This window comes from Helianthus annuus, chromosome 14, assembly GCF_002127325.2.
Source record: "Helianthus annuus cultivar XRQ/B chromosome 14, HanXRQr2.0-SUNRISE, whole genome shotgun sequence".
NCBI classification, from domain to species: Eukaryota; Viridiplantae; Streptophyta; class Magnoliopsida; order Asterales; family Asteraceae; genus Helianthus; species Helianthus annuus.
The window spans coordinates 126,338,868-126,410,956 of NC_035446.2; the positions used below are offsets into that span (position 1 = coordinate 126,338,868).

Genomic DNA, 72,089 nt, shown 5'->3' on the forward strand with positions numbered 1-72,089 from the left:
GAGTGTCTTGGGACATGTTGAAATCTAGGTAGTTGAAGGCTCAACTCTCAAGGTGCTGAGCTTGTCACATAGGCTCAAGGCGCACAAAAACCGCATACCCAATATAAGTAAGGCACATTTTTACACCTGTTTTAGACTGTTTTTGTCAGGTTCAGACCGTTTGAAAGTAGTTTTGGCCGGTTCTGGCAGGTTATTTCTCGCGATTATTTTTCTGGTTCAGGCGTTTTTTGCGCCTTGCTGTATTCAAGGTGCTTTTTATTTGACCCATTAAACTTAAAAACATAACCCAAGTCGTTATGTTGCTAAAATAATGGACCGCAATTTTCTATGTGATTTCTGTATTGATTTCATCCGCGTTCAACTTTTAGCTTTCAAGTGTCATCTTTGCTTCTGACTTTTGGTTGCTTTCTTGACTGCTTTTACTTAAGACATTGTTGTGCATCTATTCCTCTTTTCAGAGTGCAAGAATAATGAAGTAAGTATCTTCATTTTGAATATTTGTATCAGTTTTCTAGGTTCAGCAGATTGGGTAATTTTTCTACCCCATATTACTCTTATTTTAACTCGAGTCGAACAGAATACTTTTTGGTAACCAAGATAATATTGATATATGGTTTTTATGTCTTTACATTTAGATTACATTGACTTACCGTTTTACTTGTTTAGATTGAATGCATTTATATTTAGACTTTAGAGGGCCGTATCTTTATTGTTTTTGTGTGAATATTACTTTTTATGGTATGCTTAACACTTAAGTGTGAATATAGCCATTTTTTTGGTCTATCTTGCACACATTTATCTTTAATAACTACATATGTTTTTACTTTATAACATTTGTTATTTTTTTAAATAATAGCATCTTCTAGGTCTTTTCCCTTTGGTTGCCCCTCCACTTGAATTGCCACTGTTAATCACCATAACATCCCCACCACCACTCTTCATGTCACCAACCAAACACCCGTAAATCCCACCTTCCGGTCTAAGCAACCATGCCCTCTCCTTTGTTCTTTCATTACACCTGGATTTTTACTTGTGCACAACAGTCAACATCCCCAGTTGAAACCAACACCCCTAATTCTTGCTTCTGGTGGCTTTCTTGACTTGTTTTTAGTTTTTACCGCGGCATGGTATTACATTTGTTCATCTTTCCGGGTTGCCAGTAATTATTAGTTTTTTTTTTTTTTTTTTTTTTTTTTTTGTGATGTAATTATCTTCATTTTTTATATTTGTTAGTTTTATTGGTTCCGCGAACATGGGAATCCTTCCATCCCATAGTATAGTCATGTGTTAACTTGAGTCTACGACTAATTGTGGGCATCCAAATTATAATTGATTTATGGTTTCACACTTTTACTTGTTTTATATTGGATGTCCATAAATTTAGAGGAAATTGATTTATGGTTTTATTTGTTTAGATTGAATGCATTTACGTCAATTGTCTTGTGTCTCTTGAGTCTTAAATCGAATTTTACGATAAAATTTGGTTAGAATATAGTTGTGAACATTACTTGTTATGGTATGTTTAAGTTGCACATGGGGTTGTACAGACAGGTAAATTTAGCAATTTTTATTTGGTTTTGCACTTGTTATGTAAAATTAAAAATCGTGTATTTTTCTCTGTACATTTTTTTTTATATTGATATATGGTTTTTATGTCTTTACATTTGGTTTTGCACTTGTTATGGTATGTTTAAGTTGCACATGGGGTTGTACAGACAGGCTTGAAATCCTTTTCTCTGTACATTTTTTTATATTTGATGTTCTCTGTGCATACAAACTATAGGCCTTTTCTGACCCATGTTTTGATGCAAGTAAACATGTTTTTATTTTTTTTTATTTTGTAGCTGAGTTTGTAATATGCATTGCATTTTTATTTATCTGAATAGAAGCATATAGATCTAGTTCGTTTCACTTCATCATCGTCATACTCGGTGAATCCTACCAAAAGCAAAGCTATGGTAGGGTCTGAGGAGGGTAAGATGTAGACAATCTTACCTCTACCCCATAGGAATAGAGAGGCTATTTCCAATGAGACTCCAGCTCGCTCGTTGCTCCTCACTTCCTCCACTTAAATTGCTTGTGTGAGCCACCCTAACACCCCCACCACTACTCTTCTTGGCACCTAATTTCACCAGCCAGACACCCATAAGTTGGAAACCCACACATAACTGAGCCACCCTTAGCGACCAATGCCTCCCCTTTGTCCTTCTTTTCCACTCATCCACACCACCCCTAACTGAAACCCACACATAACTGAGCATACATGTGTGTTTGTGTTACCATGATAATGACAAGGATAACAGACGAATTTTATAAACGTAAACACAATCAAGGCCTTTGATTTCAGACTCAAACCAAGAAGGTGGTTGTTGGCAGTTTATGGTTACAGAATGGGATGGTCGCTTGTGTGTGTTCATTTTGGTTTGGGTTTATTTCAAGGGGAATGAATGAGAGCTACAAACGATCAATGAGGAAAGGGAGAGATATAGTAGTGTTGGAGCGTCAACGCTAGGGGGTGGAGCGTTCTGGTTCTTAGAGCATCTCCAATGGAGATGTTTGTGGGTGATTGGGAGGTTCATCTGGAATTTGCTCCAATGAGGAATGTGAGAGGGAGAGAAGATGAGGTGTCGTGGTGATTGCACATCCGTTTTCACCATTGTGAGAACAAAGGTTTCTTAATAAGCGAATCAAATTGGCTTGATATATTTATTGAGCTGAAATTCGAGTTCAAACTTGGTTTGGATAAAACTCAAGGACAAGACAAAATGACAGTGCACGTCCTTTAGGTTTACCTAAAAGTACAGTGCACGTCCTTAACGTTTAAAAGTTGCACTGCAAATCCTTTACCTTTAATTTTGTTGCATTGCAAGTCCTTTATGGCTAACGGTGTTAACTTTTACCATTAAATCCCCCACGTGTCTCCCACGTGAGGGGTATGTCCGTCCATTCCTTTCATTCTCCCTCTTTAAAACCCAAGATTAAAACAGTTCATTCCATGATTATCATTAACAGATATGAATCTTTAATAACGTTTTATTTGTACACAATCATACAATCATTCCTACTAAACTCGAGGAACGCAACCCTTTATAATAGAACTCAAACCATTTACATAAATTACCAGATCAACTTTTACAGTCACGGCATACATACAAGGTCCCCAAATTGATCAGTCAACAATTCCAACAAACATATCAGCAATTTATCACCAAGCATATGTACATAATTTCACCAATCAAAAGTCACAGAGAACTCGAGAAATCAGAGGTGAGTATACCCGAACCGATGAAGTCATGAACTGAAAGAATGCATGTTGTCGCCGTCACACCTGCCGATTTCGTTTGCCGAGATCCGATTTGTACCACCGTCGGTGACTCGTCAGGAGGAATTACAGGCCCCATCGCTTGAAGTGCCGCTATCGTTGGAGATGGTTTCGGCTCCGCCGGTTCTCTTTCTTTCTCTTGTTCTTCCGCCATCGCTGTACCTTGCCGGAGCTCGATGCCGGCTCCACCGTACTCTTTCTTCAGCTTCTCTCTGCTTCACTCTCTGACTCTACTAATTCCTGAGGTGGGTGTGGGCTGTGAATAACAGAAAGGAGGGTGTTCGTCAGATTGTTTTGGAAATGGCAGGAGGTCCGACGCCAGAATACCGGCTTCGGTTGCCGGTGGTTTAACCTGAGAGGGAAGGTGGTTTGTTTTGTCGGCCGGAATGCAATCTCTCCATTATTTTCTTAAGGTGAGGAAGGATGGCACCGATTCTCTGAATATTGGGGTTAGGGTTAAAACAGAGAGGAAGGGGATGTAGTGAAATGTTGAAGACTGGGTTTTAAAGGGGAAGAATGAAGGGAATGGACGGATATACCCCTCACGTGGGAGGCACGTGGGGGATTTAATGGTAAAAGTTAACACCGTTAGCCATAAAGGACTTGCAATGCAACAAAATTAAAGGTAAAGGATTTGTAGTGCAACTTTTAAACGTTAAGGACGTGCACTGTACTTTTAGGTAAACCTAAAGGACGTGCACTGTCATTTTGTCAAACTCAAGTTAACTTGTAGCATTTTTATGACACTAAAAGATAAACTAGCCATTGTCACCAACCGCCACCACTCAATTACCATCATTTTACCAACTTTCGACTGCTTCTATCACCCGCGGTTGATCCACATAAAGAAGTATGGAATCAAACCAAAAACACAATTTAAATTCCAAGTAGACAAAAATAAAGACAACATAAAACCTCTAGTATATGTGTAACTAAACACACCACATTATTCATACATGCGGACACATACCACGAGTCCACCTTATAAATCAGATCTTGAAAACCCAAAGGAGATATATACAGTGGTGCTCGTAAAGCGTCCATATATAGAGTAACCAACAGTGATGGCTACTTTTCAATGCAACCACCGCAGGTAGTGGGAGCTGCGAGCATCAAGAGGGTCACTTGGAGTCGTTGGTGGGAGTGGCATTCAAATATATGCACTAGCAATCAAAACCTCCGCCTTCAACAATCATAGGTGAATAGCAAACGTGAAAGAGTAGAAGAGAGATTGTGAAATCCATTGAACCCATATTCTAGCAAAAGCAACTAGGACAACTAAACTAAAATTAAATCAATATTAAGTTGAAACAACGGGGAACCGCGCGTTGCAGGCGAGTCGACAATATGAACTGAGAACATAATTCAAACTTAAAAACGTTAAAAAATCATATATGTTGTGTGTGTATACATATAAATAAAAGCACTCGCGCTTCACGGCTGCAACGCACGAGAAACTCTTATGATAAACATTATATAATATACTATAACATTTTTTATCTAGTGGGAAACCCGCGCGTTGCGGCAGAGTTGACAATTTACATCTAAATTTTTAACGAACTTCTCTAAAATTACAAAATACATTTTATGTTAAATTTGATTAATTCTGGTTCACTGATTAGTTATTTAGTCCAATACACAAATATAATAGAATGTATTTTTAAATATATGTTATTGATGAGTGTGATGAGTTTATTATTCATAAGCTTATTTTTTATTATTTATAAATAATCTAATACATAATATAGATTTATTAAACATAAATGTCATTGATTTAGAGAAGACGGGTATGAATAGAAGAAAATGATAAAAAGTTAGGCTTTTAACTTGACTCTTCATATGTCATATTAAAATATGATAAAAATTTACAATTTTATACGTAGAAAATGGTTTATATAGTAATACGATAAAAATTGTTCAAACAACCTCACCTCCGCTTAGACCGCCCGTAGTGGGGCGTTTTTTTTTAAATTTTTTGAAAAATAACGCCGTATAACGCCCCGGTTGCCGTTACACCCGGCGTTACCAGGCGTTATTTTTGAAAAAAATCACTCCGGCGTTTTAATTAAAACGCTTAAAATGTATTGGGGATCGAGATTTTGTACCGTTGACAAACGGTCATATTCATTAATTTTTTTTAATTTAAAATATTACCCACTATATATATATATCAACCCACTTTCTCATATTTTTTATAAAAAAAAAAACCACTTTCTCTCCTACTTTCTCTCCCACTTTCTTCTATTTTTTATAAAAAAAAACCCACTTTCTCCTATTTTTTATACAATCATGTATCCATACCGACCCCCTTTTGGTGTCCCCTGCAAGACCCACGAACCCGAACACAACCCAACCGCAAAACCCATATAACCTTCAAGACATGGACCCGAGTTTTTTAACGTACGCGGCTTACTTTAGTGGCGCCACTCCGTTTGTGCCTCCCCCTTTCGGCTATGGTCAAGCCGGCGGGTCGCAACCGTCACAACAACAAGCCGAATCCGAACCCGATGTCGATGTCGTGCCGGAGACGCAACCCGAACCGGTGCAAGATAATTCGAAACGCGGCAAAAGGTCGCATAAGAAGAAGGAAAAAGACGAACCTCGGCGTACAAAAAATATCATTAAATGGACGAAGGAAGAGGAATTCACGTTGACTCGGGCGTGGCTCGACATTTCGGAGGACGAAGAAACCGGTAACTATTATATATATATATATATATATTATTTTACTTATTTTGTTACTTTAATTTTTAACATACAACTTATAATTTTTTTTTAATTTGTAGCAAACTTTCAAACGGGCCCCGTTTTTTGGGATAGGGTTCGTGCACTCTTTTTTAGCACGTGGGGTCAAGGCGAACATCGGGACAAAGATTCCATTTCTAGCAAATGGACCGACATCAACAACAAGTCTCACGCGTTCCAAGAAGTTTACCAACGTAACTACGATACTCGCCCGAGCGGTGAAAGTGGCGTCGGGGTTTTAACGAGGACTTTGGAGGAATTCAAGAGGACGAAATGCCTTTTCACGTACTATAAGTGTTGGGAGCTACTATGAAAAAGTCCAAAGTGGGCGCTAGTTAATCCAATGACGTCTAGTAGTAGACGTCGAGCTAAAAGGTCAAAAACATCATCCTCCGTTGACCCGTCAACTCCGACATCGGATGCCCGCAATGTTGATTTAAATGAGGCGGTGGACGTTGACGAGGGAATTCAAGAAGAGTTGATCCGACCCACCGGTAGAAGAAAGGGAACCGGGAAAAAAATGGTCGAGTCGTCTTCCGATCTCAAGTTAAAGGAAGATTTCGAGTAGATGAACCGTTGTCTCCAATACATTCGCGACCTCGGCCACCAACGTTATGAGATTATGAAAGAACGAGTGGCCGAAACCAAAAAGTTTAACGAGATGCAAGAGGCGAGGCAAATGGAAAAGGACATTGAGTTTTTGTCCAAACCTATCGACCACCTACAAGGCGATGCGTTGGTCCTTGCGCAAATGCGTTGCCAAAAAATTAGAGAAAAATATGGACTCTAGATCATTCTTTTTTTTAGCTTTATTTTATTTTTTCGGTTTTTTTTTCTGTTTTTTTTTTCTGTTTTTTTTTTAGTTTTTTTTTAATTTCAAGTAGTGTAATTTTTTTTTTAAATTAATGAAGTTTTTTATGTTTTAAATTAAAAAAAACAATTGTGAAATGATTGAATGGGGGTTATTGGCATAATGGCCCACTACGCCACTTTTGCTATAATGCCCAACGATGACTAGGATGCCACGTGTCGGATAATGCCCCATGATGAGGGCATTATGTTTGTTCACCACTACTACGTCTTAACAATTTATTCAAAGCGATTTCAAACAAGTTTAAACCTGTACTATCGAACAACCCGACTTGAATATTGTGTCCAAATCCAAACAAAACATCCTTTGGAAATAACTTAAGGTCATTCATATTTCTGATTTTTGTTGAAAAAGTGGATGCATAATCCCACCTAACCCAAAACCTGCAATCGGATATTCCAAGGCGCCAAGCCACAAACCGTTGGCATAATCGCCACGTAATTCTTCTCTTCTTTTCCTCCTCCTGCAACTTCAATCCCCAAATTCTCCGATCCAATGTCAACAACATTTCAAACCCTAGTTCCTCCTCCTCATTCACTCACTCGCATCTCCTTCAAATCAACCTCCACCCCAATTCACCCGCATTTCAAAACCCTAACCACACGTCTCCTAATCCCCCTCTCAAATCACCCCCACCGTCTTTCTTCAATTCAATCCATCAATTCAGATGCACTGCTTGACAAACAATACATTCTTTCCGATGATAATTTCAATTTAGATGATTTTCTTTCTCTAGCTGAATTCTCTTGTCTAGCTTCCTCCGCTGTGCTTTCCATCGGGTTCGTTATCGGTTCCACATCTCAGAAACCGGTTCTCGAGTGGTTTGGGAACCGGGTTACGGTGTGGCAGCCGGTGTTATTGGTGGTGGGAATTGTGATTGGTGTTGTGATTAGGAGGAGACAGTGGAGGAGAGTTTGTTTAGGGTTTGGGAAGTCAGGTTCTTCTGGGGTTAATTTGGTTGAGAGGATTGAGAAAGTGGAGGAGGATGTTCGGAATTCGGCTACGATTATTCGGGTCTTGTCGAGGCAGCTTGAGAAGCTGGGGATACGGTTTAGGGTCACTCGGAAGTCGATGAAGGAGCCTATTGCTCAGGTTTGTTTGGCACTGCAATTTGTTCTTTTTAGTTCTAGAAATGCTAAATTTGGCTTTGTTATGAGTTAGAACTTTGAGTACTGTAGTTCTTTGATCAAGAGACATATAGAGAATTGAGCGTATCGAATTAAGAATTTGAATTGAAGACATGATATGTATGCAGTTAGTTGAAATATATATTGTACAATGCAAGAGCTAACTACACAAAAGGGTATATCATATTGAGGAAGCAACATGACTAATTTCATGGTATACTATCTTTGTAAGTGTGATGGATATATTTGTTGGTAGGGACTAGGGAGGAACTCTCTGTAGCATGTATACAGGGTGATCTTTGCTTAATTACATGAGGTATTTAGTATTTTTACATAGCTACGTCAAAATTTAATGTGTTCACTAAGCCGCGTATTAACTCAAAATGTAGAAAAAGGAAAATATTGCTTTGTGTTAAAAATGTAAAAACTCCACATTGAGTTATTCACTTCAGTTTCTGAGTCTTTGTACCTGAAAGAAGTAATACATTTATTTGTTATATAGTGTGATTTCTATTTGAGTAAATTACAAAAATCGTCCTTTATGTATGTCACTTATTGCAAACTGTGTCCTTTCTCTTCAATAATTACAGAAAACGTACTCGATGTTTGCAAACTCTTGCAAGTTATGTCCTTTAGCCCTAACCCAGTTAATTTTTTGTGGTTAAATCTGACCAAATGGACCCCACATGAGGGTATTTTGGTCATTTTACTCTCATGTGGTGTCCATTTGGTCAGATTTAACCACAAAAATACCCTCATGTGGGGTCCATTTAGTCAGATTTAACCACAAAAATTAACTGAGTTAGGGGCTAAAGGACATAACTTGCAAGGGTTTGCAAACATCGAGTACGTTTGCTGTAATTATTGAAGACAAAGGACACGGTTTGCAATAAGTGACATACATAAAGGACGAGTTTTGTAATTTACTCTTTTTTATTTTAGTTGTATGTGAGGGGATGTAGGATTTATTCAGCCAAGGGGAGGGAAGCTGGTCAAAGCCCTTTACGCAGAATAGGCAGGTTGCCGAAATAAACGTTTCTTGTTTCAAATCCTAAGCTAGTGATTATTAATAGATGGTAGGACCTTTGTAATTCCTTGAGCACAGAATAATAAACTACTTGATAGTTGTACCCGTGGACATAGGTCACACCAACCGAACCACGTAAAATACTTATGTATCGTTTTCTTTACTGATTGTGTGTGTGTGTGAGATAGTGTTTGTGTGTATTCTGGTCAATTCCAGACCTAACATTATGATCTTAGAATAACAGGGTGAAAGGCTTAAAATTGTCAAAGTGGAAAAGATAAGACTTAAGAGATGGGTTGAAAAGAAAAAATATTTAAACTTGAGGAGAATGTGTGGGATTTAAAATAATCCAGACTGATCTTAATCATTCCCGAAGTTTCAGTAACTGACTTCTGTATAAGAAATACCCACCTTTTGTTTGTTTCGTTCACGAGTGAAGGGATATTTAATTTGTTGTGATATTTAGTTCTTGAAGTGTAGTTGTTTTGGTGGCGGGTTGCAGTTGCGAGTCTTAGTTTGTTCAGAGATACACCTTGTATATAGTTTTGAATTAAATACTTTGTAACAAATAAGAATCATATACCATGTACTATGTAGGGGTCGTTTAATTAAAGTTTTTGGTGTCGCTTACATCTTTCTGTTTACCTTTATTCACCTTGTAGTTTGTTGAATACAATGTTAACAGTGAGCCAAAACTTTGTTTTTGGGTTGACCTAAGTTGGGGGGGGGGGGGGGGGGAACGTATATACCAAAAAAATTCTATAGAACCGGGGGGTCGAAAACGTATATACCCAAAAATTTCTATACGAAAACTACATATATAACACTACTGAGCGAAAAGTTCGGGGGGTTGGGCGCCCCTCCCCGCCCCTTCTATACTTCGCCACTGTCCGGCATGATTTGTTATCGTCAAAAATAATATCTTTAGAGTTGCTAGTCAAGTCTGCTGTCATATGTGCTTGCATTCTGGTATAACTACGCCAATTAATGTTACCAAGCCTTCTGTTATGATCCCATAGCAATATTTTTGGAGCTATTCTTGCTAGAACTTTGAAATTTTTCTTGTTTTTGTAGACCGCAGAATTGGCAAAGAAAAATTCAGAGGCCACTCGGGCACTAGCCATGCAAGAAGACAATCTGGAGAAAGAACTTGCTGAAATTCAGAAGGTTCTTTTGGCTATGCAGGTCAGTGTTTGCTAATTACTCAAAGTGTCAACAGTTTTGTTAATCAGCTAATGACGTTCAAAATGTGTTTAAAAAACTTACAAATAATAGCTTAGTTTTTTGTTTAAATCTATTAGAACGTAATACTTTTAAGGGTTCTTACTTTTTTCAGTACCAATATGCCTGCTTACTTTTTTATTGTCAGTTAATCTTTTGAATTTTGTTCCAATATGCATGGTTGTTGAACCACCGACCGGTTCAAACACAGAAAAAAAACTCATAACTCAAAAGATACCCCAAAATCTTCAAGAGTGTTTGTGTAAAAGCAATCATTGGACCAAACGTCTACAGATCGTCAGACATCATCAGTTTCAATTGTTTATAAACAATACGTTAATAGTGACTTGTGGTGTTTCTCATCTTGTCATGAACGCTTAAACTATAAAACAATGGAGTTCTGCTTTTAAACTCTCCAGCCTGCCCCCAAACGCATAAAGAATTGTTGTGTCACGGTGACTTCATAGATTTTATAGATTTTCATGTGCGTTTAAAGACAGTCACTGTCACCACACCTACAAAAGGTTAAAAGCATATTCCCCACAAGTGATTTCATAAATTTTTCATGTGTGTTTATCGTAGGGTGGTGGTGTGTTTTATTGGTATATGATTTGCAAAATGGGTAGGTCAGGCAGCTTTAGTAATGGGTTGAAATGGGTTAGTTATTAGTACACGCTGAAATGCCGGGTCGACCCGTAAAATTTTTTTATTTGTTCTTTCTCTGTTGAATTCATTACAAAATTGCATGCTTGCGTTATTACATCAATCATCTTATTAGTTTAAGTGTTTTATAAAACTACTTACGAGTTTTTATACATTTTGGGTGACTTTCAACCTGTTGAACCAGTTTTCTTTTTATCCAAGTATTCCAAGTTTACCCCTTTGACCCATTAGAGGAAAAAAAAAAAAAAAAACATAACCCAACCACTCTTTACATTTCTTCCAAGCTAGCTTTGATCTGGGCTGCCTTGTAAATTCTAATCACATTGAATGATATCTTTTCAAGAAAAGCTTTGATTCATCTCACTTATAAAGTTATAATCATCAAACTTGTAGAAAAGGGTTTACACCAATGGAAAAAAGAAACATTTTTTTTTGTTACATACAAATGACAGAAATGAAATTAATTTTGGTGTAATTAGCGCGGTAGAAAAGATTTTTTACCGTCATTTTTAAATGTTCACAACTTCACATGCAGGATCAACAACAAAAGCAACTTGAGCTCATCCTTGCCATAGCCAAAAGTGGAAAACTGTTGGACAACAAACCGGTACCCAGTCAAGATCGGATGAAAAGTCAAACTAGTAACATAGCTGCAGGAGTAAGCAATTCAGATGGAACCCGATGAAACTCAAACTCTTGCTTTTCAACTTGAAGCCATGTATTACACTTTTGTCGCTTAAAGACCAAATGGGGATGCTTGATTTGTATATTCTGACCGATTTTGGAGTTGATCATGGATCCTGCCTTAAGTTTTAAGGGTACTACCATAACCCAGAGAAAGTAAGAGAAGGATATGACCTTTTTTCCCTTTCCCTTTTGTTAAAGAGGTACAATTTTTAAACATGTTAATACTTTTGTCATGGATATTTAGCACAAGAACTGTCTGAGATGCATCTCAGTGAGTTGTTAGTTGTAGCACTTTTTGTTGGATTATGACCAATTCGAATGCTTAATATTGCTTGAATGATACTGCGATCATATTCGTCTTTAATTCTTTCGATCCATTAGCACATAATAGTAGAAGTCACGTACCTTAAAACTTCATATATATATATACCGGTCGATATGTTTACAATGGATATCAACACTACAGTATGCGACTGAACTTATGTTTCTATGGGTTGATGTTACAATGGGGGATTCAAAAACGTTGTTTGCCGGAAGAATTTTTGGAAGATATTAAGGATCATGATGTGCTCAAGATCAAGTTTTAGCACACCCATTGATCTGTTGGCCCCCTTTCTTTTCAGATCATATGTTTGCACTGAAACCCTACCTGTTACAAGTTGGATAGGTTTGATTATTGATATTGTGCTCGACCATTAAAGATAAGCAAGATGGCATAATATTTGAAGTAGCATCTTTATTGTTATGATTCAGTATGAATATAGTAGTTCCATCGGAGCAGTGACGGATCTAAGAACTTTTTTCATTGGCTTCATTTTGGTAGATTCTCACTATTTTTTTAAATCATACGAGGTTCTCACTAATTTTTTCCAAACCGAATGGGTTCCTAGGAACCCACAAAAGTGGCATAGATCCGCCCCCGCATCGAAGATTGTACATGGTATCTAAACTTGTATAAATTCTAAATGGATTAAAGGATTTATTTGCCTGGTATATAAAAACAAGATAGAAATACACAAAGCATGCCCATAACATCTATGTCGGGTTTTTTGCTTGGCATCCGATTTCTTCAGTTCAATAAATCTATGTAATCTAATATTTCCGAGTGGCAAATGACTGGAGAAACTTTCTAGTTATGAATCAGGTATACAATCAATAGGTGACGTTTGGTTACAACAAAATCAGTTTGGTTGGTTAGGTTAGCCGGAACAACCAAATCAAAAATAGATTGGTTTGGCCGTTCTTAGTTTGATGGCTAGACCTTTTTTTTCCAAAGATTATTGGTGTACATTTAAGTTTTTCAAACGAATATGACGGTTTAAGTGCTTGAAGAACTACATACCTATAACATTCAACTAACATACGGCCTTATTATGATAATCAAATTAAATTTAAAAAAAGTTTGTATACTTCTGATAAATGTAGACATACATGTACACAACATAAACGATTTACAAAAAAAAAAAAAAAGTACCTTCCAAGACATCCATATTCATGAATAAAGATAGAGAATGAGACCGTGTGGTGAAGACTGTTTAAGTGCTTAAAGAATTACATACCTATAACTAATAGGGGAATTGGCCTGTAATAATCCCACCTAGACCTTATTGGCCATTAATAATCCCACCTCAGAATATTCCCCCCCCACCAGTCCCACCTTTCACCTATTTTTCCTACAATAGTCCCCCGTTAAAAAAACTTAACGGAGTTAAGCTTTTTTCCACATTACAAACAAATTTTTTAGGGCTTTTGATCAGAACGATGATACGAGTCCATTGATGTAAAACTTACTTCGAAATGGTGCTCCAAGTGACTTGATTTTGGTTAATTGGAAATTTAAACACCCGAATTGAAGCGTCGTTTTCATCGTTTGGAGCACCGTTTCGATGCAAGTTTTACATCAATGGACTCATATCATCGTTCTAATCAAAAGCCCTAAAAAATCTGTTTGTAATTTGAAAAACGCTTAACTCCGTTAAGTTTTTTTGCGGGGGACCATTGTAGGAAAAATAGGTGAAAGGTGGGACTGGTGAGGGAAATATTCTGAGATGGGATTATTAATGGCCAATAAGGTTTAGGTGGAATTATTACAGGCCAATTTCCCTAACTAATACAATTAACAAAAGGCCTTATTATGATAATTAAATTAATTTTTTTTTAAGTTGTATACTTATGATGAATGTAGACATACATGCACACAACATAAATGATATACAAAAAAAATGCAACTTGCTAGACATCCATATACATGAATAATTCAGAGAGAATTAAACAATTTGGTGAAGAAATAAGAGATATGACCGACTAAAATGCAGGTAGTATTTTGACATACTTTGAGCATTCATAATGTTGAAGTTTGTTCCTGAAGGGGTATGGTCTTAAATCTTGCGCCGGCTATTCGAGTCAACCTCAGGTCGCGTGCGGGACCATACCTATATCAGACCAATTTGGTAAATTCACCGACCTTGCGCCGACTAATTAAGTGTAATCCAAGTCACGCGCAGTCAGGACCAACACAATATCAAATTTGACACTTAACTCCTTGGATGAAAACCCTGACTTCCTGGACCTTGCGCCGGTTACACGGGATATTCCCGGGTGTCGCGTGGAGGTAAGAAGCGCAGGTAAACCTTGGACAAGTACCAAAGGTACAAGTGGCAGAGCAGTGGGCCAATGAGCGTCCAACAGGCTGTATCCGATCATGTTGCACGATGGACAATCGTATAGGGGGCAAAAAGGTACACAAGGACGCACATGTGGCACCAATCAACGTGCGCCGACCACTGCTCCACAATCTCTACTTAGCTACTGATGACAGACCAGACAACAAAGATAATTGTCAGAACACGTGGATCCATTCAGCATGCACCAGCTACCCTCTCGCCTAGAAGCACCAACAGTCGTGGAAGAGGATATAGAATGGATATCCCTTGTTGTCGACCACAGGCCCAAGGCCCATCAGTCTATCTCCTTCACAAATTACCTCGGCTATAAATAGTGAACTCCACCTCCAGGTTTAGGGATCGCTCTCTTGCTCTCTCACTTTATACACACACTATTATCTTCAAAACAGATACTTATTTTCACGCCGGAGGGTGGTTACAAGGAGAACCCCCTATTCTCCTCCTTGTAACGAGCTTACGGTGTGTTGACTGTTTTGCAGGATCATCATCACAGCAGCTTGGACGAGACAAAGAAGATTAACCTTTATTAGTCGAGGCACAAACCACAAACTAATCACCATGTTAGTTTGGTGTTTTTTCAGTTCCAAACCCACATGCCATAATGTTGAAGTTTGTTTCAAACCCACATGGCAAGTTTAGTGAAGTTTGTGTGCAATGTGACTCAAGTTTGTAGGAAAAGTCGGAATTTACGAACGTGTTTTTTTACATGCAAGGTGGACCCCCCCCACACACACAACACAGAAAAACTCTCTCTCTCTCTCTCACACACACACACACACACACACATATATATATATATATATAGGATTAGGTTCAAACGTGAACAAAATCCCATGAGTGAACTGCGTGAACTGATCTGTGCCCTTGATTTTTATGATCTTGAGATTAAAGTGAGTGGCATGATGGTAATTATTTGGTTAATTTTTTTCATTTAATTAAATACAAAAAGGGTATATATGTAATTTCAATCTTAAATTGATTGCATAAATCTCTCACAAATCAAGTAATCAATTATCCTCTTAAATTGATTGCATAAATCTCTCACAAATCAAATCAAGGATTAGGAAAGATGTAACTTAATTCAATTATTAAAATAAATATTTGTTTAAATGCGATGCACACATGTGTATTCTGATTTTGCTCTCTTTTTAATGCGATGTACACATGTGTATATCGTCTGTTTTTGTGATATCTCAGAATTTTTTTTTGTATTGAATGTTGATGTACACATGTGAATTACTGTACACATATGTACGATGCTGAGTACACATGTGTACTGTTCTATTTATATCCAAGTACACATGTGTATACCGTTGAAATATGAAGGTTACGTGGATCTTAAAAATCAAAATTTGAATTCTGGTGATGAAATCTGAAATAAAAATTAAAATTGAAATATGGTGATTTGTTGTTTGTTTTGATAATTATCTTTCTATACTAATAAACGAAAATCCTTTTTGGACACGTGTCACTTTCTGGTGATTCTTATTTATCTCTCATATTAAATAATATTCATTTTAAACAAAATTAGATAAGAATAAATATTTAGATAAGGATAAACGTTTGATTTTATTATGATCATATTAAATAATAATAATTAAAAAAACAGATAAGAATATAAACGTTTATTTTTATTATAATCAAGTAAATAATAATAATAATAATAATAATAATTTGAAACAAAAAAAAATTACACTTCATTCAAAGAGAACTAAATTCTTGATTTTACAGTATAATTCAAAAAAACATGATGAAACATATAAAAACGTGGGGATTGATCTCCACCTTTTTGTACCGTAAACTCTTTTGAATATAAATTTAAGACGGGTGTATTATGAATGAAATAAACAAATAGGCATAAAAGTGCATAAAACTAACTAAAATAATTGTATCTCATAATTTGAATGTATAATAAAAACGGGATTCAACCACATGTAATACATGTGTTTTTAACCTAATAATAAATAAAAAAGTAAAATATTATAATAAGTAAATAGTACATCAATGTTTATTTTTAAAACATAAATCTTGATGACTATTTGTGTTAACATATGACATTATATTTTATTCAACACATGCAATATACGAGTTTTTTTAAAAGATACATCTTTTTTATTGTTTATCATATAAAATTAAATTTATGCAACCCGTGTAATACACGGGGTTCTAACCTAGTCTTATTAATAAATAAACATAATGTGGATAATGAATTTAAATTAGGAAAGATGTAACTTAATTCAATTATTAAAATAATGATTTAAATCTAATTTTTTATATAATTACAATCCTACCCTTAACAACTAAAAAGGAAATCAAGGGTCCATATCTGTTCGCGCAGTTCACTCTTGGGAGGTTGTTCACGCTGGAACCCTACCCTATATATATATATATATAGGGAGAAGATCATGCGAGAACCACCTCTTATTGTGAGAACCGCGAGAACCAATGTGAACACACCAAAAATGCCTAAAAATAGCTAAAAATCACACAAAAATTTTTTTTTTGAATTTTTTAATATTTTTTATAAAAAAAATCGCTACTTTTCGAAGAAAAAAAAATTTAATTTTTTTAAAATTTTTTTTTTATTTTTTTTTGGCTTCTAAAAGTAGCGATTTTAACATAAAAAATATTAAAAAATTCAAAAAAAAATTTAGATTTTTTTTTTATTTTTTTAGATTTTTTTTTAGATTTTTTGGGGGTTTAGTTTTTAGCATTTTAGCTTGGGGGGGGGGGGTGGGGGGGGGGGTTTAGGTTTTTTTTTGGGGGGAGGGGGTGGGGGTTAGGTTTTTTTAGGTTTTTTTAGCTATTTTAGGTTGTGTTCACATTGGTTCTCAAGGTTCTCACAATAAGAGTGGTTCTCGCATGAGCCCCTCCCTATATATATATATATATATATATATATATATATATATATATATATATATATATATATATATATATATATATATGGGGGAGGGTTAGATAAAAAACCCTAAAAATTTGAGAAAACCCTAGAAAACCCAACCTCCCAACTTTTTTTTTTTTGAAAAAAATAACACATGTAATATACATGTTTTTAAGAGTTTTGAGCAAAAAAAAAATCAAAAAAGCGCCGAGTGGTTTTTTTTTTTAAATAGACAAGTTTCAGCACTTTTTGTCTAACACATGTTAGTGATGAAAGTTGCTGAAACTTGTTTATTTTTTTAAAAAGCATCCACTCGCCGCTTTTTTGATTTTTTTTGGCTCAAAACTCTTAAAAACATGTATATTACATGTGTTATTTTTTTCAAAAAAAAAAGTCGGGAGGTTGGGTTTTCTAGGGTTTTCTCAAATTTTTAGGGTTTTCTATCTAGCATTATCCTATATATATATATATATATATAGTGGAGAGTTCAAATGTATATATATATATATAATGTAAGTATCTATAGAAAACCCACTTTAATTTAGAAAACCCGGGAAACTCAAAGCTCCCGATGTTTTTTTTTTTGAAAAAATTTACACAAGTTATATACATGTTTTTAAGGGTTTTGGGCAAAAAAAATCAAAAAAGCACCAAGTAGATATTTTTAAAAAAAATAAACAAGTTTTGGTGTAACACATGTTACATTCATCTGACATATTTGTAACATGTGTTACACCAAAACTTGTTTATTTTTTTTAAAAATATCTACTCGGCGCTTTTTTGTTTTTTTTTTTTTACCCAAAACCCTTACAAACATGTATATAACATGTGTAAACTTTTTCAAAAAAAAAAACATCGGGAGCTTTGAGTTTCCCGGGTTTTCTAAATTAAAGTGGGTTTTCTATACATCCTTCCCATATATATATATATATATATATATATATATATATATATATATATATATATATATATATATATATATATATATATATATATATATATATATATATATATAGTAGGGTTCCTACGGAAAGTGTGTTTTTCCTAGAAAGTCTAGGAAGCGATCTGGTCCATCAGATTGGTGTGTTTAAGGGTTGAGATTAAATCAATGACAATCTTGTAATATTTAACTATATTTAATAGATTGTTTTAAATGATAAGGGGCAATTTCGTCATAACAGTGTTTAAAATCAATCAAAAATAACCGTCAACAAGTCACATTTCCTTATTACACGCGAATTTCCCTCTCTCTCACTTTCTCTCTCTAAACCCACAACGAAATCAATCAAAAATCATACCAAAAATACCTATAAATCATGGATGAAGATAAGAGATTTTCCAACTTCTATATACGTAAGATCAAACGGACATTGTGTTCTGTGTTTTAGTTGGCGATTAGGGTTCAATTGTGTTCTACATTGAAGTGTTTTATGTTTGCAGGGAATAGATTCAAAAAAAGAGGGATTTGAACAAGATGGATGGGAGCAGACTTGAAGTCGCCGGAAGAGAAAACACAGTCGCCGGAAGCAACGCCGGAAGAGAAAACACGGTCGTAATCTGCTTGTAAAACACATTTGTATGAATCTGCTTGCTGTTAAAACACAGCTGTATGAATCTGAATTGCTGTTAAAACACAGCTGTATGAATCTGAAGGATAAAACACATTTGTATGAATCTGCTTGCTGTTAAAACACAGCTGTATGAATCTGAATGCTAAAACACAACTGTATGAATCTGCTTGATGTTAAAACACAACGGTATGAATCTGCTTGCTGTTAAAACACACCTGTATGAATCTGAATGCTAAAACACAACTGTATGAATCTGCTTGCTGTTAAAACACAACTGTATGAATCTGAATGCTAAAACATAACTGTATGCATCTGCTTGCTGTTAAAACACAACTGTTTGAATCTGAATGCTAAAACACAACTGTATGAATCTGCTAGCTGTTAAAACACACATGTATGAATCTGAATGCTAAAACACAACTGTATGAATCTGTTTGCTGTTAAAACACAACTGTATGAATCTGAATAATAAAACACAGCTGTATGAATCTGCTTGCTGTTAAAACACATCACCAATAACAAATTGTTAAAACACAGTACCAAGAACATGCTGATAGATTCCAGCAAGAAAACGAAAGGATAATTGATATTAAGTGAAATCAGAAATCGAATACAAAAAATTCCGAAATTTATGGATAGTTAGTTATTGAAGATAATTTCCTAAAATAAAAATAGATTGTGAAAGTACATAAATGCCCTTTTAGATAAAATCCTTCAATGCCACATGTCGCGTTCTTATTGCTTCCTAGACTTTCTAGGAAAAACACACTTTCCACCCAACTCCTACTCTATATATATATATATATATATATATATATATATATATATATATATATATATATATATATAGTGGAGAGTTCAAATGAGAAGAATATTTTTGTAAGAATAAAAAAGAAGAAATTTCAACCAATAATAATCTTTCATTTTACTTCATTTAATTTTTGTATTTAATATTAGTGTAACGGTATATTGGTAAATTTAGATATATCATTAATTAGTAGTCTTCCTTTTTAATAGCTAACTACATAAATTTGTAACTTATTTCAAAAGAATATATTTTTTCAAAGAAGAAAAATAATAATTTAAAGTGTCTGATGAATTACGAGGTGTGTAGGATGAATTACGAGCCGTGTAAGATAAATTTCAGTATGTGTATGATTAATTTCAAAACGTGTAGGATAAATTTTGATGTGTGTAGACAAAAATTTTAGTGTGAAGGATGATAGTCTTCATGACTAATTTATTAGTCAAAGATAATAATAAATGAAATGAATGAAAAACTATTTAATGGTTTACAATTGTACCCTTTGTTCTTTTTTCTCAATTTAATTTTCTTCTCAAATGAACCTCCCCCTATATATATATATAGGATAGGAGTTGGCCAGAAAGTCCAAATTTCCTAAAAAGTGTAAAAAGTCATAAAACACCATAATATCAACCATAAAACACACCAAAAACCCACAAATAATATGATGAAGATTACTAAAACATCATGTATGTGGGTTTTGTGTTGTGTTTTAGATGTTAAGGCTCTGATTGTGGAATGACAAATATTATTGTGTTTTATGTTGTTTAGCATTGTGTGTTTTATATTCATAGTTCTACGATGGTGTGTTTGAAGTTTTTATGGACTATTAGAGTTTGAATATGGTGTTTTAGTAATATTCATTCTATTATTTGTGAGTTTTAGGTGTGTTTTATGCCTGAAATTATTGTGTTTTAGGACTTTTTACACTTTTTAGGAAAAACACACTTTCCGTAGGATCCCCACTCTATATATATATATATATATATATATATATATATATATATATATATATATATATATATATATATATATATATATATATAATAGAAGGGTTGTACATTGTGAAAAAAGTAGAGCTTTTGTAGGAAAGTTTGAAAGTCTAATGTGGCGTTAAGGTGATATTTGTAAAGGTTTATGGATTCAACATTGTGGGTGCTGTTAATAGAAGGAAGAGAGGAGAGATGTTTAGTGGGCTATGTGTTGTTCATCTCTAAATTATAATCTAATTAAGGTGTCAAATGGTGAGAGGTACAACAGTGACTAAATGTCACACCCTGAAAGTTCAAAAATAAATATACAGACGGATTTGTACAATATAGTGTCCGAAAGTTCAAAAATAAATATACAGACGAATTTGTACTAAAAGCCCCTCAACTTCATATTTTACCCTTTTGGCAATTCTAATCTCTCACTTTAACCAAGTTAAGTGTGAGGATGATTTCTAGACATGTGTCTAGGTATTTGCCAGGAATAATCGGGTTGTTACATTTTCTAACCAAGAATCCATCATCAAGTGAAACTTCATCACTTACCTCATGATTATTACTACCAGATGGCTAGAAATCTTCAAATATGCAAGGTCTTAGCTTCAATTTCAACCTTAATTTGGCTGAATTGCACAATTGTTAATTAAGGGACTTGTTTCCTTTCAAAAATGTTGACACACACATTCCAGGAGATTGATATCTCCTTCCTAACCCACTAATTGTGTGTTAATTAAATATTTTACAATTGTAGTTCCTTTGATATTCATCAATTTTTATCTCAAACCATTTTTTCTCTTTTACTTAATATGCATTCTAACTAAGTTAGGTAAATTAGTTATACTGTTTCATGCTATAGAACAAATAAACATGCTAAGTAATAAAAACTCTGGTTTTGAAGCGTTACAGTCTTCTTTAAAACATTGATCGTTGGTGATAATCATAACTCAAATTCAAACTAAATATTTACGAGAACTTGAAAAAAGTATAAAAAAGTAGAAAAGGCATATGTTGTCACACCCCAACCGATGGCGAAAACATCGGAGTGAGACGAAAATGAGATTGTAAGAGACATCACAACCACTAATTGTGACAAGTATTTAAAAAGTAAGTTTTCATTTCATTGCTAACGATTCAAGTACATGATTTGGAAACAAAAGTACAACAAGGTAACATAACGACTAAACTACTAAACATGAATTAAAGTTTGGTGCGTTTCTAGTTTTTCCTACTAGATTCTTTTCAACGCTTCGTGATCACAATCCTACAATATATATTAAAGTAACATGTCAACACATAAAGCATTGGTGAGCATACAAGTTTGGCTACTAGCATAGGTATAAAAGTTATTGACGAAGTCCACATGGCAATAACATATACTAAGGCATAACGTAACATAGCTAGCATGCACCACATACAAGTCAAACCAAAGTTTCCACTAGTATAGTATTGTCGTCGCAACGACAAGATCATTTGTATTGTATATATAAACTTAACATGACCACAATAATATGGTCGGTGTGCTACTCCTATAGCACTATACATGTTAAGGGAGGCTTGTACGAAGTTAATGACAAGTATCGTGCAAGAAAGACTTCTAGCATGTATGTATTTCTAAGCATAAACGTATAAAGTATGCATATTAGATTCGTCTGATTGAATATTGTATTTGTATGTGTGTGTATGTGTGAGTTTGTATAAGTGTATATATATATATATATATATTGCACCCTAAAAGTGTGTAAAACGGAAAAAGGGTCATGTATACTTATGGTTTTTCGTAAGCTTCCAATAACGCAAGTAAGAGTCTTGAGAGTGGATACGGCGAGTTAAATTCCAAGAGGATAAACGAGGGCGTATGCGTTTGGTGGATTATGGGTTCGGGAATATGTATACGGAGTGATAATGAGTATAAAAATAAGCATTTTGTAGGAAAGTATATCTTATCTAAGCACTCGTACGGACACTATTTTGATTAGGTTTTTTTTTATGGACACCAATTCGCCCATTAGAATCCATACTTTAGGAACTTAGACTAAGATAGATCATTACCATAATACATCACTGTTAACCATGGATGTGGTTAAGGTGATGATTCGGTTTGGGTATGTAGTTATGTTAGCAATGTTATGGAGCCATAAAAATGGTCATGAAAGGAGGTAGTGTTAGTGCACCTACGTCTGCTGACTACGTCTTCCATCAAGTCTTGAAGCTGAGCAGATCAAACATGGCACGGAATCCTAGAATAGCATGTTTGTATAGGAATCACTTATTTGTACACATCTAGGATCGCTCATGTGTCAAGTATAGTTGAGGATCGCTTATTAGGACATGTTAGGATCGCTTATACGACACAAGGCTGGATCGCTTTTATGTACATGTCATATAAGCGACCCAGAAAGTCTATATATAGGTTGTTAGGGCGATCCACAACAAAAAAAAGGGTGTATTGTTCCGGTACTCTGCCGAAGTGCTGTCTGATCGTGTAATCGCATTTGATATCAATAAAACAGCAATATTAAAGTGAATACAGCTTCAATTGCACCGAATTATTAGTTTCCGCCTCTTAATTCGGGTACGAACTTCTCTGAACGACTCAAACAGGTCGGAGAACGATCCTACAAGTGGTATCAGAGCTCAGGAGGAGGAGTTCTTGCCATTTTAGCTGCTATTCTTCTGATTTTCTACACTTTCTTCACTTTTTCAAAATTTTTTCACGGTAAAACAAGCTCAAAATCACACAGTGCACTCGGAATCATGAATTAACAAATCCTTGAAGTTTTCAGATCTAAAATCGAAGTAGAAACCAAGATTTTAGGTGATTTGTTCATTCAGGATCGCTCATAAAATGACGTAAGCCTTTGGACCGCTCAAAATTGCATAATTGGACCGCTCATAGGATCAGTTTTAAGTGGGATCGCTCGAAATTTTAGCTTGTGGATCGCTCGTATGAACAATTTTTGAATCGCTCATTCGTACAAGTGTGGATCGCTCGAACGAAAAACAGTTGGACCGCTCGAGCTAAAAGTCTTGGACCGCTCGAACGAATTGTTGTGAACCGCTCGAACATATAGTTGTGAACCGCTCGAATTAACAAGTTTTTGGACCGCTTATTTGGTAACCTGGTCAGATCGCTCGAATTGATTTTGTACTTGGACCGCTCCAAAGAATCTAGATTGGACCGCTTATTAGATCAATCATTTGGACCTCTCATTGAGATAGTATATTTCAGTCGCTTTTGTGAACAGATTGCTAATATTTGAAAATTGCTGAAAATTTGTGAACAATTTGTGAACAATGGATACGGAATTTTATAATGCTTTTGCTACCCCGGCCTCGATTACTCAAAGTGCGTTGATTGAAAATGAAACCGGAACGTCTCAGAAACCACCGAAACTCATGGATATTGATGATTACAATGTGTGGTCGGAACGATTCGGAAATTGGGTTGAAGCTTATCATCTTGATGCGTGGGAACACACCGAGGAACGATATGTTAAACCCACAAAGGACAATGTTATGAATGGTACTCCGCTAACACTTAGAGAGATGAGTACTGCAGATAAAAAGAAATATCGAGATGAGAAACTGATGGTGAGTCTGCTTCAGCAAGCTATAAAGGAAGACATCTTGATACTGCTTCAACATGACGGAACTGCATATTCTATTTGGATAGAGTTGGAAGCAAAGTTTACGGGAAGTGATGATATGTTAAAGAACAAAATGTCTCTCATGAAGAAAGAATTCGATTTGTTTCGTGGTTTAAAATCTGAAAACACCAAGCAAATTATTGATAGATATTATAACTTGGTGAGAAATATGACAAAACTTGGCATTAAGAAAGATACTGATGAATTAATTGAAAAACTTGCAGATGCGCTTCCACACGAAACATGGGGAACATTTCTGATGATGCTAAGATCTAACAGAAAAGATTACAGAGCTATGACCTTGGGAGATTTTATCAAGCATTTGGAAGCTCAAGAAATGGAGCAAAGAAAGATCGCTAGGATGAAGAACTACGATGGAGAGCAGGATATCAGTCTGTATTACAAGCATGGTGCTACTGATTCAACAAAGTTCTCTCCTAAGATCGAAACTGCTTACAGCGTTAAAGATTCTGCTGAGAAGACGGCATCTCAAGGATCTAGCAACAGCACAAGATTTTCATCTTACGATCCTAACATCTCTGTAACAAAGAATGGTAGAAAACTTCAGTGTAACATTGTGTTAAGCCTTGAAAATGATCAAGACTACACTGAAGATATTGCAAAAAAATCAAATGTCTTTGTTAGGGATGATTTTAGAGTCTTATAGTTGTTTTGTTGCAGGAAAGATCGGAAATCCAATGCTCACGAAAGAGGATTACGATCAAATTGATACTGAGGAAATGGAATTGATGGACATTAAATGGTGTATGGCTAGTGTGATGAGACGCGCTGAAAAGTTTAAACAAATTACTGGCCGTGATGATTTTCGTGATGCAAACGTTTCAACTTTAGGTTTTGATAAATCTAAAGTTACATGTTTTCGTTGCAGGGAGAAGGGGCATTTCAAGAGAGAATGCAAAAACCGTGAAGCTACCGGTGCCCCGAATCCTTTCGGAAACAATGATTATCACAAGAAGGCCATTTATCATCAAATCACTCAACCAGCACAGCAGCATCAGGCACAAACGGCTCATGGGAGAGATGTGGTTGATAAAAGAGCATGTGTTGTTAGTCAGGGAAAATATGATAATTTTACCTGGGAAAAGTATCTTCCAAAAGATAGCAAAGTGTGTCTAGCTGAACAAGATGATGAAAAAATGGCGGAAGGTTTACCTGGGATGATTTTTGTCCAGATCAAAATCTTATGGCCAAAGAGATGTCTAAAAATACTTCTCATGCTTTCTTTGCTAATGCTTATGATTTGAAATGTGCAGAAAGATGCAGAAAAGTCATGGAAGCTGCTGAAGAGAGACGAAGAAAGATCATAGAGGAGGCTGAAGAGGAAGAGAGATTGAAGGAAGAAGCAAAAGCTGAGAAATTGAGAAGAGCTCATTTTTTAAATTCAAGCAGGACAGTGAAAGAAGTTCCTGAATTTGAGATTAAAGTGGATGCTGAACCGGTCATGGTCCAAGAAAAGTGCATGAACTGTGATTCACTGATTAAGCAGAACAATGAGCTGTTGCACAATATTCACAAGTTGAAGGAATCGTATGATACTATGAACAGAGAAATCAACAAATATACAGATTCTGATGGTGAACAAGCTGAAGCTATGAATACTTTGAAGATAGCTTATCTGAGACAGCTTGATACGGCGAACTATAACATAAAGAAATGTGCAGATCTCGAGCTTGAGTTGGCAACACAAAAGATTGAAACTGAGAAAGTTAAGAAATTATTAGACAGTTACTCATGTTCTACTTTTGTTGTTGACAGGATTTATCCAGTGGTGAAAGATTTGAAGACATTTGAAGAAGTGAAGATATTTGAAGAAGAAAAATCCGTGACAAAAGATGAAGAAAAATTGAAGACTTCTGGTAAGAAATCGAGTGTATCCTATAATAGATGTCCGCCCCCGGTCGAAAATGGATATTCACCTCGAAATCCAAATTCAGAAAGAGTCAATCAAGCGATCAATTTGAAATGGGAGTCTGGGTCGTCGGATAACTTACCAGAAAGTATTGATGTCACATATACGTCATCAGACACTGATCATGAGTCAAAGTTGATAAAAAGTATGGTCGATCAGGTGTTAGACACAGATGACAATGAGGAATCAAAACCGAAGTCTAAACCCGAGTCAAAGTCTGGGTCCAGTGCGTCAAAGCCAACAGTCAAAAAGGACAAACGGGTTTATGATAAAGAGTTTTTACTTTCGAAATCTAATTTGAATGATGAATCAGTCAAAGTGGCATATACTTTGAAAGGTTCTGACAAATTATATTCAGATAAAAGTTTTCCAATAAGAAGTGTTAGACTTGAAATGATTCACAAGGTTTTCTAAATCACAGAAATTAATATTTCTGAAATAAAAGATTTCAATCTTAATGGAAAACCTAAACAATACACTTCAAGAGATCAACAGAGAATTAACAAGAAAATGAGTTACAATTGTGGTTATAGTATCCAAAAGAAACCAAACCATAATCGTAATTTCAAAAAGAAAGGTCTTGGTTTTATTCCACAGAAAAACTATAAAAATGAAAAAGTTTATAAACCAAAACAAATGTTTGTTGCAGGAAAAACAACAGAAGCTGAAAAAGAAAAATCATTCAGAAATCAGACAAATCAAGAATTCCTTGCTAAGAAGCAAGAGGATATGAAGAAGAAGGATCCAAAGAAGGTTGAAAAGAGATCTTGTTTTCAGTGTAAAGCTGTGGGTCATGTTGCGAAAGATTGTCCAAAGACATTTCGACCAAAACAAGAAGTCTCAAGAAAAATGAAAGAAAAAGTTGTTGAGAAGACTGAACTGTCAACTCGGAAGTTCACAGGCTTTGAGAATTCGACTTATGAGAAAGGAGAATGTTCAAAGAATGCTTCCAAAAGAATAGACAATTCCACAAATCAGAAATGGGTTATAAAAGGTTCAGGTAACAAGTCTGGTGATGAATCTGATTCCATAAAATCAGAGGAGCCATGTGTTGAGAAAAAGATTGAAAAGAAAGTTCAGAAAGTGGACGATGTGAATTTTCCGCCACTAAATGCTAAAAATTACAAATCTAAAATCGGAAAAGTTGAAATTTCAAATCAGTTTTATTCTGACAAGAAGAAAATTGATGTTGAAAAAACTTTCAATGGAAATGTAAAACGCATCTTTGGAAAAATGGTCAGTGGTAAGGCCCAAAGCATTCAGGATTTTTATGCTTCCAAAGGATGGGTTTACAAGTCGGTTGAAAGAAAAGATGAAAACGATGAGGTTACACCCAAGGAAGGTCAGGCTTGGGTGGATATATTTTTTCAAGAATGAAAACCTGACTTGCCAGAGATCCCGAGATGGTATTGTGGATCATGAATCGGCATCTTTCTAAATCTGTTTGTGAAGTTTTTGCAGGACTTGCCGGAACTCCCAGGTTTGTAAGCGAGGAGTAGGAATCGGCACCTTGAGAATTCAACCAAAAGATGGTAATTGGTTGAAATAAAAAAAAAGGGGTTTGAAGAGCTTGAATTGCTATATTTACAAGTGGTTGTATGTTTGTGATTGTTATATTTGGTTCAGAATGAGAACCAGTTGATCTTACAAGTGATTAAATCAAGGTCATTGAGTTGGACTTGATTTAATTATCATTCAAGAATTTGGTAAACAAAGTGATGATTTGAACCCCATTTTACAAAAGGTAAAAACAACTAAACATATTTTCCGGAAAAACCATTCTGATTAAAACAAACTTAAGTGTTTTGAAATCATTATGGGAAAATAGTTTGTTGTGAGGGGGAGTTCTGATTGTTTAAGCCAAACGGATGGAGAATTGAGGTGTTTCGATATCAGTTGTCATGTTCTGTATAGTTTGTTTTCAATTTTCTTTAGATGTATTTGAATTTTAGGGGGAGTAAGAATTTTTTTTAGAAAATCCAAAAACATCAGAAAATTTGAAAAAGACAAAAACATGATAAAATTGAAAAATGAGTTTTTGTTGCATAAAAGAGGAAATGATAGTACATCAGTGGACTATCACAGCACGCTAAAGAATTGTAAAGTCAAAATGTGATAAACAATCTTACTGCGGATGTGTCAGTAGATTTTTGCACATTTAGTAGATTGAAACGAGATATAAACCTAAATCAAACTTACTTAATTTGTGGGTAACTATTCTTGAATATATGGGTAACCCCCGAAATCTTGTTTGAAAGGTCCCGTATTCTGAGATACTAGGTCTTTATGCTCAGTGATATCTGGGGTATTATTCCGGGACTTCTGCTGTATGGAAATACTGACCTAGTCCCCGAATAATACTTTCTGCAAAAAGCTTTGAAATATAAGCGCCGCCCTCAGCAAACTGATTAAACAATAAGATTGGTAATCTTTGCTGTTGTAACAAAAGATCCTCTAAAGGGGACCCACCAAAAGTCGAAGTCGTCATCTCTCTGCGTATACGGAAGTATCGACCTGAGCTCTCACGGCCCTCGCACATAACCCCTTTACAGATATCATCTGTGGTATACTCACCTGTAAGACTGAATATTTGGGATCTGGATACGGGAGTATATTCAAGTGGAGTGATACACAATTAAGTTTAAGTCTTTAAAACATTAATATCGTATCTCGAATCGATTGAAATTTGTGTTGAAAATTTAAGTGGACAAACATACTGACAATCTAGGTAAATTGTTTAGAACTTATCATGTAATCAAGCTTAACGGTGTTTGTGATATGCTTCAAAACTGATATGATCCTCTTGCACAAACTCACAAAAATATTGTTTGTAAATATTTCATTTCTGCGTCTATTTTTATTCAAAAATCCAAAAAGATTTTCAGTGTGTTTTAGCATAAATTTTGAAAAATCAAAAATATTTTCGACAACTGGTGTTGAGATGCTGATTTTCAAAATTCAAAGTGCTAAACTTGAAGAACTGGTTTGGGGAGTGTTTGAGAGTAGATGGTAAAGGTGTTTTGATAAAAACCAGTAATCAATTCTTGAATTCAAAATCATTATTGTTTTGATTCAACATAGTTTCTAAATTGTTGACAAGTTTTAATGTTTGTAGAAACTTATGGTTGGGTAGAGATTGTGCAGGTGTCAAAGAGCCAGGGTACGATCTGGAACCTGATGGGCGCTTGTTAACGATCTCAGAACCAGTGAAAGATTGAATTCCAGACTACGATCCCAGCTGTGTGAGAGGGGGAGTCTGAAGACACCGAGTCAACATTCAAGAGAGAAGAGTTTATTGATAATGAAGATAGAGGCAGATTGTCGACTGATGAAGATTGTAGATAGACATGTGCGAAGGCAGAATTGAAAGATTTATGAAGACTCCGTCAACATCCGAGGGGGAGTTTGTTAGTGCACCTACGTCTGCTGACTACGTCTTCCATCAAGTCTTGAAGCTGAGCAGATCAAACATGGCACGGAATCCTAGAATAGCATGTTTGTATAGGAATCACTTATTTGTACACATCTAGGATCGCTCATGTGTCAAGTATAGTTGAGGATCGCTTATTAGGACATGTTAGGATCGCTTATATGACACAAGGCTGGATCGCTTTTATGTACATGTCATATAAGCGACCCAGAAAGTCTATATATAGGTTGTTAGGGCGATCCACAACAAAAAAAAGGGTGTATTGTTCCGGTACTCTGCCGAAGTGCTGTCTGATCGTGTAATCGCATTTGATATCAATAAAACGACAATATTAAAGTGAATACAGCTTCAATTGCACCGAATTATTAGTTTCCACCTCTTAATTCGGGTACGAACTTCTCTGAACGACTCAAACAGGTCAGAGAACGATCCTACAGGTAGGATGATGAACATCCATTAAACCTCATTGTATGATTCACCAAAGCAGGGTTGGTCATGAATAAGTATATGAATAATAACATAAGCTAAGGTGACTAAGTGTGGTGGCAAAATTAGTTTGGATGGCCAAGGCCTCCATTGTTCATACTTAGCTTAACATAAGTCTTTCAACATTGAAAGTTGAAAGCTTGTTTGAGCTCCAACACTTTGGAAGTGTCACACCCCAACCGATGGCGGAATCATCGGGGTGTGGCACTGAGCGAAACAGATTGTTCAAGAGAATCCACAGCTATTAAATGACAATATCTTTAATGTTAATATCCCATACTACTAACAGATAAAGCAAATATAGTCATTACAGATAACAAGTCTCAAAAACAAATACTATTCCGACAACTCAGGTTTTTATTTGGTGGGTTTCTAGACTTCCTAGCTTGTTTCATCATAGCATCCAAATCAACCTGTCACACACATTAAAATAAAGACAATACATAAAATGTAAAGGTGAGTACACAAGTTTGCATATCATATAGTATAAAAAGTGTTTACGCATAACCATCATGTAACACGTAACGGGCGAAGCATGTAACTATCAAACAATGATTACAACTTAACCACGAGACTGCGTTGTAGAGTATGCGCGACACATGTTCAGCGAACACATGAAGTAAAGTGATGTGATCCCTAGCAACCCCTGTCCACGACAGGTGCTGAGTCCAAACTATAGTACTATCGTTGCTAGATGCGGTATAGTGTAACACTGTATAAGCATAGTACAAGCATTCATAGATCACGTATAGCATGCGGGAGCGGATAGCGTTATAAAGTCTTTGTGTTGTGTGTTGTGTTTTGATATAGAACGTATGTAACACCCAAAAGTGTGTTAAAGAAAATGGGTTCAGGTATACTCACAGTGCGTGTTTAGCTAGCAAACACCGTCTGTATTGGATTGAAGGGAGCGCGTTGAGTTAGCCTGTGTGTGGAACAGTAGCATAAGTCGTTGAACAATGCGTAACAGAATGTCGGATGGTTAGGTTGTTAGGAAACTTTACTTGTAAGTATTGAAGAAAATCTCAATCAACTGGATCTCTGAAGAGATAACAGTCCTGAAGATCACAACAAGAAGAAGAAGACCAGATGGGACAACTGAAATACAAAGTATCTACTTCAAAGAATCACAAGTTGATCAAGAGTTGATTTGGATTATAAGAGAAGGTCATTTCTGATGGATCTGATGATATTTTTGATGAAATATCATCAGTTTCTGACGATTCTGATCATCAGACTTTCTGATGATAATGTTCACCAGAATTTCTGATGAAGTGGTTTATCAGAAATTCTGATGAAAACCCCACTTGTCTAAAATCACAACTCTATCCTGCCACCAATGACCGAAGCATGACATTATTGGTTATCATGATTACAAATGCAACTTGAACGTTGGATTCAATGAATATGTCAAATTGCTACTTTATGCAGGACTTATTGCATGAATAAACAACTGTTTATTCATGTACACAGCCGTCTATAAATAGAAGGCTCGAGAGGCAGAAGATAATTGAGTTTGAAGCTTAGCATTCACATACAAACACCCAAACTCCACTGCTCTTCTCACCCACAGAATTCAAGATTCATTTGTATTAGATAATAATCTTACAATCACCTTGTTAAACTATTTTGTTTCAAAGTGATATAAACTTGATAATTCTGTAGGTCTTGTTTCTTGAAAGTCTGATTTCCATTTCCGCACATCTTTTTCACATATACTGAAATCACTTGCCATATTACGTAAAAAGAAGTTGTTAAGGCCAAACTGGGTCCAACAATTGGTATCAGAGCAGATTGAATAAATTATTTTCAAACGGTCAATCGCTCATCTTCTTTTTTCTAAATTTGGCCAGCTTTCAATCCTGGATTAATGCTTTTAACATTGGTTCTATGTCCAAACCTCCGACTCTGGTCAGAGAGGAATACCCCCAATGGAAAATCAGGATGGTCAATTTCCTTAATGGTCATGACCGAGCTCTGTTTCAATCCATTGAAAGGGGTCCACATATACCAATGACTGAAATACCAGCAATTCCAGCAACTGACCAACTACCTGCTATCCCTGCCTCCCGAGCTCCTAAAAGTGAAATACTTTGGAGTGAGGAAGACAAGGAAAAGGTAGATGGGGATGAAAGAGCAAAATCACTCTTAATAATGGCCATCCCCAATGACATATTTTCACAAGTTGATGCTTGTGCATTAGCCAAGGAAATATGGGATCAGTTGGAAAATCTTTGTGAAGGAGGAGAAAGGATGAGAAGAAACAGGAGAACAAACAACGTCTCATCTTATGAAAGGTTTAAAAGTTTACCTAATGAAAGGTTAAATGACACGTATCAAATGTTCACAAAACTTTTAAACGAGCTAAAGAAATTTGGTATAACTAAATCAAATGATGAAAGAAATGTGAAATTTCTTGATGCTTTGCCTAGAGAATGGAGGAGTCTAACAATGACTTTGTCCTCAACCTTAGAATTAGGAAACATAAGTCTTCGTGACTTATACAGCATCTTGATCCCCAGAGAGGAAGAAATATTTGAAGAAACCATTCAAAGAGGGGGATCTTTAGCTCTTATCTCAAACCCACAAAGACCAACAACTTTCAATGATCCACAACCATCAAACAGCTAGAGTTTTGAAACTTCAGACACATCATTAGATTTTTCCGCTTTTGCTGAAGCTATAGCACTGCTCACCAAAACATTTGAGCAGAGGTTGAGGGGAGGAGGCCAGAGTTACCAGAGGAGTGATAGAGTGAGGATGGATGGTAGATCTAAAGAAGAAGTTAGATCTAAGGATAAAGGGAAGGCTGAGGTGGTGTGCTACAAGTGCAAGCAAAAAGGTCATTATGCATCAGAATGCAAGACCAAGAAGCTGAAAGATGTTGCTTACTATGAAAAGAAGCTTGAGGAAGCTAAGAAGCAACAGCAGTAAGTCAGCTTAATTGCTGGGACAGATACATGGCTATCTGATGACTCTTCTGATGAAGAAGAAGAAGAAGAAATGGCCAACTTCTGTCTCATGGCACTTTCTGAAGGCATACCAGAAACTTCAGGACAACAGGTAAGTTTAGACAATCTTGATCTTGAACACAAGCTAAATGAGCTCATGGCAGATTTTTTAAACCTGCAAGATAAACATCAATCAGATGGTAAAAAATATGATGAGTTGGGGAGAGGACTTTGAATAAAATTATTCTTGAAAACCAATTACTTATAGAACAAAGTTTAGATCAAAGAGCTAAAATCGAGTTCTATGAAAATGAAAGAAGAGATCTTTACAAGAAAATCAATGATAAAGAAATTAATGTAAGAGGTTTTCAAGAAGCAAAAAAATTTATAAATTTCATTGAGTCCACTCCAGAGAACAAAGGAGAGGGTTTGGGTTATGTGAGAACAAATAATAGGAAACTCACTGTCTTTGTAAAAGCAACTCAACAGATTTCTGATAAATTTACATCAGAATCTGATTCTGAAACTTGCAAATCAACATGTTCTGAATATTCCTTTGATAAGCCAAACTTTGAACCAAAAATAAGTGAACACAATCAAGAGTTTGTAAAAACTCCAGAAGCAGTTCACTTGTCTTTTCAAAATTATCCCTTCATTCCATCACAAGAAGGAACATCAGAGGTTTCTGATGAATCTTGTATGTGTGTTGACATACTGAAGCTTGTGCAACAACATCTCCTAAAGAAAAACAAAAATTCTGTTAATGGCTCAACATATAACAGAAATTCTGATGAAAGGTCATTTAGAAGAAATAATAAGACTAAAATATCATCAGAAAGAGTACCCAAGCATGCCTGGGTACCTAAAACCCTCTAACCATTCTATTTCAGGACCATCATGTGCAGCAGACTGGTACTGTGACTCAGGACGCTCCAAGCACATGACTGGGGACAGGAGCTTACTCAGCAATTTTGTTTCAAAGCTGAAATGGAATGAATGGAAGGATCGTAAGATATTTGACCATTGAAGAAAGTAGCCTACGATTAAAAGGCTTAAGGTATGATCTGCTAAATCATGGTCAAAATTGTGATAAAGGTCTTTTAAAATAATATTATGATTTGTAACCTGTTTAAAAGAGTCAGAAGAAGAAGCATTGCATATCTGATAAAGCACCAGAAAATCTGATAAATTATGAGAAAATCTGATACATTATTAGAATATCTAATAAATCATCAGAAATTCTGGTACCCAATCAGAAGACTTCTTAAAACAGAATTATTGAATGATTATTTAAACAAGTTCATACATTTCATCACCTTTATCTATACCTCAAATTGACAAATTCATAATCTGTAATTTTGCATATTCTTAGTCTTCTTTATTTTTTATTTTTTTTCTCTTTCTTTATTTGCTATGGTTGAAAATGTCATTTGACAGAAGTTTTTTCTGGGGGGTCGTTAGTGGGTGTAGAGATTTTTCTCTTCTTCATTAAATACACTGAAGTGACAACGGTAGGTAATCATGATAGATAAACTGAAAAATAGCCGCCTAAATCATTTAATGAAGAGAGTTCTATCTGGGTTATTTTTTATGCCACCTGATAAACAATTAAATAACCAAGATTGTGGTAGACAAGATCTAGTGGGTAGATACCATTTATGGCAGTTCTTAAATTTACTATATATGTTTACCACATTGAGCAAAGTCTGTCACCATCACTTAGAGATTCACCAGAAAACTTCCTCATCTTTGTGACAACCCGTACTCTCGTTGTCGAGAGAAGGACATTTCAGTAATACACGCATTTATTTATTTATTTATTTATCTATTTTTACTATTATTATTATTATTATTCATGAAATAATAATAGTCCGCGACTAGAGATTTAAATTAGTTGCGCATTTGGTTAATACAACCGGACAAGTCTGGTTGGGCAAGACTCACAATCGTTCAACGGGTTCACACACTTGGGCTAGGCCCAACCTAACCAACCCAAACCCTACACTATTTAACTATCTTAAACCCCACACCCCCCTCAATTCTTGGACAAAACCCTACACAAACACATCAGCCGACAAGTCCCCTTCTTTCCCTCCCTCCTTCCCGATTGATCAGACCTCCGGTGACCGGAGCCGATTCCGGCGAGCTCCGGCGATTCCTTCTGCCGACAACCCGCACCCACACTCCTTGTCTCCTCCTCACTCTCATTCTGTCCGATCACACACCTCAGTCACGCTATTCCTTCTCTCTCTCCTGAATAACACAGCCGACCACCACCGTACACCCCCTCCTCCCTCAGCCACGCACAACCATCACTTCATTCCCTCTGATTGAACTAACGGCCAACACCCACGTTCGTTCCTCCGATGATGACGACGGCGGTGGATCTAAACGGCGACGTAAGAGAGAGAGACGATAGAGGAAGAGAGAGAAACAGAGAATTCCGGCGACGACGTTGTTCCGGCAACGACGCTGAAGTTGGAGAAGACAGCGGCAGCTGCTGAGAGCAATGGCTGTTGCAGCGGCGGTATCGGTGATGGTTCTCCGACGAACCCAGAGCGCCGGCGACGGAAACAATGGCAACAATGGGTGGTCCGTTCAACCCACGAATCAATCGGTCAGTATATGTTGGCTGTATTTATATGCATTTTTGTGGTTCTTGAACAATATTAGTATGGTGCTTTCATTCACAGTTGAGTTGGTAATTTTTGAGATTTTTTTAGTATATAATTGTTAAATGTCTGTTGTATGAACCAGTTTGAAAGAACGACCGCGGTTGACTGAGATTGATAGGAATGATATGACTTTTTTTTCGTATAAGCTGTTTCTTGTAAATTGTGCTAAACTTTGTGTAGGTTGACTAGTATATATAAAAACTTGTGTCTGTTGTGCACATTTTTCCTTGTCAACAATATTGATAAAGTGCTAGTGAGGAACAATATTGATTGTTTATTTTGACCTAATCATATGTGTGAAATAACGCATGTATTTGAGATGTGTGGTAGACTTCATATAGCAATCTATTATGTGTTTGCTTGATGATTGGTTATGAACAAGTGTAGGAATCTCATTATTTTGGCATGATAGGAGTGAATAAGATTATGAATCTGATGGTTGATACATGGACAAATTGCCTCATGATGGTTTGTAGGAATTTATAATTTCCGTAAATGAAGTTGTGATGACTAGATGATTGGTGAATTATTTAAGCTAGAAATTTGTTAAGGAAGTAACAAGAAATGTCATGATTTTTAAACTGAATAAATTAAAAAGGGCTACAATTTGAAATCTACTGTGTTGATCTGATTTGATGACTGTACGGTATTTGGAGCACGTTAATAAAATCTGATTGGATAGTACATGTTAATGAAATTTGATTGGGTGGTATGAATATGAAATTCTAGAAGCATCTGCATAGTCTACGAGTCAAGGCCTTACGGTTGCGACTCGAGATCTCATGATCTCGACTCGAGACCTCTACGGTTGCGACTTCAATATTCACAACTCGAGACCAACTGTTGCGACTTAGAATCTAGTGGTTGCGACTCGAGACCTCATAGTCTCGAGTCGAGACTACCTAGTTTCGACTGGGCTGTTGGACTCCGTTATTGGGCCGCATTATGTGATAACCTGTTTTGGACTGTGTGTTAATTGCCACTGCTTAACTGGACTATGTGCTGCTAGTGTTTAACTGCTCATATATTAGGATAGGCCCAATGACGTATATGCTAGTGTGACTTACGTGCTATGTATTAGATTCGTGTAGTTTGTGCGTGACACTACTTGCATACGAACCTAATAAATATTTAATAACCATAATAGGGTATGGTTGACCAACGTAAAACAAGTAAATTGACTACCGAGCAAAGCAAAGGTGAGTTCACTACTTTTTACTTAAAGCATGCATTCCCGGTGGTTGGGAAACGGAACGAAACAACTTTTCCTGGTTTGGAATTGCTTACTATCTCCTTATGAGGGATGCGGTATTTCTATCTCCTTGTGCGGGATACGGGTAACAACATTATCCCCGGTGAGGGATACAAACTTACTTTTCTTCCCCTGTTATTGGGAGCTTTTAGTTAATTACTGTTTATACGGAAATGCAACGAGCAACACTAAACGAAACTCTATCACTCAAGTCCCTACTATACATAATACCGATTAGTCGCCGGGGCCAGGCGAACGGGTTATTAGTTGATAGCGCTATTTAGGTCTTACCAACCTCACACCGTGCCATGGTATGGGATCGGTCGTGAACTAATGTACTCAGGCATCTGTCAATGATGATAGAACATTGACATCGGGGCATCCTGCGGAAACGCAACGGTTACCTAGTGTTCGGTATTGGAAAAACAGTTTAGTCGCTTACTTATGGGGTAGCTCCCCATGGCATGTATAAACGGGTAAATTAACTGGTTAAAACAAGTTTTTGGAATTAAAACTGGAAAACTGCAAACACGTGAACTCGCCAACGTTATGTTGACACTCTACTGCATGCTTTGCAGGTTGCTCGATACAGCTCTGGACGGACGTTGCAATCGGATGGAGTGCGTGGTTCGTAAGTAACATGTTAATGAACTTGTGGTTTCAATTATGATAAGTTTTCTTCCCCTTTTCGCTGTGAACTTAAACTCTGATTTGAAAAATTTAAATTAGGTCACTAATTACGCTAATGTTTATAACCATAACTAATCCGTTCAAAATAATTAGTGGCTAAGATCCTGGTCGTCACACGCCTCGCGGTAACACTCCGCGTGTGGATTTTGAGGGTGTGACAATCTTCTTCTACATACATTCAAATCTACACTTACTTAAAAAAAAAAAAAAAAAAAAAAAAAACACACACACACACACACAACATGCTTACTATTAGAGTTGATCGTTTCCCACTTACTCAACATCCATACCACAACCTCAAACTCAGAACTAGCTTTGAGGGTCCTCTCTAGGATGGGTGTCAAACGGTGGTAAACATGCTAATGGCAAGTAAACTAGGATATGCCCTCACTGCTAACATAACGATATTCCCGGAAATCCTTCAAATCTTCTGGCAAAACGCAACTTTGTCAGAAAGTCAGGATAGAGAGAGAATATATATTGAAAGTGAGGTGCTCAGAGTCCGAATAATTGAAAGTAACATCAGAATGGCTCTTCAACTCAATGATGACAACAATGTACTGATGTTCTCAAACTCTGTGATTGAAGAAACATTGGAGCACATGGGGTACAATCCTGAAAATGATCCCAGAGCAATCAACAAAAATGGCTTCATCAAGCCATGGCAGTTTCGGATTACTCAACTGGGTGCATGCTTCTCAAGGAAGGCCATAAATCATCATGAAGCATCCCATAAGTTATTAGAAATTTGCCGAGCCGTCACATTGAACATTCCTTACAACTTCTCTTATTATTTAATGAGAGATTTTGCAAGCAACATGTGGTTAGGCAAGCCATTTTTTATGTATCCTCGTTTTCTAATGAAGATAATCACAAGCCAACTGGGCTTTGGAGGTATACCTACAGGTTATCACAGAGCAGAGTTGAATCTTCAACAGAATGTAAACATCAGTTTACTCAGACCAACAAATAAAAATTCTGGTTTGGTAACTGAACTTTGGGTACTTCTTGAGATAGAACATGGAGATGGAATAGATATTGATTAGGACTATCTATGATTGGATCTTGTGTGTGTAATGACTAATATGTTTATATAATATGCTGCTTGTTTTGCGTTAATTGACTTTCTTGTTGATTGGGTAATGGGTAAATAAAATGATCATCAGAAATAAAATTTTGACTTAAAATTCTAATTTTCTGATAACCAAAAACAAAAATCTGGTAAAACAAACTGATTTTCTGTTAAAACAAGAGAATACCAGAAAAGACTAAGAGACCAGGATGCTACCAGAAAAACGAGTGTAAGTCTTCTAAATTTATCTCATTCCCTCTCATCATCATTTAAAAAAAAATTGGTATACATTAATATCAAAAGTGTTGAAGTGTTACTTTGAAATCTGGTGAAAAAAGGTCAAAAATTTAGGGGGAAAACACATCGAAGAAATTCTGTTGACTTCTATTGACTTTTGTTGACCATATCAAAAAGGGTCAAACAAAAGTCAGAGCAAAGGAAATACATATTTTTTAAACAGAAATTGTTGAATGTCTGATGACAAGGAACTTTGATTTTTTTTTAAAAAAAAGGGATACAGATAAAGAAAGTTAATTGGACCTCTTCACAAGAGTGGGGTCCACAAAAGTGAAAAGGTGTCATACAACCGATAGTCTTCTACAATCTGAACTCAGATGAGCACTTCAGTGAAGGGAATGATTGAAGAAACTGCAAATTAAAAGAACAAGTTGAAAGGGCACAACCAGGATTACATGATTGATCATCATTAATGTCACAACCCCCGATCCCTTATACAAAAACAGGAACGGGCGGCCGTGAGCCAGTTTCGGTAGTATCGCGTATTGTCTGATTTGGCAGCAGAATTTTTCATCAGGACCGTAGTTAGGAAATGTTTTATCAGAGTAAAACCACCATATTTTTATAACATTAAACACATGGGTAAAACCCAAGTTTTCAGTATACACACTTTTATAGGAATAAATCCTATTTTATTTAACAAAACATCTATTTTATTCTTAGGTAACTTTATTGCCACTTTTCCAAGCCTTCAGTGTTGTCCAGCTGGCTTCTATTTGGCTTTCACATTTTGTTACCTGAAACGTGTTTTAAAAACATTTTGTCAGTGGGAAATACTGGTGAGTGAATCCCAGTTTAATCAAGTTTAAGTAAACCATTTCACAGTGAACAATATTGAGGGCGATCCGCAATTACATTTGTTTCCAAGATATAACAATTAATGTGACAACTCGTATTTCAAGCCTTTCTGTGTTCTTATATAACTTGGTTGAATGCTACTTGAATGACTGATGTATTAATTGTGATTGAATGATTCGAGTTGTTTATATGTGATGTGTGAATGTTATGAAACGTGTGTATAATATTTATCATGATCGCACAACACTTTTGGATTGCACACCTGACTCTCGACCACATACTTCATCTTGTGAACAACAATCCTCGGCCCAAACTCGTGCTGTGGCCTACGGCCCAATCTAGTGAGCTCGACTCACCCTTTGATGCGCAAACACACATAACGGGAGGTGTAGCCTTGATAATTTTGCTAATCACAAATAACACCAAACCCTAAACTTCTCTCTCTCTTCCTCTCCTCCTTGGGCGACGGCAGCACTCAGTCGAATAACTCCCTCCATCGATCCAATCAATCCACTTGAATATTCTGGTTAGTGTTCTTGAATGATTGTGTTACATGATGTTGTGATTTCTATGAATCTACATGAAAACTAGGGTTCATGATAGTAAGTGTATTACCATGTTGATTCATGTATGCATGTTTATGTGTTAATGATTGATTTATTATGTGGTTGATCATGGTTTTGTTATTAAACAACTAGAATGAGCAATCTGTAGGTTGCCTACTCGATGATTAATGGAGGTGTACAAAGTCAACATAAAACAAAGAAACACTATAGTGCTAATTGATGAACTGTATGTTAATCCATGATTACGATTTACATAAGGATTCGGGTTATATGGTTAGTGGAGTATGATGTCTGGATCAATTCGAATGTTAGTGACTACGAGGATAATTAATGTTAATAAGCTTATGGAGTAGATGTTCAATGATTTTACGCTAGGACATATTCATAGATGGGTTAGTATGATGAATGAATCTTGAAGTTGTAGCTGTGCTAGACAATCCTATTGAATGGTTGATGATGAGGATTATTGCTATGATAATTAGGGTCACATGATTTAGGGAAATTGTTTTGATTGTGTAACTGATGAGTCGAAATTGTGGGGGGGTAACTACTAAATTAATGGATCGCACATCTAGCCTTAATTGCACAAATCTGTAATCGCACAACAGACAAGGGATCCCAATCGTACAAGGGATCCCAGTCGCACAAGTAGTCTTGGATCGCACAAGTGTATGGGCTGCATAAAATGTTTGGGCCTTGCATAATAGTAAGTCAGCTGGGCCGTGCTCGGATCGCACAAGTTGTGCGATCGAGTAGGGGCCGTGCAAGTTGTTGTTGGGCCAGTCTGCTGGGCCGGACCATATCCCATTCGCACAAGGCTGTTCGAATCGTACAAGACCATTCATTCGCACAACCCATCCCTGATCTCACAGCGTGTCTGGGCCAGACCCCTGTATTGGGCCACTCGCACATCTATTTGGGCCAGACACACATACACACACATACACTTGGATGTTTAATGCTCTGAACTATTATGTGGTTAGATGTTTTGGATCTGCGTGTCTACTCTTGTGTGAGCCGAACTGTTGGTTCAGTACTGTGGATGACCTATATTGCATGTTAGTTGTTGAATGCGTTAATGCCTGCACCAAGCCTAACCGTTAGGTGATTAGCAAAACATGAACTTGATGACACGAATATACTTGATTTAAAATGAAGTGGATTGTTGAATGATTTCCTGTTACAGCTTGCATAACGATGTATGTCTTGCTTGTATACAACTTATGAAACGTGTATGTGATTTATGTGTACATGAAATTGACTGCCTTTGGTAACCACGGTAGGGTATGGTTGACCAACTTGGAACGGGTAAAGTAACTTGTTAAATACCGAGCAAATCTAAGGTGAGTTCACTGCTCTTTTCTAAGCATGCGTCCCGGTGGTTTGGGACATTTGGTAAACGTTCCTGGAAGGAATGCTGGGTAAACTATTAAACTGGGATGTTGGTTATTAAACTCAGTATCTATCCTATAAGACCCCTTACATCTACCGTGTTGCTGAGAAGGCAACGAGGTATTTAGTTGATAGCGCTATTAGGTTTGGCACCCTCACACCGGGCCGAAATGGACGGGCGTGAACTAATTACCTTGACCACTTGGCCAATGCTTTGATAGAGGCATTGGGGTTTGGGCAAACACATCTAGTAGCCATATATGGTAATCGAGTAAATAACAACATCAAAACAAATCGTTGAACTGTTTTATACATACATCTGGTAACTAAACGCGTTAACAAAACTTTGAACTCACCAGCGTCTTCTGACACACTTGTCTGCATGCTTGCAGGTCTATAGGCTTATATCATTTGGAACTTGCTGTCTGGGAGGCTGGAGTGGTCATGGGTCGAGATACATGGAAACGCAATACAAGCTTAATGGTTTATATACACATGTTTTACGAAACACTTAACAAATGAATTATGCTTCCGCTGTATACAATGAATGACATGTAACGATTGTAATACTTTATGTTAATGAATGAAAGTTTTATTTAAACATATATCTGAGTTCAATGTGATTAGTGGCTTGGATCCTGGTACGTCACACGTCCCGCGGGGTTTCCGCACGTGGTATTTTGTAGGTGTGACAGTTTGGTATCAGAGCCACTGGTTATAGCGAACTTGGGTTTAAAACGTTTTTGTTAAACCAGACTATAACCAAACAATTCTGAATACGTGAATACGACCATGACACTCAGCTCCATATTGCAAGGTTCGTCTTTCTCACTTGTTGCATACATTACATGGCTAGTACACATTTGTTTATGACGTAGTATACGGACACACACTTGTCACCATAGTATGATTACATGAATTACTTGCTTACATTATGATGCATTGGTAGTATGTCATGGTCTTGAGATTTCTGTGATCTTATCGTTTTGATAACCTCTATTTGGCACTCGAGTTTGGGGAACCATTTGACATGAGTTAGGAGGAACTGAGATGAGCATGCAAATCGCAATATTATTGTGGGTGCACACATAATAATAATGTGGGGTGCATGTGAGCCCCAGTGATGCTTAACAAGTGAAAAAGGGGTTTCGTTCCGTTATTTGGTTAATGTGAAACATAACATTCTATAGGAGCCATAGTAGTGATTGTCTCCTACTCGAACATGACCTTTTCACTTCTCTCTGAAACCTTTCGAATCTCGATGCTATCGAGTATTACCTGAACACCCATCTGAACGCCTAGCGAACTGTGTAGAATGTTAGGCGCTTGTACGAACATCTCTGAGTTGGATGTCGCAATGTCGACTGATTGGTTTATACTTTTATCACTTATCCTCGTTTGTTGGAACTCGACGTAATGACACCTTAGAACCTAAAGTGCGATCACTTCTGCAACACTCTGGAAACATACCGTGCGTGACTCAGATAACTTGCATTAACGATGGACAAGAGGAGGGGCGTAGAGCCTCATCAACCTCAGTATTTGAACAACCCTGGTTATCGGCAACGAACACCAGCATATTGGCTTCACACAAATCCTTGACACTAGCAAGCGACTTAGGGAGTCAACCCTTACGAATCAATCGGGACATAGTCGATGACGATTAACTGTAGCGGGGAATGTGTAACTGCCTGCACCAGGAGTAGTGTCTTAGGACGCGACACAAAATGTGAAAGGATGGACCCTAATGGTAAAAGGGCGCAGGACTCTGTTTCGAGCAACGACATTAGAAACAACAGTCACGATGATATCAAGGTACTCACAAATCATGACTTTCGGTATGGGAATGATGGTGGCTTCAACAAGGAACGGCCAATGTTAAGTCAAGACGCGAACAACCCAGGGAACAATGACAGTTTTGGAAATTCTAGTAGCAGTAGCAACAACATTGGCAGTGGTACTCGTGGAAGGGAATTTAGGGCTGTCTTAGGTGATGTCAGGCATAAAAGCAACATGGTAGCTGAAACAACTGAAGGCAAGTCAAAGGAAACCTCATATGTCCGTTAGAATGTAAACTTGACCTTGTGGGACAAGTGTTCAACATCGACCTTCCTTCTGCTATCCACGATAGTTTTGATGCAGTAGTCAGCATGGATTGGTTATCCATACATCTCCCTAGTGGCGAGGGGAATATCTTGCGTCTAGTGGCGGATCGCCGTTTGTTCTAAAGCAACAGTGTGGTGTAAAGGTTAGTATCTGTCTGGTACTGAAGGCCAGGAGCGTCTACGGAGGGATTACTCCGCTATGTTGACAACCGTTACTATGTTGGGCTAAGGAAAGAGGATCGAGGATCCACAAATTGTTCATGGTACTCGAGGAACTTTCAGGCCTACTTCCACAACTATTGGAAAGACCCTCAGTTTAATCTCACGCCAGATGCAGCCTTGATTCTTCGTACTCCTTACCGTCTTGCACCAGGAGGGTTGCAAGAACTGTCAATTAACTACATGAACTGTCAGACAGGAGTTTATCGGACATAGTATCTCGCTTTGGGGAGCCCCGTATATCCGTGAAGATGAGTCATTTCGTATGTGTATTGATTACCGAGAACTTAACAAGGTCACAGATACGAATCGTTCGCCTTGACCATGTATTGGCAACCTGTCGACTAGTCGCAAGGGACGAGCTTTCATTCGAGGATTGATTTACGAGCGAATTGCTAAAAGATGGAAGTCCAAGGAGGGAATGTTCTTAAAGCGGCTTATCAGACGCAATTCTACCATACGACTTTGTATTCCATGACCTTTGGAGTAATCATCACACCAGCAGCTTTATGAATCATGTGAACTGACCATGCTATTGGATGGGGTTTTGAATCCTTTCCAGGAGAAAAGAACATCATGGACAGCTTTGTATCTTATTTGAGAGCTCCTGAGGGAGGAGCCACACCGCGCAAAGTCTTGATAAATGTAACTTCTGGATTCGAGAGGTACCTTTTGGGGTCATATAATCAACAAAGTGGGAATGCATGTGGAGCTCGCTAAGACCCGTTTTGGTTGGAACTGATCGACACCAAAGAGTCCTTTGAGGATACAGCAATTTCTTGGCCCCGTTTGATGTTATCGCAGATTAATCACAGGATCTTCGAAGGTCGCGTAGCTTAAATCTCTTTAGCATAGCCGAGTGCTGTGTTCGTGAAAGACAGAACAGGAGGACGTCTTTTCAGCTTTCGAATCCCAACTCTGCAATGCACTGAGCCTCGTCTTTACCCGAGGGTGCGAGTGATTCAGTGGTATATCATTATGGTTCGAATCAGAGTCCCAGTTACAAGACGACGCAACACGAGAAGAGTGATGGAGTTACAAAGAGGAACTGCATGACACACAACAGGTGGTGGAAACCGTGGTCTTTGAATTCAAGTTGGAGGCATTACTTGGACGGTACCAAATACGCTGCTTAGACCGATCACAAGGGCCTCCCGTGTACCCTGGTCTCGAAGGAGCTGAATCAGTTAATGGCATCACTGGATGGAACTTTTGGATGTTTACGACTGTGAAACTTGAATGTGCGCGACCTTTCAGCTCACTACCGACTCTAACCTACCTCATCAGACTCGCTCTGTTAAAAATGGGGAACTGAAGGAAGAGGATTTTCGAGTTAAACCCATGCGGGGCATGGAGAAGCAACCTTTGGCAGGTCGGATGAAATTCGCTACCTCATGGAACGAATGTGGGTCTCATTATACGGCAACTTTAGGGATCTTGCGTTGAGCAAAGCACACACTGGCCTCAACATTATAGTCATCTGGTTTTCGATAAGAGATATTAGGACCTATAGATCTTGTACCGGTGGTCGAGCATGAAGACCCACCTAGCAATGTATGTGTATGACGCTTGACTTGTGGGAAGGTCAAGGTGGAGTATCAGCAACCGGCAACACCCATATGGAAAACGTGAGCAGACTGCCATGGATTCTGCCACCAGTCTACTTACAACTCAGAACGGAAGCAATATCACCTGGGTAATCGTTGATTGTCACATCGCATGTAACCAGTACTCCTTCTTGCAATCAAGGACATTGACGAGTCGTCACGGTTTGTGAATATTCCTCTGGGGGAGGCGACTTTTAGGCACGAGGTGCCAACTCATGTTACCTCTGATTATGATCTATGTTTGATTTATGACGGACAACACACAACACCCTTGGCTCACATCTAGACATGAGCGTTGGACAAACGGTCAAAGTAAACGAACCATCCGGACACTCGAAGGCATGCTGTGAGCATGTGTGTGATTAACTTTGGTAAGAACTTGAAGGACATCTACCTTTGGTTGGGTTCTACTGCAACAGTCACCGTTTTAGTATTTAGACAGTTCTGTTTGAGGCATTGTGTGGACAATAATGCTGATTTCCTTGTTGGGCTAAGGTAGGTGACAACTTAATCACAGATTCAGGACTTGTACTTAAACCTCTTGGGAAGATTGTTCGGACCGGGAATTGTTTGACGGCAACGCATGACTGTCAGAAGATCTGATAAGCTTAGGAAACACTAGGAGTTCGCTGTAGGTGAACGTGTCATAATCGAAAGTCTCACCCTGGTAGGGTGCGGTACGTTATAGAAAACGTGGCAAGCTTAGTTTACGAGGCGTTGGGACATTCGGACTTCTGGAACGAATCGGTAACATGGTTCACAAACTCGACTTACCTGACGAATTAGGTAACGCTCACGATTTCATTTATGTCTCGAACCTAAAGAAACATGTGTTCAGTGAAACACTTGTGGCACCCTGGTTGAGGAACCCATCGTTAACACAGTCGACTTACAATCGTGATAGTTCACTGGAACTCAAAACGTGGATCGGAGTTCACGTGGGAACGCAAAGATTTTATAAAACTCTAGTATCCTCGATTGTTCAAACGGTTGAAGCAATTTGTGATATCGCTAGCGAATTTCGGGACGAAATTCCCTTTCAAGTTGGGGATGATGTGGTACCCGAGAAAAATCCACAGTCAGCTTGAGTTGTCTATCCTGATTTATCACCCCACTCCTTTGATACTGCGTATCAAATTTCGGGACGAAATTTATTTCAAGTTGGGGATGATGTGACAACTCGTATTTCAAGCCTTCCTGTGTTCTGATATAACTTGGTTGAATGCTACTTGAATGACTGATGTATTAATTGTGATTGAATGATTCGAGTTGTTTATATGTGATGTGTGAATGCTATGAGACGTGTGTATAATATTTATCATGATCGCACAACACTTTTGGATCGCACACCTGACTCTCGACCACATACTTCATCTTGTGAACAACAAACCTCGGCCCAAACTTGTGCTGTGGCCTACGGCCCAATCTAGTGAGCCTGGCTCACCCTTTGATGCGCAAACACACATAACGGGAGGTGTAGCCTTGATAATTTTGCTAATCACAAATAACACCAAACCCTAAACTTCTCTCTCTCTTCCTCTCCTCCTTGGGCGACGGCAGCACTCAGTCGAATAACTCCCTCCATCGATCCAATCAATCCACTTGAATATTCTGGTTAGTGTTCTTGAATGATTGTGTTACATGATGTTGTGATTTCTATGAATCTACATGAAAACTAGGGTTCATGATAGTAAGTGTATTACCATGTTGATTCATGTATGCATGTTTATGTGTTAATGAATGATTTATTATGTGGTTGATCATGGTTTTGTTATTAAACAACTAGAATGAGCAATCTGTAGGTTGCCTACTCGATGATTAATGGAGGTGTACAAAGTCAACATAAAACAAAGAAACACTATAGTGCTAATTGATGAACTATATGTTAATCCATGATCACGATTTACATAAGGATTCGGGTTATATGGTTAGTGGAGTATGATGTCTGGATCAATTCGAATGTTAGTGACTACGAGGATAATTAATGTTAATAAGCTTATGGAGTAGATGTTCAATGATTTTAAGCTAGGACATATTCATAGATGGGTTAGTATGATGAATGAATCTTGAAGTTGTAACTGTGCTAGGCAATCCTATTGAATGGTTGATGATGAGGATTATTGCTATGATAATTAGGGTCACATGATTTAGGGAAATTGTTTTGATTGTGTAACTGATGAGTCGAAATTGTGGGGATGGGTAACTGCTAAATTAATGGATCGCACATCTAGCCTTAATTGCACAAATCTGTAATTGCACAACAGACAAGGGATCCCAATCGTACAAGGGATCCCAGTCGCACAAGTAGTCTTGGATCGCACAAGTGTATGGGCTGCATAAAATGTTTGGGCCTTGCATAATAGTAAGTCAGCTGGGCCGTGCTCGGATCGCACAAGTTGTGCGATCGAGTAGGGGCCGTGCAAGTTGTTGTTGGGCTAGTCTTCTGGGCCGGACCATGTCCCATTCGCACAAGGCTGTTCGAATCGCACAAGACCATTCAGTCGCACAACCCATCCCTGATCTCACAGCGTGTCTGGGCCAGACCCCTGTATTGGGCCACTCGCACATCTATTTGGGCCAGACACACATACACACACATACACTTGGATGTTTAATGCTCTGAACTATTATGTGGTTAGATGTTTTGGATCTGCGTGTCTACTCTTGTGTGAGCCGAACTGCTGGTTCAGTACTGTGGATGACCTATATTGCATGATAGTTGTTGAATGCGTTAATGCCTGCACCAAGCCTAACCATTAGGTGATTAGCAAAACATGAACTTGCATATGACACGAATATACTTGATTTAAAATGAAGTGGATTGTTGAATGATTTCCTGTTACAGCTTGCATAACGATGTATGTCTTGCTTGTATACAACTTATGAAACATGTATGTGATTTATGTGTACATGAAACTGACTGCCTTTGGTAACCACGGTAGGGTATGGTTGACCAACTTGGAACGGGTAAAGTAACTTGTTAAATACCGAGCAAATCTAAGGTGAGTTCACTGCTCTTTTCTAAGCATGCGTCCCGGTGGTTTGGGACATTTGGTAAACGTTCCTGGAAGGAATGCTGGGTAAACTATTAAACTGGGATGTTGGTTATTAAACTCAGTATCTATCCTATAAGACCCCTTACATCTACCGTGTTGCTGAGAAGGCAACGAGGTATTTAGTTGATAGCGCTATTAGGTTTGGCACCCTCACACCGGGCCGGAATGGACGGGCGTGAACTAATTACCTTGACCACTTGACCAATGCTTTGATAGAGGCATTGGGGTTTGGGCAAACACATCTAGTAGCCACATACGGTAATCGAGTAAATAACAACATCAAAACAAATCGTTGAACTGTTTTATACACACATCTGGTAACTAAACGCGTTAACAAAACTTTGAACTCACCAGCGTCTTCTGACACACTTGTCTGCATGCTTGCAGGTCTATAGGCTTATATCATTTGGAACTTGCTGTCTGTGAGGCTGGAGTGGTCATGGGTCGAGATACATGGAAACGCAATACAAGCTTAATGGTTTATATACACATGTTTTACGATACACTTAACAAATGAATTATGCTTCCGCTGTATACAATGAATGACATGTAACGATTGTAATACTTTATGTTAATGAATGAAAGTTTTATTTAAACATATATCTGAGTTCAATGTGATTAGTGGCTTGGGTCCTGGTACGTCACACGTCCCGTGGGGTTTATGCATGTGGTATTTTGGAGGTGTGACAATTAACATCAGTGGTACTGTCATACTCAACTTGTGGAAATGTTACTACTTGACCAGGTGGTAACAAATTTTGTCTACAAAACCCCAACATACCCACTATAATTGTATTCTTACAAATACTCAATAAATGTTATTCGCAGGGAAAAGTATGCAAGGTTTTGTAAAAACAGTTAACAAAAAGAGGATTACTCACATTGCTATTATAGGGCTTTCCTTTGTGATTCCCTGGTTATAATGTAATTAAATAAACAATGCACACGCGTTAGTATAATAACCCATTTTAACATTAGTAATACCCTCCCCGAGACGATATTCCAACGACTACGTCGGGCAGAAACACGACAGCCGTTACGGAACCCTAGATCAATCGGGCAGAGTATCTAATACGTATCCAGGGGTTATGATACTTACAACGAGGCAGAGCTTCGCTAATTAGGGGGGGGGTATAATACCCGTAGATTATCTCTACTACTCAAAAATTCGCTTAAGAGAGAAAGAAATGAACGACGGAAATGAAATCCCGAGGCTTTCTTATATAGGGCCTGAATTTGGTCCTCTCGCGGCCCGCGTAAATGTAGGCGAAGGCCTACGCGGCCCGCGTCAACGCTGGTCAACAGCGTAGCTTGTCCGAGTCATCTACTAGGCTTGCCACGATGATGACACGTTCCATCACCGAGCTGCGCCACCTTTTGATCCCACGCAGCCCGCGTGAACTTAGCGGGTAGCTTACGCGGCCCGCCTATACTTAAAAACTCAAAGGAATCAGGTTTAACCTTTAAGCCGCCCGCGTAAACTAAGGGTGAGGGTTGTCGCGGCCCGCCTAAACTTATATTTTCTTGTTTTTAATTATTTTTAATAATATATTGTATTTCAGGCTCGGTTTTCACATACGAGGTGTATTTTAGGAAGTGTAGGGTGTCAGAAAAATATTCGGGAGGGTTGTTATATTTTGGGTACAACTCCAGGATTATTTAATAAAATATATAGTGCACTCACATTAACTATAGTAACCCAATTCTACTTTATCCCTACGTCACGAGACAGAATCCCAACGAATTTAGGCAGAGCCTTGACATACGTTACGGGGCCCTACGTCAGTCGGACAGGGTATCAGTGATCAAGGGTTAAAATACCTAAAACGGGGCTGGGCTTTATTATTATTATAGGTTTAAAACTAAAAATAAAATAAAATTTAAAGAGGGAGAGGAGGGCCGAGAGAGAGGCTGTGCACTTCTGATTTTTGGAATGCAGTTCGTATATATACTACACTAGCCTAAGACCCCGCGAGCTTCGCGGGTGGCTAAACACCAATTAAACACATAAAATAATTTAAACATAGAAGCGTTAAAGTGTGATTTGTTAAGCCTAATATTTTGAGAGATTTGAGCACGTCCCAATAATACATCTACATGATGTTCGTTACACATTAAATATTTGTATATGAAACCTTCATTATTTTTTAAATATTACAAACCGACAAAAAAAGAAATGAGGTCAACATATAACTTCAAATGTTGTATTAAACCAATGAAAAAAGAAAATATAATAAGGTCTTTAGTTATTCAAGTTAAGAAGGATATAATATAAAAAAAACTTGAAACAATAAAATAAAAATTTCTAAACTATAGGCGACATAGTGGTCTCGATAAATAAGGCTCCTTTCGGACCAGTGTAGTCATCAACATGTTCGAGGTACTTGAAAGATCCGTTGCAAAGGTCAACTTCAACAATATCACCCCAAATGCTTGTTATGAGCCACTTGTTGTCTTGAATTATATTAGTCCTTCGACGCCTTTCAAGATAATCAACAATATGAGGCGTATTGAAAGAAAACACCTTGATCCAAGCCTCATCTTCAAATTTGAACAAATCAGCAAATAGCTTATCAGACCGTCCAACAACAATCACATGCAGCTTCATTGCAATGCTCAAAAAATGTCCTTGCCAAGGATTCACTTCCAAAACCTCGGGAAAAGGAAGAGTGCTGAAAGTTTCGGAAAGAACATCGAAAGCTACTATGTGTCTCTCACCTGGTGGAAACCAATAATTGGAAACCATGAAATATATGTTTTCCCCGAATAAATTCCGGGAGACCATGAGTAATATGTTGAAGCAAAATTAGTTACGTTCAATGAATTTATCATTCTCCATGACTCACGACGACGTGAGTAAACTCGAGCATTAACAACATTACGGTAACGTCTGATGTGAAGAAATTTGAGATCGTTCGAGTCGTCAAAGTACATTCCACCAGTATCAGCGTTTCGCTCGAAATTACGATCAAAGTAGTCATCGGCCAAAAATTTAAAGCGCCTTGTTGTTGGATTCCAAAGTATGAGCTCACAACAAAACCTTTCATTGCAAATTAATAGCAGAACTTTAAATGACGCTATAACACGTAAGAAAGAAGGATGGACATTCAATGGAGAAATTATTGTTTTGGTTGTATCGGCTTGCAAATTCCCGCCTACTATGTTGTCAACAACAATTGAGTTGTCTTTTAAGGAGAGAAGCTTCTTTTGTAGCGAACTTAGAATTCGCCGAGAATGCATAATCTCAAAATTATCATTTGACAGTACGTTACGATAAAATTTGGAAAGACCTTTGAAACGTCCTATAGCTTTTGCAGGCAGTCTTGTGAAAATTTCATCCACAATCAATCCAGACCCAAGCTTGTCCATTTTATGATATACTTTTGCTACAATGGAAGATATAAAAAATGAAATAAAATAGTTTATGTATATGTTAAAAAAATATAATCAGAATTTCTATCTGTGATGAGACTAAAAATTTATAATAGAAAGTGATTATGTGTAACAATAAAGGCAATTAACCTTAATATTAGAAACACGTAACCATCTTAAAAACTGTATTAAAACATATAAGAACGTTAATTTTACTTGTTACTTTAAACCATACATATATGTATAATAATGTCATTATAACAATGAAAAAATGAACAACAAATACGAATTGTAATTGTAATATACATTAAAAGTTTATGTATATGTTACAATAGATATAACAAATCAAATAAAATAGTTTATGTATATGTTAAAAAAATGTTGATCAGAATTTCTATCTATGATTAGAGACAAAAAATTTACCAAAAAAAAAACAGATGAAAAGAAAGCATAATATGTTAGGTCGATATTAATATAAATTGATGAATGATGAAATGGATAATACCCATACCTTTGATCGTAATTCGATTCACAGAAACTCCAAATGTTAGATGTGAATGAAAGAAAATGAAAGAGAAGTATTTATAATAGATGGTGGTTAAAAATTTTAGCAATGAAATTTGAAATTTAAATTTTTTGATTCTGCCTAAATTAATCAAATCAAGGTAATCAAATTTATTTGATTAAGCAGTTCCCAAAAATAATGTTAATGTTAATAGTACTATAAAAGTGGTTTTTTAAACTATAAAAGTTAAACATATTAGGTAAAATTTTACTTCATAATAATACATTGTCAATTTGTAAACAAAATCATTACCTCAAATTAAAAAATAAATCTATGTATCGACTATGGAGTATACATTGGTAAACATACACGAAATACTCAAAATTACAGAGACAAATTTCAATAGTTTGTTTGATTTACAAAATATTTTATAAATTTATATTAACAAACGAAAAAAATTAAAGATACAATATAAATTATTAATGTTAAGTTTTTTAACAAATTCGAAACCTTAAAGATATATATATACTTTGATTTAAAAAATAAAAGAAAGTACTAAATTTTAAGTTATTGTGGTTTTTAAATTCAAGTTGTTTGTTTTTAAGAATAAATTAATTTGGAAATTCAAATTGTTTGTGTAAAAAAATATTCATGTGTCTTTATTGATCAAATAAAACATTATATCCAAATGACTTGTTTCCCAAATATCCTTTTAAAGTACGTTGTAAAATTATTAGGTGGGTTGTATGTAAAATAATAGATGTTTACATTGCTTAGATTTATGCTTATAATTATAATGTCTTTACATAAATTAGGAAAAAAAATTTTAAAAACAATATGTACCGGAGAGATTATATTGATTTCCAAAACCAATTAAATTTAATTAATACCTTTAAATAACATGGCTTCATATCATGATTGAAACTTAATCTTTATTTTAATAGGTAACATTTAGAAGATATATACTACTTATCATAACAAAATCCAGTATCACTTCATACAAACAAAATGGTATAATTAAGTTATAGACATACATATTGAAAACATCAATGAGTAGCATAGCAACGCATACGATAATAAACATAAACAAAAGTGCTTGTTCAAAACACAAACGTTAACCAACAAACAACAGCTTAGTTTATATCAACCACCAGTTAACTACGAATTATAGATATATAAAGTTTTACTAACCGGATCGGACGTTTCTCAAGATTATGGTGTTTTTTGAAGTAACAAAGGTGAAATCAAGCATCACACCATCAATCAAGTTGTTGTCAGCCATAAATTTTTGCCAGTTGTCGACCGAATAACGTTTCGCACATTCGTTTTTTTCAGTCTTGGCTGTGTAAACAACAACATGTCCTTCCAAGTTCTGAACTTTCAATGAATGTTTCTTCTTCGTAAATCCGGCTCGATTAGCAACCTCGACAGGAAGACGCTGCATTTAACAACGTACATAAAAAATCAAAGCTGTTTAAAATTATTTAATAATTACTAAAATGTAAATGGAAAGTTTAAGAAACGAAAAATCATACCAGCCTATATTCTCCTTTACGTGTAAAGTCAAAATTTTTAGCATCTACGGGAAAATTCCATGTTTGACCTTTCTTCGGGATGATATGTTTCTTCAAACTGGAAGTGCCAACCGAGGGTACATTTTGCTTTACCTATATGATTGGTTAAACATATAAGTAATATTATTCTAATGACAATCATTAGGATTAAAAGTTTAGATGATCATGTGGCATTAATAATACAAAGTAAATCATTAACAAATGCTTGTCTTCAGTTTGACAAAAATTTGAAACAATTGATGTTTTAAAGTTGATGTTTTAAACTTATAAATTAAAAAAGAATTGTTCACAAATTGAAGATATAGATTACCATTTCGGAGGCTTTTTTCGGTGCTTAGAACGCACACGACGACCATGAAAATAAGATTTAGCTTCTCGAATAAAAGAATTTTTCGAACCGAAACACCTCTACATATCTTCAACTTAATATCCACCTAAAAAATCACAAAAAAGGAAAAATAGTCAAACATGGCAAAATTGTAATAAGTTAGAGTAAAATCCTCATAATTGTATCCATCAAAATCAAAGTCAAAATCAAATTCAAATTATCTCAATTAAATGAGGTTTAATGCTCTTAATTGAGTAGCATTTGAAGTAAATCAATCAATTCTACCGATCAATTTCTTCAAAATTTGAAACAATTCCAAAAATAGCCCTACCAAGAGTCGTGTGTTGTAAGGCCATTCAGGTCATTTTGATTTTGAGAGCTGGCAAACATTTCCAACCAATGTAAAAGACTGGATTAAAACATGTTCAATAAACTTGGATTGAAGATGATAAATATACAAACCATAAGAACACTTGCAAAAAAACATTAATCAATAACTCACTTGCAACCAACTACTGCAATCAAATGAAATTCCCATCTGTATTATAAAGTAAAAACAACAATATGAATAAAAATAGATATGCAACTTGATACCATTTTTTATTAATGTTGTTTAGAAGGTTGTTGTATGCAACAAAAATGAAGCAGTTGACATTCTTTTCTAGCTATTTCTTTTATTTAAACAATTTTCCAATTACCTGATCTTGCAACTTGCACCAGCTCTGTAGAGATATCGAACTGAGATGAACAACGTCTAGCAACTTGCTCAGGATCAACTTGTCGGAACCATAGCCTTCAACATAAAAAACTTATAAATTAAAAAAGAATTGTTCACAAATTGAAGATATAGATTACCATTTCGGAGGCTTTTTTCGGTGCTTAGAACGCACATGACGACCATGAAAATAAGATTTAGCTTCTCGAATAAAATAATTTTTCGAACCGAAGCACCTCTACATAGCTTCAACTTAAGATCCACCTACAAAATCCCAAAAAAGGAAAAATAGTCAAATATGGCAAAATTGTAATAAATTAGAGTAAAATCCTCATAATTGTATCCATCAAAATCAAAGTCAACATCAGATTCAAATTCAAATTATGTCAATTAAATGAGGTTTAATGCTCTTAATTGAGTAGCATTTGAATTTGAAGTAAATCAATCAATTCTAACGATCAATTTCTTTAAAATTTGAAAAAAATTCCAAAAATAGCCCTACCAAGAGTCGTGTGTTGGAAGGCCATTCAGGTCATTTTGATTTTAAGAGCTGGCAAACATTTCCAACCAATGTACAAAAGACTGGATTAAAACATGTTCAATAAACTTGGATTGAAGATGATAAATGTACAAACAATAAGAACACTTGCAAAAAAAACATTAATCAATAACTCACTTGCAGCCAACTGCTGCAATCAAATGAAATTCCCCACCTGTATTATAAAGTAAAAACAACAATATGAATAAAAATAGATATGCAACTTGATACCATTTTTTTATTAATGTTGTTTAGAAGGTTGTTGTATGCAACAAAAATGAAGCAGTTGACATGCTTTTCTAGCTATTTCTTTTATTTAAACAAATTTCCAATTACCTGATCTTGCAACTTGCACCAGCTCTGTAGAGATATCGAACTGAGATGAACAACGCCTAGCAACTTGCTCAGGATCAACTTGTCGGAACCATAGCCTTCAACATAAAAAACTTATAAATTAAAAAAGAATTGTTCACAAATTGAAGATATAGATTACCATTTCGGAGGCTTTTTTCAGTGCTTAGAACGCACACGACGACCATGAAAATAAGATTTAGCTTCTCGAATAAAAGAATTTTTCAAACCGAAGCACCTCTACATATCTTCAACTTAAGATCCACCTACAAAATCCCAAAAAAAGGAAAAATAGTCAAATATGGCAAAATTGTAATAAATTAGAGTAAAATCCTCATAATTGTATCCATCAAAATCAAAGTCAAAATCAAATTCAAATTCAAATTATGTCAATTAAATGAGGTTTAATGCTCTTAATTGAGTAGCATTTGAATTTGAAGTAAATCAATCAATTCTAACGATCAATTTCTTCAAAATTTGAAACAATTCCAAAAATAGCCCTACCAAGAGTCGTGTGTTGGAAGGCCATTCAGGTCATTTTGATTTTGAGAGCTGGAAAACATTTCCAACCAATGTACAAAAGACTGGATTAAAACATGTTCAATAAACTTGGTTTGAAGATGATAAATATACAAACCATAAGAACACTTGCACAAAAACATTAATCAATAACTCACTTGCAACTAACTGTTGCAATCAAATCAAATTTCCCACCTGTATTATAAAGTAAAAACAACAATATGAATAAAAATAGATATGCAACTTGATACCATTTTTTTTTTGTAAAATATAAGGGTTTTTTTTTCAAACAAATTTCCAATTGCCTGATCTTGCAACTTGCACCAGCTCTGTAGAGATATCGAACTGAGATGAACAATGCCTAGCAACTTGCTCAGGATCAACTTGTCGGAACCATAGCCTTCAGCATAAAAAACTTATAAATTAAAAAAGGATTGTTCACAAATTGAAGATATAGATTTACCATTTTGGAGGCTTTTTTCGGTGCTTAGAACGCACACGACGACCATGAAAATACCTGTTGAATATTGACCAAACATGAGATAGAGTGATGAACAAAACGGCGATAGATTCTAGGGTTTCAAGAAGCAGCTTATTAGGTCAAAATCCAATCAGAATCAAAATGCATGAATCAACTACAAAAAAATGATTAAACAAAAATCAAACATACAGTACCATCGTTCTTCAACATTAGGGTTTCCGAATTTTTAAAACCCCCCAAAATCCACACTACGATTGAACAAAAACATTAATATAACTTTAATCGAACTATAACGAATACAAAAACCGGATGAATTAGACAATAAGATGGATCGTATTTGTGGCTAAAAACTTACCGATTTAAGAATTCTTCGATTCACCAAGATACGACAGAGAATTGTGATTCAGAGTAACCTCAAAACTGGAGGATTGTGGCCAAAAACTTACCGATTTAAGAATTCTTCGACTCATCAAATAAGAGGATTGAAGAAATCAATTGAAGAAGATGAAATGTGCGGCGTTATAGATCTAGGGTTTTTGATCAGATGGAAACTCTTTTGTGGTTTGAGAGAAGATGAGAGAATGATTGTGTGGGATTTAGGAAATTATTTTGGTCTGAGAAACAAAGAATACAAAGCGTGTATTCAATTTGCCGCTCAAAAGAAAAATTAGGGAAACAATACAAAGCCATGTGTCAACTGATGGGTTAAGCTAATGACAAGTGGCTAAAGATTATTTTGCTTTATTAGAAGTAGTAGATTGGTGACTTAGGGAGCAAGTTGGCATTAACTGCATCTTCCACGTATGTAGACTTCAAATTGAGTATTGATTTTATGTATTATTTTATTCAAAAATTCGAACACTTTATGTAGTCTTTGATTTTATTTATTATTTTATTCAAAAAAATTGATCACTTTACTAAATGATATTTTGATTATTATTATTATTATTATTATTATTATTATTATTATTATTATTTATTAATTTATATATTATAATTAATTTAACTGCTTCACTCATTTGGCGCTTATAACTTCTAATATATGACGTTTTGTAAAAAAAAAAATATGCCATTAGAATGAGAATAATTTTATCTACATTTTGAACCAAGTTTCATTAAAAACAGAGTAGGTTCAAATATAATGTATTTTTATAATTTAATTAAATGGTTCCTACGTTTGCCCAAAATATCTCATATTTCCATTGGTCAACTTACCCATGATATATCCTTTTAATAACATAAGTTTTTATATATTTTATATAAATAAGAATTTTGGGAATGTTACATCCCCCCCCCCCCACATTGTTTTAAATCTCGTCCTCGAGATTCCCTGAAATATGGATGATTATTTAGTTAGTTTTAGCTTCTAGGTATATTCTGGTCTTTATTTTTGAATTTCACTTTACTTTGACTAGAACTATTCTCTATGCTTTGAGATTCTTACCTTTAATTTGTATGATCTTTTAATGGATTTAAATTCTTCATTTACTTCTATAACTTTGAAGAGGTATAACTAAAGATTTATCAGTTAGGTATATTTTCCTGTCATTTCAAATAAATTTAAGGGTTCCGAATGGTAAATCTTAGTAGAGTTATAGGGGAAGAGAGTTCGCGTAAGTATATCTAGTCATGGTTACTCTTATCTTTTCAAGAGCTCTTAATAAAGGTAAAACGACTCTCTATAAGTTTTTAGATGTTTTGTGTGTCTTAGCACAACTTTTGGTTACAGGCTTCCTAATGCATGAATAATCGCAAAAGGAAATCTTATACTTTCCATGGCGTCCCAACTTATAGGGTTCCCGTTGTCGCACGAGTTTCGAGACTGATGATCAAACGAAATAGTGTTTGATATCGGAATTATAAACATATACGAGAGATTCTTGATTAAATCTAAAATTATCATTGACACACCTGTTCGTGATTTATCCCTAATTGTCAATCATTATGCTCTTTGGATTTCCTCATAGATATACATATCTATATATTCATATATTTCACATACTATAATATACACACCATTCATCGGGTCAATGTATTTAACAGATTCATATTTCCAAAAACAGGTCAGACATCAGGTCATGGTATTATTTAGGGAATTTCATTATCATAACATATACCCCATCTCACCCGGTCTTGCCGGAGAGGTACCCTCATCTTACCCGGACAAGCTGGAGTGTATACCACATCATACCCAGACTTGTCGGAGAGGTAGTTACCATTGTATTTCCCATAAACATAATTTTTTTCTCACATCATGATTTGCATCATTTATTTTGACTTATATCAAGAAACAAAGAAATTAATATTCTCATGATGGATCATATTCTAGAATCGAGTAGTACCAATAAACAAGAAATAACAGTGGGCAGGTGTTATTGCTTATTTATCATACAGTCACTGTTCTAGTCATCATCCTCACGGGATACTAATAACCATCACACTTTATCTACGCAAGTAATTGGCTTATCTCAAAGCTTTATACTAAGGCATTTTTCTTAGATTCAAGTCTAAATACTGTCCTGGTTGTTACCAGTGAATATCAATATCCTAACTCTTTCATTTAAGCATAGATATTATTATGGTTGTGGTTTTCTTTTGGTTGGAGAATGGAATTTCAAATATATCATTGTCTCCATTGATACTATAGCTAGATTCAATGTAATAAGTATGCTTACAGCCAACTCTATTCATGCTTATATATTATGAGATTCCGATGCACGAAATATTTTATTGAAACATATGGTATTTTAAAACATAATAGGTTTCATGATTTATTTTTATAATGGCTTCATGTCTTTATAAGAATTACCAGTGCTATTTTCTCTTATTTTTATCTTCAGAAGATATTTTATTGTGTATACCATCAAGAGATTCTATTATGTATATAGATGTGTATATTTATTATTTGGAAACAAACGAAATTTTCAAATCTCTAGTTTAATATTTAAACTTATGTAATACACACACATATATGTATGATATTAAATTATTTTATAATATCTTTAATTTATAACAATACAACTATATAATCGATGGTACCCATCATCGAGCTTATTCCCATTACTTTATTTATCCTTTTATAATAGTAGTATGTCAAATACAATATTTTGGAATTAAAAGTTTAGGGAAATAAATTACTCAAAATATAAATTTTCTGGACTCATAAGAAAATTTTCATTTTTAACTAATGGGTTAAACTATACCAGGCTCACTATTTATATTACCTTAATAATTTCTTCTCAAGTAACCATCTATATATCTATTCTAATTATCACATGCCTACCTTTTCCCTTTTGAATCAATCATATGTGACCCATGACATTGTATTTATGGGTTACCAAGAGATATATATATTATACATATAAATTACTTTCTGTAATTGGAAACTTTAGTTATAATAATATAGCGGATATATATAAGATTAAATAGTATAAGCTTAAAACACATAACATTAATTTACGATTATTTTGCCCTTTGTAGCTTACTTCATCCCATACTATCAAAGTATGTCTATTTTATATTCAAAATATGTTAAGATTAATACTTTACTTCATATATATATTCGAGATTTATTTTTCAAATATTTAACTAAATAGATCTTGTATAGATTCACGTAACCTGCTTTATAAAATTTATTGGTGTCACGGTTACATCATTGATATTTTATTACCACAGTTATTTTATGAGAATCTCCATCTTCATTATTTACCCAATCATAATTCAATCTCATCTCTTTTATCTTTATTATAATCTTTTTAAGTATGAGAACTTCGAAACTACTTAAGTAAGTTTAACATCCAATTTATCAACTCAACTTATTTACTAATATTGTATTATTTAACTATTATACATCAGCCAGCTGACTCGAATATTTTTCTTTATAATTTAGGATACACAATCCTATCACTAATATGACTAGTTAATCTTATATTAATTATTTCCAGGCATGGGACCTATTCTAGACATATCTTAATACTAAATATTTGTAAAAATGCTTTCAACGTTTAGTTAGGCCTTTCTACATAGTCCAACCAACCCAAATCTCAAAAATTTAAATGATTTTATGATTACCCATCATATTCATTTAACCATTTATTTTATCGCTAATTATTTTAATAGAAATTTTTACAAGTGATCCCAACATCAGTTATTTCATAAAATTATGAAAGTATGAAGTCTTATGGTCAACTGGTTACAAACCATTGGTACACCTGGGTTTTAAAACTTACTTTGGCTCGATTCACTAAAGCAATCTTTTTAAATTAATTCTTAAAATCCTTTTGGTTAATTTAATAGCTTCGGTTTTATTTACATAAATACAAACTATTTTGAAATAATATTATTAAAATCACGAAGGTTTAAAGTTTTATACCATATATTTCAATATATGTTTTAAATCAAAGTAAATGATTGGTTCCAAAAGAGAATCATAAACATGATTTCTTTGTTAATAACTAACTTAATTTGATGTATATTATGATATTATTTGAGTAGGTGGCATTAATTATAACAGACAAATTTCTAGTACAAACATCTGGGTACAATCATAAAAATAGATTGCGACTTATATGTATATATATATATATTTATTTATTACAAACTACAACTGGAGTTCAAAATATACTAGTGATTATGCATCCGTAACTTATTTTAGTCTATCTATATTATAGGAGTATCATGCATTTATGTAAGGTTTATTCTATCTCTTTCCTCTACTAGGTTGTTTATTTAATGGGCAAAGTTCCCTTAAAGTTTCTGGCTCATAGGTGACATGGGTACTGGTACTTGTTTGACGGTTCAACTATTTAATATAAATTAATATTTACTGTTGTAGTGGCTAACATATGGAGATTTTCCCATTGTTCATCTAATTCATCTTCCCATGGTAGATTATTGCCTGTTTCCTGAGTTTGTGTATTTATTTGCTTATTAATTATTACTTCCTTTGGTTGTGATTTCTTTATTTTCTCTTGACTTTTCTAATAGTTCTACTTTTCTTCTTAGTGGTAAATGGTTTCTCAGACTATACCTTACGAATAAAAATTCCTTTCTCAATATCTGCTGAGTATCCTGAGGGATTTGGTTGAAATAAGGTTCCCTTATATTTTGGTGAACTATCTAATTGACAATAGATGTCCGAGATTCTTTGCTTACCCTTACTGTAGGCTATCAAATAGTCAAATAACATAAAGCACATAATTACATAAGTTATTTCCTAACACAGAATTTAAAACTTAAGTGTCAGCAGAACACTTCTTTGGCTTAGACCAGTGGCATAGCTCTGATACCACCTTCTGTCACAACCCCCGATCCCTTATACAAACACAGAAACGGGCGGTCGTGAGCCAGTTTCGGTGGTATCGCGTATTGTCTGATTTAGCAGCGGAATTTTTCATCAGGACCGTAGTTAGGAAATGTTTTATCAGAGTAAAACCACCATATTTTTATAACATTAAACACATGGGTAAAACCCAAGTTTTCAGTATACACACTTTTATAGGAATAAATCCTATTTTATTTAACAAAACATCTATTTTATTCTTAGGTAACTTTATTGCCACTTTTCCAAGCCTTCAGTGCTGTCCAACTGGATTCTATTTGGCTTTCCATTTCATGGTAAACAATATTGAGGGCGATCCGCAATTACATTTGTTTCCAAGATATAACAATTAACATCAGTGGTACTGTCATACTCAACTTGTGGAAATGTTACTCCTTTACCAGGTGGTAACAAATTTTGTATACAAAACCCCAACATACCCACTATAATTGTATTTTTACAAATACTCAATAACTGTTATTCGCAGGGAAAAGTATGCAAGGTTTTGTAAAAACAGTTAACAAAAAGAGGATTACTCACATTGCTGTTATAGGGCTTTCCTTTGTGATTCCCTGGTTATAATGTAATTAAATAAACAATGCACACGTGTTAGTATAATAACTCATTTTAACATTAGTAATACCCTCCCCGAGACGGTATTCCAACGACTACGTCGGGCAGAACCACGACAGCCGTTACGGAACCCTAGATCAATCGGGCAGAGTATCTAATACGTATCCAGGGGTTATGATACTTACAACGAGGCAGAGCTTCGCTTATTAGGGGGGGTATAATACCCGTAGATTATCTCTACTACTCAAAAATTCGCTTAAGAGAGAAAGAAATGAACGACGGAAATGAAATCCCGAGGCTTTCTTATATAGGGCCTGAATTTGGTCCTCTCGCGGCCCGCGTAAATGTAGGCGAAGGCCTACGCGGCCCGCGTCAACGCTGGTCAACAGCGTAGCTTGTCCGGGTCATCTACTAGGCTTGCCACGATGATGACACGTGTCATCACCGGGCTGCGCCACCTTTTGATCCCACGCAGCCCGCATGAACTTAACGGGTAGCTTACGCGGCCCGCCTAGACTTAAAAACTCAAAGGAATCAGGTTTAACCTTTAAACCGCCCGCGTAAACTAAGGGTGAGGGTTGTCGCGGCCCGCCTAAACTTATATTTTCTTGTTTTTAATTATTTTTAATAATATATTGTATTTCGGGCTCGGTTTTCACATACGGGGTGTATTTTAGGAAGTGTAGGGTGTCAGAAAAATATTCGGGAGGGTTGTTATATTTTGGGTACAACTCCTGGATTATTTAATAAAATATATAGTGCACTCACATTAACTATAGTAACCCAGTTCTATTTTATCCCTACGTCACGAGACAGAATCCCAACGAATTTAAGCAGAGCCTTGACATACGTTACGGGGCCCTACGTCAGTCGGACAGGGTATCAGTGATCAAGGGTTAAAATACTTAAAACAGGGTTGGGCTTTATTATTATTATAGGTTTAAAACTAAAAATAAAATAAAATTTAAAGAGGGAGAGGAGGGCCGAGAGAGAGGTTGTGCACTTCTGATTGTTGGAATGCAGTTCATATATATACTACATTGGTGACTTAGGGAGCAAGTTGGCATTAACTGCATCTTCCACGTATGTAGACTTCAAATTGAGTATTGATTTTATGTATTATTTTATTCAAAAATTCGAATACTTTATGTAGTCTTTGATTTTATTTATTATTTTATTCAAAAAATCGATCACTTTACTAAATGATATTTTTGATTATTATTATTATTATTTATTAATTTATATATTATAATTAATTTAACTACTTCACTCATTTGGCGCTTATAACTTCTAATATATGACGTTTTGTAAAAAAAATAAATATGCCATTAGAATGAGAATAATTTTATCTACATTTTGAACCAAGTTTCATTAAAAACAGAGTAGGTTTAAATATAATGTATTAAAAACAGAGTAGGATTTACGGGATTGGATTTTAGTGATTTGATTTTCAGATTTTAAATTTTAAATTTTGAAGTCAATATCATTTTAAATTTAAATTTTGAAGTAAACCATTGTTGTGCTTGATTTTAAATTTTCAATTTCGAAGTCAGTTATTATTTTAAATTTAAATTTGAAAGTTTGCCATTAATATGTTTGATTTTAAATTTCGAATCTGTAAATTGAATTTAAATTTGAAAGGTTAGACTTTCCTAATAAGTTTGCTTGATTTATGGGATTGGATATTAGTGATTTGATTTTCAGATTTTAAATTTTAATTTTAAAGCCAATCATTATTTTAAATTTAAATTTTGAAGTAAACCATTATTGTGTTTGATTTTAAATTTTGAATGCTTTGAAATCTTGATTTTTTTATGAGATGCTTTGACTATATTATTTGTAATTTTAGGAATGATTCGAGTCTTCGACTATTGTTTTTGTACTCGAGTTGCATATCTAATTCAAACTGTGTTTTGTAATTTTTGGTGATAAACTTCTTTCAGACTCCTTCCCTTACAAGGAACTCTTGAATGGGATCCTATGAGAAGTTGAAGGAAAGGTATATCTTGCACATTTCTTTATCTATATCTATATATCTATATATCTTGAATGGGATCCTATGGGAAATTGATCTCTATTCGATTAACTGATGTATATTCTTTTCCTCACCATTTTGTTCCGTTAATCAACTCATGTGTGCTCTTATGTTTGATACCAGATCTTATTCCAGTGATTAATATCCGCTTGAGTAACCCAATCTGAGTCTGATTTTTTTCGTTAACAATTCAGGTAAACTTTCCCGATTTGGGTTTTCTGCAAGGCTAATCATCTAAATTAATTTGTTATTTTTATGGTTTACCATTGCATAAGTTAGTATAATTTGTTGACAAAGTTTTGTTTTGTGGGATAGTAGTCATAAATTGAGTAATATTCAAGGTTTATGTTTTTTTATTTTGATTCATTAGGTGTTTATTTTGGATGGTCCGGAGTTTTTGGCTGCAACTATGTTGGACAGAGATATGCTTGCTATGGCTGGAAATTGGTACCATGTTGGTTGGTTTTGCTTGGCAAGGTTAGACTTTCCTAATAAGTTTGCTTGATTTACGAGATTAGATATTAGTGATTTGATTTTCAGATTTTAAATTTTAAATTTTGAACTCAATCATTATTTTAATTTTTTAGCTAATAGTTTGATTGACTCGGTTGTTAGATTTGTGACGATGCGTCGAACAAACAACATTGGGATAAGATACAGCCTTGAGCCTTGGCAAGTTAACACATTAGTTAGGGTTATGAAGTTTTTCATGGCACCGACACATTATTGAGTAGTAGCGCATCAGGTTAGTGATATTAGACTTTGTGTCTTGAGAAATTTTGTATATTGATTGATGTTTGAAATTGATTGTGAGGTCTTTGATTGTGCATTGTATTGCTGATTGATATATGAGATTTTGTTGATTGGCATAAGGTATTAGATAAGATGTGTTTGAAGTTGTGAAGATGAATAAGTGAGACGTGTGTAGCAGATATTAGTGAGTGCGCAACACATTAGTTAGGGTTTTGAATTATTGATACAGGTTAGTGATGTTAGAGATTATGTTTTGAGAAAATGTGTAGATTTATTGATGTCTGTGTTTGATTGTGACACCTTTGATTGCGCATGAAATTGCTGGTTATATGAGATTTTGTTGATTGTAGACAAATAAGTTTGAACAGAACTTATTAGATTCACATTTAAGTATAAAAAATGAGAGGTTGTTATAAACTGAATTATATACTGAACGAAAAACTGAAAGGAAAAGGAAAAAAAAACAATTTAACACAAAGAAAATGAGAGAGAGAGAGAGAGAGAGAGAGAGAGTTGCCACATTTTTTAAAACCAAAAATATAAGGTAACCATGCTTCTAAAATCTACTATACTTTTTAATAACATTTGGTGGAAAATGGACTATGTTGGGTAGGTAGTCAAATATGGTTTTTAGGGTCAAAACGGCTCTGTTGGGTTGACTCGGGACACTTTTATGAAAAATTTTATGTTTTTGACCTTAATAAACCATTTTTGTAGATGACCAGTGTATATCTCTACTTGAGGAATTCTCCAAAGATCCAGAGCCGATTGTTTCATAGAGCTGTGAAGTTGCTCTAAACATACTGGATTTTGAACGATCCGGCAAACCATTCGAGGTACTTGGAAGATTAAGTTTCGCTCATTTCATACGAAAAATGTATCGTGTTAAGAGCGATTAGTTTAATCTATGTTTTCTGCAGTATCTCTTTATGTAGGCACCTCAATTGCAGGAGGCAGCATGATGGTTTCACTTTGTTGTGTGTTTTGTTACCATTGAGTACTAAATGGCATACATTTGGATAGAGTTTTGAATGATTTACTCAACATTATTATTTGAATGGTTTTTTAGTGTGTGTGTTTTATTTATTGATTAACGTATCGTATTAGGTATGAATGAATACCATTAGCAAGTCAGTTTAATGCCTTCAAAGTTAATGGATTTTTTTTAATAAGCAAGTGATTATTTGAAAATGGGAACAATCAACACTATATTAATATCCATGTTACTAATTTGTTATATTTCGATTGGTCATGATTGTTAAAAAAATAAATAATGTATATTTAATTAATAAAGTTTTTGTTGTTTATATTTTCTTATGTAAACTTTTAATTAATTTCTAAATTTAATTAAATGAGTTTGTTTTGTAGGTTCGAACAACTCCATGCGTATATTTTATTATAAAAAATAAAAGTTTTTTTTTTTTTTGTTTCTTGGGTCATTGAATGAGGCAAGTTTCTGCCTCTGGTTCTTGTCCGAAGTTTCTGACCTTACTCGCAACCCAATGACTACAACTTTCAATTCAAAACAATTATAAAAAAATTATGTTTGAAAACATATATTTTTATTTTATTTAATGACATAGTTCGATTAATATAAAGTTAATGTTTCTACCCGCGAAGTTCGCGGGTGATAACCTAGTATACTACATTGGTGACTTAGGGAGCAAGTTGGCATTAACTGCATCTTCCACGTATGTAGACTTCAAATTGAGTATTGATTTTATGTATTATTTTATTCAAAAATTCGAACACTTTATGTAGTCTTTGATTTTATTTATTATTTTATTCAAAAAAATCGATCACTTTACTAAATGATATTTTTGATTATTATTATTATTATTTATTAATTTATATATTATAATTAATTTAACTGCTTCACTCATTTGGCGCTTATAACTTCTAATATATGACGTTTTGTAAAAAAATAAATATGCCATTAGAATGAGAATAATTTTATCTACATTTTGAACCAAGTTTCATTAAAAACAGAGTAGATTTAAATATAATGTATTTTTATAATTTAATTAAATGGTTCCTACGTTTCCCAAAATATCTCATATTTCCATTGGTCAATGATGTGCTAAAAGTGGTGTAATAAAAACAACTAAAATTAACCCTAATCTAGACACTCTAAGCTTTAAATTTATAAACTTAGACTCGATCTAAAACTAAAACCACACAACCGACAAGTGTACCGATCAATGTAGTAAAGCTAAAGTAAGTCCGAGTATCGAACCCACGAGACTCTAATGATTACGCTAAGACTCTATTTAGACTAAGACTGACACGGACTTTAACTAATTGTTTATTGATTGGGGGTTTCTAAAAGTCCTAAATAAAATATTAAAATAATGCTAAAAGACTAGACACGAACTCGAACGAAGGTTTTGACCAGTGGTAATGAAGACTACCTAGGCTAGACGCAAGCTTAACTCGGGATGGATTTCTATTCGATAGTTTTGTGGTATGGAACCGAGATCTTTAAATGCTAAACCTATTAAGATACCAACTAAGCCCCTCAATCCCTCTCAAGGTGATTCTTGTGGCACTACCTAGGCTGTTACGCTTACCGGTTTTCTAGATTTCCTCGCAATCCTCTAGTTTCTTGAAAGTGCCTAAATAAGACAATCTACCTCACAGCGCGAAAGTCTAAGGCAACTATGGATTTTAATCTTGGTTTAATAGACAAGAGAATGTTTAAGGACTAGACCAATTTCTTAGACCTAGCTATAAACCAAACCGAGACCTATTAATAACCTCGAGCCTCACAGCGACAAGATTAGCAGAACACTTGATTTTATTAAATTACCAAATATTACTTCTAAGGTTACTTGTGCACTTTTCACCCTAAAGGATTAATGACTTATTATGTGATATAGACACTTACCTAAATCAAGAACCCTAGCACAACCCTATTATGTGATATAGACCGTCACCAAGGATTATACGAAGCAATAAACAGCGATAAAACAAATATCAAGCATGCATATACACCAAGTTAAAATTCCATAGCTTTTACAATACAAGAAAATCCATAAACCATGCAAAAAACCGAATAAAAATCCAAACTTTATTTAAACCATTGTCAAAGCCTAGGTAGTTTGGAAAATTAGCCAAGAAACATAGTCTTAAAAATAATCAAACAAAATCTCAAACAAGAATTCATCGAAGTAAAAACAAGAAACTAGAAAATAAAAGAAATCGTAAGGTAGAACCCGTAAATTTCTTGATCTCTAAGCTTCCCACTTGACCTCAATGATTCCAAAGCTTGATTTCTTGCAAAACAATATTAACTTTCGTCCCTTGCTTCTTGATCGTCTGATCTTCTCTCCTCAAGTCTGATGTCGACTTGATGTCCAGCCGTCTCCAATTTCACGTCTGATGTTATGGTGCGTAAATATATAACAATCCTTTTTACGTGCCGCCCAATTAATTGTGTGTGCATGGGCTTGGCCCTATCACGGCCCATAGAATAATAATATGTTCCTTCTTGATCTTCGAACTCCAACTCCAATGAATAAATAATCATGATGGCAGCCTCCTAATTCTTTTCTAATTCAAATTCGTCCAAACTATTTTATGTGTCTAACACTTTTTCCATAATAATATATATATATAAATTGGTTTTTTACTTTAGATAATATAGAGATAAATGAGCTCGGCCCAATCAAAGAAAATATCGGCAATTTTACTTCGGACACTGGCATTCTACTTTGCTCAACTGGCTGGTCATTTCCATATTACTCGTTTTCGCTCCATTTGCACCAGGACCTAGCCAAACACAAAATAATATAATATAATACTAAAACTAAACAAAAACAAATAAAACACTATACAATAATTATACAATTTACACGAGACAAATATGTGTATTTTACCCTATATCAGTCAACTTACCCATGGTATATCCTTTTAATAACATAAGTTTTTATATATTTTATATAAATAAATATTTTGGGAATGTTACAATTAAAGTCTTGATACCCACGATCCAATGGTTATATTATGAACCAAAAACCCACATCACACGATCTAACGGTAATAAAGATAATTAATGATCCTTTAACCGCCACTACATGACACGTTCCATATCCCCTCAACTCCATAAACCCACAACTCTCTGCTAAAAACCCCCACTATATAACTCTCACTTAGCAGAAAATTCAAAAATCACACATTTCGCACAAAAACACCAAACCAAAACTTCCCCTGTTCCTCACTCAAAATCAAACAATCCCTAAATTCCAAACCCTAATTTACAAACTTCAGAAATGGCCGAAGTAAACCTCAACATCCCAATTGTTCAACACGATGTATCTTTCATTGAAGACACAGAATTTCTGCCAATGAAAGAAAACAATCTGCTGATGAATACAGAGCATTCAGAATATGATGTAAGATGTCAACTTCTGATAGAGTATCTCATGAACTGTCCAATCTCAGGAGCTCTAACAAAAGAGAGAGAAGTACCAGAAAAACTATTACAACAATTTGTTCACACTTTTGATGAAGTTGAAGAAAACCAAATCTTTGCTCATGTATGGGAAAATGTTTTTGTAACATTAACCCCAGCAAGGGTAAGAGAATGGCTCGAACTACCTACTCTTGATAATTATATTGAAGCACCGAGCAAAGAAGAGTTATTAAGCTTTATCATTGGGTTTGGTTACAAAAACAAGAAGATCAACAAAATTGGTTCAATCAGAAGAAATGAAATGTCAGCTATATGGCAGGTGATGATGGAAGTATTAAACAAATGTCTCACCTCAAAAATAGGAGGAACTGATCAAATCAGTCAAGCTATTCTAACAATCATGTATGGACTCATAACTGGGTTCAAAATTGATTATGGGTCATAAATTTTCAACCTGATCAAGAGGTCAATCATCACCAGAAATGGAAAAATAATCTCACATCTACCATATCCGAGGTTAATTTCTATTTTCATTTCTGAAACATTTGCTGCAAGAGAAATAGAAATTCCAATTTTGGAGAATATGTGGAGATCAAACACCATGAAGGCCTGGAGTTCCAATCAAGGATGGGAATCTGACAAAGATATCCCTGAGTTACGAGAAAGCATGCTATGTCTCATTACACCAGATTCACAGTACAGAATACAACATGAAGCACTTCTGACCAAATCAGACTCTACAACAGAAAGAGCCAGCAGAGAAGTTTTCAACTGCTCTTCATCACTAGAAGGAGATGAAGCACAAAAGTCAAGATCATCAGAAAAAAAGGATGCAGGAGGAGAAAGAATTCTGATGATTACCAACTCACCAGAAAACAAGTCAGATGATGCTGAAGATGAACAAATTCATGAAGGAAGAATCCATCCAGATTTCGATATGCAACAAGAGACAGCATAAGAACACTATGCAGAATCACATATTGCTGGAGGAACTCATGAAGATACTGAAGAACATTATGAAGAAACTCACTTTGATAATACTGATATTGAAGCAACTGAAGTGATACATCATAATGAATCTCATATTGCTGGTACATCTCTCTCAAGAACTGCTTTAGTTGATACTCACTCAAAACAAACAAAATCAGAAAGTTCAATTAATGTTTCTTACAACTTAGAACATGAAAAGACTGATGTTGATAAAGAGGTTACTAGTGCGTTTAATCTCAACTCTGAATCAGAAAATGAGGAAGAGAATGAAATCTCAATAGATAGAGATCAGGAAACTGATCAAGGAAATTTGGAAAAAGGTAATGTGTTTACCTCAAAAACTTATGGAGAATCACATATTGATATGATTCAAGGATATAAGGAAATCCAGGATGAGAGTATGTCACTCACCACTGGTGGAGATGATACTGGTAAACTTAAGGTTGCACCAGATTCTGGTAAAGCCAAAAGTGACCCTATCATTTCCAAAACAGCAGCAAATGTGTTTGCAGCTGGAATGTTAGCAGGAACATCTGTTGTTCCAAATATCCCTGAAACACCCATGAATCAAGAAAATCTGGAAGCTGTGCTGGAAAGTGCTTACAAAGTATGCAAAAGAAATCCAGTTGTAAGACCCAGTTTATAATACCCATTTTTAATAGCAAATAAGCTTTACATAGTACACTAAAAGTAGTCTTTACAAAAACCTTCACGATTCGAAACCCATTTAATAAAAACATTTACATGTTTAACCTACAACAATGTTCCAAAATAAACTACTAGAGTTTACATAATAACAAAACGAGGTTCAAGTGCGGAAGCGTAACGTTAGGTGTTCGGTCCGAATCGATT

General features: G+C 35.5%; 2 protein-coding genes and 1 long non-coding RNA gene across 3 annotated transcripts; all 3 read left to right on the forward strand.

Annotated features, from left to right (window-relative positions):
* The first annotated feature begins 5,562 nt into the window (after nucleotides 1–5,562).
* LOC118486649 (glutathione S-transferase T3-like) lies at nucleotides 5,563–6,476 on the forward strand. The gene is made up of 2 exons (XM_035983236.1): nucleotides 5,563–6,015; nucleotides 6,109–6,476. The coding sequence occupies exons 1-2, from the start codon at nucleotides 5,703–5,705 to the stop codon at nucleotides 6,378–6,380; spliced, it is 585 nt and encodes a 194-aa protein (XP_035839129.1). The 5' UTR covers nucleotides 5,563–5,702; the 3' UTR covers nucleotides 6,381–6,476.
* Nucleotides 6,477–7,261: 785 nt separating this feature from the next.
* LOC110909349 lies at nucleotides 7,262–12,027 on the forward strand. The gene is made up of 3 exons (XM_022154374.2): nucleotides 7,262–8,030; nucleotides 10,167–10,277; nucleotides 11,512–12,027. Exons 1-3 carry the CDS (start codon nucleotides 7,434–7,436, stop codon nucleotides 11,659–11,661), a joined length of 858 nt encoding a protein of 285 aa, XP_022010066.1. The 5' UTR covers nucleotides 7,262–7,433; the 3' UTR covers nucleotides 11,662–12,027.
* A 52,975-nt stretch (nucleotides 12,028–65,002) lies between these two features.
* LOC110905862 lies at nucleotides 65,003–65,535 on the forward strand. Its single transcript, XR_002573481.1, has 3 exons — nucleotides 65,003–65,044; nucleotides 65,204–65,274; nucleotides 65,451–65,535. It is a non-coding gene; the product is annotated as an uncharacterized LOC110905862 (long non-coding RNA).
* Nucleotides 65,536–72,089: the final 6,554 nt, after the last annotated feature.

Coding starts and splice junctions, on each gene's coding strand:
- LOC118486649 (XM_035983236.1), top strand. CDS start 5,703: ATGGACCCGAGTTTTTTAACGTACGCGGCTTACTTTAGTGGCGCCACT. Junction 6,016..6,108: donor TTCGGAGGACGAAGAAACCG/GTAACTATTATA, acceptor TTTAATTTGTAG/CAAACTTTCAAACGGGCCCC.
- LOC110909349 (XM_022154374.2), top strand. CDS start 7,434: ATGTCAACAACATTTCAAACCCTAGTTCCTCCTCCTCATTCACTCACT. Junction 8,031..10,166: donor TGAAGGAGCCTATTGCTCAG/GTTTGTTTGGCA, acceptor TTGTTTTTGTAG/ACCGCAGAATTGGCAAAGAA. Junction 10,278..11,511: donor AGGTTCTTTTGGCTATGCAG/GTCAGTGTTTGC, acceptor CTTCACATGCAG/GATCAACAACAAAAGCAACT.